A 72,089-nucleotide genomic window follows, 5' to 3' on the forward strand; every position below is an offset into this window, starting at 1 on the left:
TTATGGCAGAAAGGGAAGAGGAACTCAAAAGCCTCTTGATGAAAGTGAAAGTGGAGAGTGAAAAAGTAGGCTTAGAGCTCAACATTCAGAAAACGAAGATCATGGCATCCGGTCCCACCACTTCATGGGAAATAGATGGGGAAACAGTGGAAACAGTGTCAGACTTTATTTTTCTGGGCTCCAAAACCACAACAGATGGTGACTGCAGCCATGAAATTAAAAGACGCTTACTCCTTGGAAGGAAAGTTATGACCAACCTAGATAGCATCTTCAAAAGCAGACACATTACTTTGTCAACAAAGATTCATCTAGTCAAGGCTATGGTTTTTCCTGTGGTCATGTATGGATGTGACAGTTGAACTGTGAAGAAAGCTGAGTACTGAAGAACTGATGCTTTTGAACTGCGGTGTTGGAAAAGACTCTTGAGAGTCCCTTGGACTGCAAGGAGATCCAACCAGTCCATTCTAAAGGAGATCAGTCTTGGTTGTTCACTGGAAGGACTGATCCTGAAACCGAAACTCCAATACTTTGGCTACCTCATGCGAAGAGTTGACTCATTTGAAAAGACCCTGATGCTGGGAGGGATTGTGGGCAGGAGGAGAAGGGGACAACAGAGGATGAGATGGCTTGATGGCATCACCAACTCGATAGACATGAGTTTGGATGGGCTCTGGGAGTTGGTGATGGACAGGGAGGCCTGGCGTGCTGCAGTCCATGGGGTCACAAAGAGTGGGCCATGACTAAGCGACTGAACTGAACTAAGCCTTTAAGTATCTCTAGGAGGTGAATCACCTCCTAAAACAACCTAAAACAATACATGTCTGAGGATATGTTAATTTCAGCTTAATAGTTAAATAATAGTTGATTTGGTTGTAGAAGTTTGATATTCCAAATGCCTCTCCTTCAAGATGTTGCTCCTGTTTCCAATAATGCTGTTGAGAAGCTTGATGTCAATGTGATTCTTATGACTTTGTAGATGATCTGCTGGAGAAGGAAATGGCAACCCACTCCAGTATTCTTGCCTAGAGAATCCCGTGGCCAGAGGAGCCTTGTGGGTTGCTGTCCATAGGGTCACAGAGAGTTGGACACGACTGAAGCGACTTAGCATGCATGCATGTGTTGGAAAAGGAAATGGCACCCAACTCCAGTACTCTTGCCTGGAGAATCCCAGGAACAGAGGATCCTGGTGGGCTGCAGTCCATGGGGTCATGAAGAGTCGGACACGACTGAGTGATTTCACTTTCACTTTTCACTTTCATGCATTGGAGAAGGAAATGCCAACCCACTCCAGTGTTCTTGCCTGGAGAATCCCAGGGACGTGGGAGCCTTGTGGGCTGCCGTCTATGGGGTCGCACAGACTTAGACACGACTTAGCAGCAGCAGCAGCAGCAGCAGCAGCAGGTGATCTGCTGTGTTTCTCTGGAAATATTGTTTGTTTCATGGTATAAAAGTTTACTATAATATGTAGAGATTTTTTTTCCCACATCTTTTCTGCTTAGCACTCTAAGTGCCTTTTCTATCCAACATTTTATGACTTGCTTTATTTCTAAGAAAATAAGGGTCATTATTTTTCAATTAGTCTCCCTTTTATTTATTCTTCTTTCATTTGATATATGTTGAAAATTTTATCTTCCTCATTTGTTAGCTTTTCTCTTATTCTACTATCTCTTCTTTCTTTATCAATACTTTAAGTATCTCGGAGAAGGCAATGGCAAGCCACTCCAGTACTCTTGCCTAGAAAATCCCATGGATGGAGGAGCCTGGTAGGCTGCAGTCCATGGCATCGCTACGAATCGGACACGACTGAGTGACACTGTATTAATTAATCTGTATACAGTCTATTAATCATCTTTTGTTTTATATTAACAAATATTTTATATCTAATATCTCCATTTGTTTATTTTACACCATTCTTTTTTCTGTATTTACTATTCTTCCTTACCCCTCTCACAATATTAAGTTTACATTCTATATTTTTATTTTATATATTCCATTATTTTTACTTCTTGTTACAGGTTTTCTGTGTGTTGCCTGTTTTTAACTAACACTTGTTCTCCACTTTAGCCTTATTATTTTTTCCCATGCATTTATCTTTTATTTTCTTGAGACCAGCACATAAATTGGCTAATATAAAAGCCAATACTTAAACAAACACCTGAAAAAACTAACTCCATCTATTTCCTCTGAAAACACAACAACATGATGAATCCTCCAAACCAGTAGGCTACTCTCATGCCCATGAACCGTTACTCTCAGCACTGAGGACAATGACTCCGATTAGTTTGATTTGTGCCCAACCTACTTATGTTAGTTGCTGTCATTACTGATCACAACCTAGTTAAATAATATGTAAGTTAATGAAATGCAAATGACAACAGAAAAAAGAAAAACTTACTCCTATGAAAATAAGATTGGGGAATACAGATCAATAATTTGGAGTTTTACTCAAAAATACTTCACACAAAGTAAACATAGGGAATATAACTATTTTTAATAAGGGGGATTATCACAAAAATCCAGGAGTCGCTTTCAGAATGCTTCTCAGATGTCTTACAATTTTAATTCCAATTTAAAGAATCAAAATTTGAAATGACAGATATTCATAGTCATGTGGTTTATGTTAGAAAGACAATAGAACTTCAGTTTAGAAACCTATACTGAAAGGAAAAGCCCTCACCTTGTATTATTCGATGCGGATTCATTTTGATATTTGGCAAAACTAATACAATTATGTAAAGTTTAAAAATAAAATAAAATTTTAAAAAATAAATAAGTAAATAAATGTACCTGTGCATATTTTTAATTAATAGTACATTTGAGGTACACCAGTCAACTTCTATGATTCTTCTCTTCAAATTTTTGAAACTATCTGCGTGGCAGCTGCAGCTTTTCTTACGGTTGCACAGTCACAGGCCGTTGGCTGGTGCGGCAAACAGGAAATGTGCCTCTGCCACCAGCCCGTGAAGCCCACACCGCACCCAGCCAGGCCCAAGCGCCGCCATGGCCTTGATGTTGCATCTGCCCGACTTGCGTGCTGGCTCTCCTGTCCCACAGTTAGAACACGGCAGGACAGTGCCTTGCCCAAGGCAACATGAAGAACAGCAAAGGGCACAGCCAGAAAATTCTCTCTCCCCCTTAAGAGCCCTGACGGTCTCTCCCACCAGACTCACATTTTTCACCTTCATGCCAAGACCCGACTATCTTCTGCCTCCCCACAGGTTTACTGAAGAATTTAGCTTAGTCTCTGATGCTACCTACCAGTTCCATAAATCTCCTTGTATCTTTTCTGGAATTTGGGGATTCATTTGGGAGAGGATCCAATAAACTGTGCTGGTTCACCCTCTTGTCTATCCATATAAATTTTTTTCTAGTTTTATTTTTTTCTTTTTAAGGACATTCCTCAAAAAATTTTGATACCCATAGCTATTTCAGAAGTTTTCCAAGGATTTGAAAAGTTCAGCACCGCATCTGTTTAGTTTTTGCCATACATAAGTCATTAGTTTTACTAGACAGAATACTTTGATTTGTTTTCAAAAAGACCCTTTGTATCCCTAGATTCCCAGTGACCACCCTCATCCCCCCACCTCCTTACCCAGCCCAGTTGACTCTGCTCACTCAATACCCTCCATCTATACTCTTCAATAACCAACCATGTAGACCTGGCAATATTTCAACATGACTCCTCACTAATTTTCAACTTTGAAATGAACCCCCCTAACAGAGAAATATCAATAACCTCAGATATGCAGATGACACCACCATTATGGCAGAAAGGGAAGAGGAACTCAAAAGCCTCTTGATGAAAGTGAAAGTGGAGAGTGCAAAAGTTGGCTTAAAGCTCAACATTCAGAAAATGAAGATCATGGCATCCGGTCCCACCACTTCATGGGAAATAGATGGGGAAACAGTGGAAACAGTGTCAGACTTTTTTTTTCTGGGCTCCAAAATCACTACAGATGGTGACTGCAGCCATGAAATTAAAAGACGCTTACTCCTTGGAAGGAAAGTTATGACCAACCTAGATAGCATATTCGAAAGCAGAGACATTACTTTGCCAACAAAGGTCCGTCTAGTCAAGGCTATGGTTTTTCCTGTGGTCATGTATGGATGTGAGAGTTGGACTGTGAAGAAGGCTGAGCGCCAAAGAATTGATGCTTTTGAACTGTGGTGTTGGACAAGACTCTTGAGAGTCCCTTGGACTGCAAGGAGATCCAACCAGTCCATTCTGAAGGAGATCAGCCCAGGGATTTCTTTGGAAGGAATGATGCTAAAGCTGAAACTCCAGTACTTTGGCCACCTCATGCGAAGAGTTGACTCATTGGAAAAGACTCTGATGCTGGGAGGGATTGGGGGCAGGAGGAGAAGGGGCTGACAGAGGATGAGATGCCTGGATGGCATCACTGACTCGATGGACATGAGTCTCAGTGAACTCCGGGAGTTGGTGATGGACAGGGAGGCCTGGTGTGCTGCAATTCATGGGGTCACAAAGAGTCGGACATGACTGAGCGAATGATCTGAACTGATCTGATCTGAACAAAAGATTGGGCTTCCCTAGTGGCTCAGATAATAAAGAATCTGCCTGCAATCTGAGAGACCCAAGTTCAATCTCTAGGTCAGGAAGATCTGGAGAAGGGAATGGCTAACCACTCTAGTATTCTTGCCTGGAGAATTCTATGGATAGAGGAGCATGGTGAACTGCAGTCCGTGGGGTTGCAAAGAGTTAGGCATGACTGAGAGACTAACATTTTCACTTTCAGAACATTAGATTTTTAACAGAAGATTAAAAATTGCGGCCCAGGAAAAGATATATTTACTGAAAATTTCATTATAGGAATAGGATCTTTGTGCTGCTGAACTAGGAAGACAAATGTTACAAGATGTGGAGATATCATTAATTTCTCTTCTCTGCAGACAAAGCACTGGCAGCTAATGAGGTGTTACTGAACTTGATACCTCTCCACTTTGAAAACCCTTTTAACATTATCAGCACTTCCTTCTAGTGAGATCAGATGTTTCAAAAAATCAACTCTTTAAATGCTGAATTCATTTACATTGTGTGTGCTAGTCACTCAGTCGTGTCTGATTTTTTGTGACCCCTGGGACCATAGCCCGCTAGGCTCCCCTGTCGATGGAATTCTCTAGGAAAAAGTACTGGAGTGGGTAACCATTTCCTTCTCTAGGAGATCTTCCCAACCCAGGGATCGAACCTGGGTCTCTTTTACTTCAGGCAGATTCTTCACCATCTGAGCCACCAGGAAAGCCCCATTATATGACATAAATTATATGTATTGAATCCTGCATTTATATGGTACATGAAATCCTTCACAATCACTGAAACTAACATACTGGAGCCAGTTCAGTTCAGTTCAGTCCAGTCCCTCAGTCATGTCCGACTCTTTGCGACCCCATGAATCGCAGCACGCCAGGCCTCCCTGTCCATCACAAACTCCCTGAATTCACTCAGACTCACATTCATTGAGTCAGTGATGCCATCCAGCCATCTCATCCTCTGTCTTCCCCTTCTCCTCATGCCCTCAATCCCTCCCAGCATCAGAGTCTTTTCCAATGAGTCAACTCTTCACATGAAGTGGCCAAAGTACTCAAGTTTCAGCTTTAGCATCATTCCTTCCAAAGAAATCCCAGGGCTGATCTCCACAATGAACTGGTTGGATCTCCTTGCAGTCCAAGGGACTCTCAAAAGTCTTCTCCAACACCACACTTCAAAAGTATCAATTCTTCGGCACTCAGCTTTCTTCACAGTCCAACTGTCACATCCATACATGACCACAGGAAAAACCATAGCCTTGACTAGACGGACCTTTGTTGGCAAAGTAATCTCTCTGCTCTTCAATATGCTATCTATGTTGGTCATAACTTTTCTTCCAAGAAGTAAATGTCTTTTAATTTCATGGCTGCAGTCACTATCTGCAGTGATTTTGGAGCCCCAAAAAATAAAGTCTGACACTGATTCCACTGTTTCCCCATCTACTTCCCATGAAGTGATGGGACCAGATGCCATGATCTTAGTTTTCCAAATGTTGAGCTGTAAGCCAACTTTTTCACTCTCCTCTTTCACTTTCATCAAGAGACTTTTGAGTTCCTCCTCCCTTTCTGCCATAAGGGTGGTGTCATCTGCATATCTGAGGTTATTGATATTTCCCCTAGCAATCTTGATTCCAGCTTGTGCTTCTTCCAGTCCAGCATTTCTCATGATGTACTCTGCATATAAATTAAATAAGCAGGATGACCATACACAACCTTGACGTACTCCTTTTCCTATTTGGAACCAGTCTGTTGTTCTATGTCCAGTTCTAACTGTTGCTTCCTGACCTGCATACATATTTCTCAAGAGGCAGGTCAGGTGGTCTAGTATTCCCATCTCTTTCAGACTTTCCACAGTTTATTGTGATCCACACCGTCAAAGGCTTTGGCATAGTCAATAAAGCAGAAATAGATGTTTTTCTGGAACTCTCTTGCTTTTCTGATGATCCAGCAGATGTTGGCAATTTCATCTCTGGTTCCTCTGCCTTTTCTAAAACCAGCTTGAACATCTGGAAGTTCACGGTTCATGTATTGCTGAAACCTGGCTTGGAGAATTTTGAGCATTACTTTATTAGCATGTCAGATGAGTACGATTGTGTGGTAGTTTGAGCATTCTTTGGCATTGCCTTTCTTTGGGATTGCAATGAAAACTGACCTTTTCCAGTCCTGTGGCCACTGTTGAGTTTTCCAAATTTGCTGGCATATTGAGTGCAGCACCTTCACAGCATCATCTTTCAGGATTTGAAATAGCTCAACTTTAATTCCATCACCTCCACTAGCTTTGTTCGTAGTGATGCTTTCTAAGGCCCGCTTGACTGCACATTCCAGGATGTCTGGCTCTAGGTGAGTGATCACACCATCGTGATTATCTGGACTGTGAAGCTCTTTTTTGTACAGTTCTTCTTGTATTCTTGCCACCTCTTCTTAATATCTTCTGCTTCTGTTAGGTCCATACCATTTCTGTCCTTTATTGAGCCCATCTTTGCATGAAATGTCCCCTTGGTATCTCTAATTTTCTTGAAGAGATCTCTAGTCCTTCCCTTTCTGTTGTTTTCCTCTATTTCTTTGCATTGATCGCTGAGGAAGGCTTTCTTATTTCTTCTTGTTATTCTTTGGAACTCTGCATTCAGATGCTTATATCTTTTCTTTTCTCCTTTGCTTTTTGCTTCTCTTCTTTTCACAGCTATTTGTAAAAGATGGCAAGCCACTTCAGTATTCTTGCCTTGAGAACTCCATGCTGCTGCTGCTGTGCTAAGTCGCTTCAGTCGTGTCCGACTCTGTGCGACCCCATAGACAGCAGCCCACCAGGTTCCCCCGTCCCTGGGATTCTCCAGGCAAGAACACTGGAGTGGGTTGCCATTTCCTTCTCCAATACATGAAAGTGAAAAGTGAAATTGAAGTCACTCAGTCGTGTCCGACTCTTCGCGACCCCATGGACTACAGCCCACCAGGCTCCTCCGTCCATGGGATTTTCCAGCTAGAGTAATGGAGTGGGGTGCCATTGCCTTCTCCGGAGAACCCCATGAACAGTATGAAAAGGCAAAATGATAGGATACTGAAAGAGGAACTCCCCAGGTCAGTAGGTGCCCAATATGCTACTGGAGATCAGTGGAGAAATAACTCCACAAAGAATGAAGGGATGGAGCCAAAGCAAAAACAATACCCAGTTGTGGATGTGACTAGTGATAGAAGCAAGGTCCGATGCTGTAAAGAGCAATATTGCATAGGAACCTGGAATGTCAGGTCCATGAATCAAGGCAAATTGGAAGTGGTCAAACAAGAGATGGCAAGAGTGAATGTCAACATTCTAGGAATCAGCGAACTAAAATGGACTAGAATGGGTGAATTTAACTCAGATAACCATTATATCTACTACTGCGGGCAGGAATCCCTCAAAAGAAATGGAGTAGCCATCATGGTCAACAAAAGAGTCTGAAATGCAGTACTTGGATGCAATCTCAAAAACAACAGAATGATCTCTGTTCATTTCCAAGGCAAACCATTCAATATCACAGTAATCCAAGTCTATGCCCCAACCAGTAATGCTGAAGAAGCTGAAGTTGAACAGTTCTATCTTCATAGATATGTTTATTCTAGAAGATAGTACAGAGCCTGCCTCATTGCCAACTAAAGGGAAATTCAAATCCTAAAACATTTCTAGGGTCCCCTACAAGACCTTTTGTAACTAACACCCCAAAAAAACGTCCTTTTCATTATAGAGGACTGGAATGCAAAAGTAGGAAGTCAAGAAATACCTGGAGTAACAGGCAAATTTGGCCTTGGAATACAGAATGAAGCAGGGCAAAGATTAATACAGTTTTGCCAAGAAAATACACTGGTCCTAGCAAACACCCTCTTCCAACAACACAAGAGAAGACTCTATACATGGACATCACAAGATGGTCAACACCGAAATCAGATTGATTATATTCTTTGCAGCCAAAGATGGAGAAGCTCTATACAGTCAACAAAAACAAGACCAGGAGCTGACTGTGCCTCAGATCATGAACTCCTTATTGCCAAATTCAGGGTTAAATTGAAGAAAGTAGGGAAAACCACTAGACCATTCAGGTATGACCTAAATCAAATCCCTTATGATTATACAGTGGAAGTGAGAAATAGATTTAAGGGACTAGATCTGATAGATAGAGTGCCTGATGAACTATGGACTGAGGTTCATGACATTGTACAGGAGAAAGGGATCAAGACCATTCCCATGGAAAAGAAATGCAAAAAAAAAAAAAAAAAAATACTGGAGCCAAGGTATTTCTACATGTATTAATGTAATCAGTCAGTTAGGAAGAATTGCTCAAAGTACAATAGTAACAATGAGCCAATTTATTACTTTATATACAGTTGATGAAAGTACTAAGAAGTCAGGTTTTCTTGTCTCTTCTCAAATAAATCTTCAGTTTAAAATAAAGTTTAATAGAGACTATAATTTGAACTTCTTTACATGGAATATCTATGAAATATCTATGTCTTCTATATCTATGGAAGCCAAACATTTCACAAATAGCAAGGTATAGACAAATTCTTGCTGAGAAAAATTAAATCTATTAACTTATTAGATGTTAATACTAATATCAAATTATTAGAAATTGGTATTTGTTGACTGTTAACAATTTCACTTTCTTTATAGTCCTTACATATATCAGAACAGTCATAGGCCACCACAGAAGGCTGTTGATCATTATTTTACAGATGGGTGGGTAACTTGTTCTTTTTCTCCCTAAACTGGATGGAAAAAAATAAAGGAACAAGTGACTCCCATGAACCTCTGGGTGACAGGATCTAGACAGCTGGCATATTTTGTCCAGCCTTGAATACACAACCACACCCAAGTTGCAACCCTTCACTGGCTTCCTGTCCTTCTCTGAATTAAATCCAATTCATAATCCTTTTACATTCACCTGAAAAGTACTTGAGTATCTACCATGTGGCAGACACTGTTGATACCCTGATAATTAAGATATGAGTATAACATAATCAATAATAGTAATAATATTATAATAACTATTATAATAACATAATCATAACTAGTTCAGGACTAGTTAGGGGAAAAAAATGTTTATTCTAGAAGATAGTACAGAGCCTGCCTCATTGCCAACTAAAGGGAAATTCAAATCCTAAAACATTTCTAGGGTCCCCACGATCTTCAATAGCATATTGCAGTATCTCTGGGTTCATCCATTCTCCACAGGGACCATTTTAATAGACTGATTCTGCATCAGACAATTCTGAAGGCCTAAGACTACAAAAACTCTCACTTCCTAGCAAGTCTTTCTACAAAACTTCAGTGTCTCAGCCATAAATGTTAAATTCAGTCTCTCTGGGCATTCCAAAGGGTCTTCTAAGTTTGTTTTTCAGGTTCATGCTTTTGGATAGTGGCTGCCCAATAACCAAAAATAACTGAAAATCCAGAATATGAGACACTGAGGAATGCTTGACAGTGATGCAGTGTGTTCACACTAACTAAAACAACAATCCAAAACACCCTGTGTCTTCGACTATTAGACCCCAAAACTGTTATCTACTTGTAGCTATTTCTATGAAAGATAATTTGATAACCATCCTGTTTCACTCAGCCGTCAACAATAACACCCCGAAATAATATTGACTCATATGCCTCTCAAATTCCCAACATATGTTGGATCATAGAATAAGCAAGAGAATTCCAGAAAAACATCTACTTCTGCTTCATCGACTTAGCTAAATCCTTTGATTGTGTGGGTCACAACAAACTGTGGAAAATTCTTATAAAGAGATGAGAATACCAGAGACCACCTTACCTGCCTCCTGAGAAATCTGTATGCAGGTCAAGAAGCAACAATTAGAACTGGATATGGAACAACAAACTGGCTCCAAATTGGGAAAGGAGAATGCCAAGGCTGTATATTGTCACCCTGCTTATTTAACTTCTATTGAGAGTACCTCATGTGAAATGCCAGGCCAGATGAAACACAAGCTGGAATTAAGATTGCTGGGAGAAATATCAATAACCTCAGAAATGCAGATGACACTTCCCTTATGGCAGAAAGCAAATAGGAACTAAAGAGTGTCTTGATGAAAGAGAAAGAGGAGAGTGAAAAAGCTGGCTTAAAATTCAACATTCAAAAAATGAAGATCATGGCATCCGGTCCCATCACTTCATGGCAAATAGATGGGGAAACAATGGAAAAGAGTAACAGACTTTATTTCCTTGGGCTCCAAAATCACTGCAGGTGGTAACTGCAGCCATGAAATTAAAAGATGCTTGCTCCCTGGAACAAAAGCTATGACAAACCTAAACAGCATTTTAAAAAGCAGAGACATTACCTATCAACAAAGGTCCATATAGTGAAAGCTATGGCTTTTCCAGTCATCATGTATGGATGTGAGAGCTGGACCATAAAGAAGGCTGAGCACCAAACAATTAATGCTTTTGAACTGTGGTGTTGGAGAAGACTCTTGAGAGTCCCTTGGACTGCAAGGAGATCCAACCAGTCCATCCTAAAGGAGATCAGTCCTGGGTGTTCATTGGAAGGACTGATGTTGAACCTGCAGCCCCAAAACTTTGGCCACCTAATGTGAAGAGCCAAATCATTGGAAAAGACCCTGATGCTGGGAAAGTTGAAGGCAGGAGGAGAAGGCGATGACAGAGGATGAGATGGTTGGATGGCATCACCGACTCAGTGGACATGAGTTGGAGCAAGCTCCAGGAGATGGTGAAGGATGGCAAAGCCTGGCACGTTGCAGTCCATCAGGTCACAAAGAGTCAGATGAGACTTAGCAACTGAATGACAAGCAAAGATGCCTCTCCACTTTCACAGCTGTCCCCTAGCCCAAGCCTAGTATGCTGCTATTATAGTTGCCCTATGCTGCTAGTAAAAAGAAGACTGTCAACAAATGAAAATAAGCACATAAGATCTTTGGTCTGGCTTCCAATTTTGCTCTTTCACCAAAGCCTTATTACAGTGAGAACAAAACTGTGGGTCACAAAATAGGCAATTGAAGGAAATTAGGCGACTGACCTATTTAAGTCAGATATGACCTTAAACCAACTACTTAATCTCCCTTGGCCTCATAGGTAAAATCAAGAGTTAAACTAAATGATCCCGAAGTTTCCTCCCAGCTCTAAAATTCCAGGGTTGGAAGACACTGCTTATCCCTCTTAAGTGATTTCCTGGCCATTAACATATTAATTTACTAAATGACATTTTAATTTCATCCCCAAGTATCAGAGACTTTTACACGATCAACAAATGGTACAATTCGCTCCCTAAATGCCTTTAGGCTTGATCATACATTGCCAGAAGTCAGTTATAGCCTTGAGCCTGTGATGAAAAGACAGGGGATTTATAATTGAAACAGACAGTGAGGCTCCTGGGGTGCCACTGGGGAAAAGGAATCTATTCCAAAATGAAATGGGCATTACTGGGTTTCTCATAAAAATACCCCAGGTCACAGTGGCCAGCCTATTAGGAACCCAATTCACTCTTGCCAATTTTTCCAATGACTCCTTTGTGTTATCATCATCTAAAAAACAGGGCTGTAGGTTCTTTCTTTTTTTTTAACAAAGAGAAAACAAGATGCATTTGGTCATCAAAAGCAATCCTTTCAGAAACGGCAATTTAGAATGTGGTGGAAAGCGAATGCATGCCTGTTAAAGCCACAGTTATTCCCTCCCTTGCCAGTCTCCGTTATTCCAGAAACAGCTGCTCTGAAGGTTGGCTAAGGTCTTGTTTGCAAAATCAATTAGCCAAAGAAGTTTGGACCAGTGAAGAATGTCACTCAAGTAAAGAAAGATTTGGAAAACACTTCTACTTCTGTGTTTCTTACAAGAAAACTGATCCACACTCTGCACCACTCAAATACCATGTAACTTAACAAAGAAATGGATCTATCTAAAATGGATTTGTGGATGACTTTCTTAGCAAAGAAGATGCCGACCCAACCCAAATTGGGGCCCAATGATGAGCAATAATCCACAGCATTACAGGAACACATCATGTTCCTCAGGACAGCCATTCCCTTCTCCAGGGGATCTTCTCAATCCAGGTATAGAACCGGGGTGTCCTACATTGCAGGAAGATTCTTTACTGTCTGAGCCACCAGGGAAGCCCCTAGCTTTAACTCTACTATCTTTAAAAGAACCAAATGTTTAAAAGTTCTAGTTGCAATATAGGTCTTCTGACTCAACTAAGCAGAGTCATTCAAGAAATGGAAATATTATATACACATATAATCCAGGCATTCTTTGAAATGTCTCCTTAGGGTTAGTTAACTCATACAGAAACATTTATTTGACTTTGAGTGAAAGAACAAATTCATCTGGTTTTTCAAAATACATGATTCTATACCTTTATCATCATTATCACTTTTATCCTCCTCCTATTTCCCAGGAAACCAATGAAATATGTTTAAATATGTGTGATATGATTACACTGATGACTGAAAAGCAGAGGCTTTCACACAGAAGTTACAAACAGTTCACACATGAGTTAGAAGTATTCACACATGAGTTCACACATGAGTTACTAAGAGACTATTCTAATAATCCAAGCAGAAATGATAAGATACTAAGTAAACTTGTTGGTAGTAGAAATAAGTCCCATATGGTAATTACCAACTATTTGAAACAACATTTTAGTTCTATGTTGCTTAGCTCTTTTTCTCAATAGGAGCAGATGGCTCTAAATATATTTTACATTGCAATAAGTTTTTTTAAGTTTGGGATTATACTCCTTGTGGTAACTAAAGCCGTGCAACTGGGGAGATCATCAAGAGAATACATCTAGCAGAAATGGCAAGAGAAAAGGGGAAGAGAGGCGAAGGGAATGGGGGAAGAGGAGAGGACAGAAGGGAAGAAGCAAAATCGTTCAACAAATAATTTGAGTACTTAAATTTCAAGGTGATAGGATTTATTGGAGAAAACACACACACACACACACACACACACACACAAGCCCTTTGCCTTCCTAGAACGTTCATTCTGCATCTTAAATAAGCAAAATATATAATATACAACGTGTTCATAAGTACTTTGGGCAAAAATTACGCAGGAAGGTGAGACAAAGAGTGTGGAGGTGGCTGCAATTTCAAATATGATAGAGATAGAAAGTCTGCAGGAGAAGCTCATTGGATGAAAATGAGGGCCTGCTATCTGTGGAAGTGTGTTTTAGGCAGAGGAAATAGTAAATGCAGGAACTTTGAGCATACGCAGGAAGGCCAGTATGGCGAGCAGGAGAAGAGTGGTAAGAAATGAGGTTGCCAGATCACGTTAGCTCTTGCAGGCCTAGATAAGAAGGACTTTAGATTTCGCTCTGAGTGTGTTGGAAAGCCAACAAAAGGTTTTTAGCAGATGAGTAACATGATCTGACATACTTTTCAACAGGATCACTCTGGCTGCTCTACTGAAAAAAGACCAGACGCAGGAAAAACTATAGCAGATAGGCTATGTCAGGAGACAATTGTAACTATCTTTGTGAGATATGGGGCTTCCCTGGTGGCTTGGTTCAGTAGTAAAGAACATACCTGCCAATGCTGGAGACCTGGGTTCAATCCCTGGGCTGGGAAGATGCCCTGGAGAAGAGAATAGCAACCCACTCCAGTATTCTTGCCTGAAGAATTCCATGGACAGAGGAGCCTGGCTATAGTCCATGGGGTTTGCAAAGAGTTGGAAACAACTTGGCCACTGAGCACATGCATGCATGTAAGAGGTGATGTTAGTGGTAGAAAGTCATATTAAGTTCTGAAAACAATTTTAAGAGAGAACCATAGCATTTGTTGAGGGATTGGAAGCAGAGTGTGAAAGAGCAAAATCAAAGATGAGATTCTGGCCTGAAATTAGAAAAAACACATGAGAAACAAGCTTGTGGTGAAAGATCAGGGGAAGTTTGGGAGAAAACAGAGGCCAGTTTGGACATGTTACCATTGACAGTGTACTGTAGAGATCTATTAAAGATGTTGACCAGGTAGCTAGAACTGGGAGCCTTGCCAGAGGGGAACCCGAGACTCTAGACCTGAGAGTCATCAACATACAGAAGGTGATGCAGGAAATGAGACTGAAGAGAGGGTGCAGACAGAAAGAAGAGGCAAGACCTGGTTCTGGGCACAAGGTGTCTGGGAGCTAAGAGGGGATCAACACAAACCTCCCATAGGAGTAGGCAGAAGAGCATTCTCCCGAGTGTGTCCTGGAAGCCACGCCAAGAACTTCACAAAAGAGGGAGTGGCCAGTTTCGTCAAATGGTCCAGTCCTAGGAGGCCTGAGCTCTGCGGCTCCTCGAGGTGAGTCTTGGTAGGTTTGGTACAGGCAAAAAGCAGGTTGAGGAGGGCTTGAGGGAGTAAGGAGAAGAGAAATTAGATCCAAACAGAATGGATACACTTTTCAAGGAGTTCTGTTGGAAAAGACAGTGAAAAGTGAAAGTGGAAGTTGCTCAGTCATGTCCGACTCTTTGTGACCCCCTGGATGGTAGCCCATCAGGCTCCTCTGTCCATGGGGATTCTCCAGGCAAGAAATACTGGAGTGGGTTGCCATTTCCTCCTCCAGGGGATCTTCCTGATCCAGAGATCAAACCCAGGTCTCCTGCAGGCCCGTACTTTACAGTTTGAGCCACCAGGGAAAGGAAAGGTTGATAACTAAAAGAAGAAATGACATTAAGAATTTCATAATATTTGTTCACATCCTTGTTATAGGTCTTTCATGGTTTCCTTAATCATTTACTATAAGGAAAACAGTCAGTCCCCTTGATTACTTCTGTTGATCTTGTTTCTCAAGAGGACAAAATAGGAATATTTTGCAGCATCCCAGGTGTTGATCTATCAAGGCTTTATTTAGATTTGTTCCATGTATTCTTGCTTTAGTAGATTAAGAAACCATTAGGAAATCTAAATTTCTTTTGGAGGATAAACAATGGCCATCCTCAAAATGCATAATCTGCTCTAATTTTAATGGGTCTGTACTAAAAACTGAATAACGATTATTGTTTTTAATCCATGTAACAGGTGCTGGCTGAGCATCTGCCCTAGGCAGTGTGGGGACATCGCTAAGCTCTACTGGGAAGATATCTTAAGGAGTTTGTGACATATTAGAAAAGATAAGATATCAACCTGTATAAACTGTGATATGCGTGCATGCTAAGTCATGCTAAGTCGATTCAGTCATGTCAGACTTTGCAACCCTATGGTCTGTAGCTGCCAGGTTTCTTTGTCCATGGGGTCCTCCAGGCAAGCATACTGAACTGGGTTGCCATGACCTCCTCCAGGGGTCTTCCCAATCCAAGGATTGAACCCAAATCTTTTATGTTTCCTGCATTACCAGGAGGGTTCTTTACCACTAGCGCCACCTGGGAAGCCCATAACTGTGACACAAATACATATATTTTATCAATGTGCAAATCCTTAACAGCCAGGTTAATCTAATTTTGTTCTCATCACCACAGCAGTCAAGCTATTTGAAAGGGTTTTCCATTTCTCTTATCCATTTCTTCTTTTTTTCCACATCACTAAACCAATTGCCATGAAAATTTTTATAACCTAAGGGATTTGGAGAATGTGTATATTTAGATATGAGTAATGCCTTCCAAGTGAGGAATGGGACTGAGCCCTCAGACTGACTAAGGGAAGGGTGGCTGTAAAGGGGAGCTGGAAGGAGGCCGGACTTAAGAGAGTATACACAGGAACTTCAGAGTCTTCTCGTAGCTTCATTTCCTAAGGATCCACCTTTCAACTAATGTGGAAGGAGGATTGTGGGGCATGATGATAAGGAGCACCAAGGCATCTTCTTGTGTGCAGATTATGTTGTTTCTTGATCTGAGAGTTGATTACACAAATGTGTTCAGTTGGATTTGTGTTCTCCGTGTGTGTATGTGTGTGTGAAATATTTCAATAAAACATTAAAAAACAGCTATATCAGTTACTTAAATGCTTTTTAAAATAAATTGTTTAAGCAACTGAAATAAAAAGTCTTGGGCCAGTGAAATGGGTACTTTGCATTTTATATCACAATTGAGATGAAGATTTTATCAGTCAGGGTTCCACCAGAGAAAGGGATAGAGCCAGTGATAGATAGATAAATATAAAGAAACATAGGTGGGTAAGTAGGTAGATAAAGAGATTTATTAATGTCAAGTTATTGTGTTATGAGATGGGAGCAAAGTTCAAAATTAGTAGAGCAGGCCGATAGGCTGGAAACTGGTGCAGGAGCTGACAAAGCAGATCTCATATGGAATTTCTTCTTTAGGACACCTCAGTTTTGCTCTTAGGCCTTTCAACCAATTTGATAAGCCTCACCCACATTATCAAGGATCATCTTTTTTACTTAAAGTCAACTGATCGCAGATAAGCACTTCTACAAAATAACTTCATAGCAAAACCTAGATGAGCATGGGATTGAAAAAGTAGATACTACAGCCCACCAGACTTGCCAACAGACTATCCATCATAATGGGTTATGTGAGGATTATAGATTGCAACTGAAACTCATCTTTCATTTTGTCAAGGCTATGTTGTCTTACTGGGAAGTTTGAAAAAAAAAAAAGAGAGAAATACGTGAAATAACCAGCTAAAGATGAGAGGAAACTTTTTCTGGGTATTATATGCAGCAACTTAGTACTTTCTAAGCCTCCCCCAGCATGACCCTTGAGGAAGAAATTCTTCATCCTTATTGTCTTCTCAGAAATGAACTACATTCAGAAAGGCTGAAGAAATCTGTTCAATCGTTTGGAGCGATAATAGCATTCCAACAAGCAAAAACGTGTTTTTTTAACCAGCACTGAAATTTGCCAGAATTTATGTGTATGCAAAAAAATTAGAGGAGTCTGAATTTTAAAATTTCAAACTTGGCACATGTGTTTCTCAAATGAGGCATGTGGGTTTTGCAAGTTTGCGGGGGCAGGGAGGAGAGAAGGGATTTATTTGGGAATGAATTTTACCAATAAGAAGAGAACTTAAGGTTCCGATTAGGTCACCAGCATTTTAGGGATGTAATGATACACTCCCTCTTCTCTTGATATTCCAAGATTGATCACAGGCACTAGGAAGAGGGGGCATCTCTGGGTGCAAAGCCCCCTTCTGATATATTCCTCCTTCCCCAAATCCCTGCAATGTCAAGTGAAAAGTGAGAGTGAAAGTCACTCAGTCATGTCCAACTCTTTGTGACCCCATGGACTGTAGCCCACCAGGCTCCTCTGTCCATGGGATTCTCCAGGCAAGAATACAGGAATGGGTTGCTGTTCCCTTCTCCAAAGGATCTTCCCAACCCAAGAACTGAACCCAGATCTCTGGCACTGCAGCCAGATGTTTTACCCGCTGCCTGCCTGAGCCAGAAGGGAAGCCCACAATGTCAAGAGTACCAGTTGAAGAGCCTAATCTTTTCCTTCTCATTGTTTATTATCTTCATATTATAATAACAATTCTGAGTTCATAATAACAACAATAGCTTTTCATTACTGAGCATGAACTAGGTGAAAGAATACTTTACGTGTTTACCAATGTAATGCTCTCAACAGCGATGAAATAGGTCCTATTATTTTTCCCATTTTTTTAATTAGGGAAACTAAGGCACTGGTCCCATCACTTCATGGCAAATAGGTGGGGAAACAGTGGAAACAGTGTCAGACTTTATTTTTGGGGGCTCCAAAATCACTGCAGATGGTGATTGCAGTCAGGAAATTAAAAGACGCTTACTCCTTGGAAGGAAAGTTATGACCAACCTAGACAGCATATTAAAAAGCAGAGACATTACTTTGCCAACAAATGTCTAGTCAAGGCTATGGTTTTTCCAGTGGTCATGTATGGATGTGAGAGTTGGACTGTGAAGAAGGCTGAGCGCCAAAGAATTGATGCTTTTGAACTGTGGTGTTGGAGAAGACTCTTGAGAGTCCCTTGGACTGCAAGGAGATCCAACTAGTCCATCCTAAAGGAGATCAGTTCTGAGTGTTCATTGGAAGGACTGATGCTGAAGCTGAAACTCCAATACTTTGGCCACCTGATGCGAAGAGTTGACTCATTGGAAAAGACCCTGATGCTGGGAGGGATTGGGAGCAGGAGGAGAAGGGAACGACAGAGGATGAGATGGCTGGATGGCATCACCAACTTGATGGACGTGAGTTTGAGTGAACTCCGGGAGTTAGTGATGAACAGGGAGGCCTGGCGTGCTGAGATTCATGGGGTCGCAAAGAGTCGGACACGACTGAGAGACTGAACTGAACTGAACTGAAAGGCACAGCAAAGGAAGGCAAAGTGTTTCAAGTCACAGTTACTATGAGGCCAAGCCAGGATTTGAACCCAAGTAGCCTGACTGCAAAGATCAGCTCTGAACTGGACTGAGTCCCTGGCATCAACACGAATGTGCTCAACACTCAGATACAAGTTGGAAAGTGATTCTCAACATTATTCAACTGTTAAAATATCTCCCCCCTCGTTTTTTACAACAGAGTTAAAATAGAATCTCTGAAAGATAACACACCCCAAAATGTCAACTTGGTAATGAAAGCCACGGTGCTGAATGGACACTAGCTAAAAATGTCTATCAATCAGATGTGGGGCCTGTAAGTTTTGAGTTTTAAATGTGTAGGGCTTCATCTGACAAACACAAGCTGCAATGGATAAGCCTTTCATTTGGACTTCTGCCCAAGGAGAGCTTACCTAGGATTGAAACTAGGTAAATAATTATCAGTTTCTTTATTCTGACATACTTTGAGCAAATAAGTACTTTAAAAAAATAATCTATTAACTTTTTTTGGTTTATAAAATACTGAAGGATAAGATGCTGTAGAAGGGGAATTCATAACTTGCTTTTGGTAATATTCCATTTTCTCCAATATTTTGTCTCTAGACCAAAAAAAAGAGCAGTGATAATATCTTTACAGAGGCAACACTGGTGTGGATTTTTTTCCTCTTAGCAGAACTTTAGACTCTGAAGAAGTATTTTGGTATGTTTATTTAAAGAACAACTAGATTTACTGCCAAATAGCTCTTCATGAAAGACGTATGTAAATACAGCAGAGTAAATGAGATCATTCTATTTCATTTGAAAAACACTTTCTTAATTATGTGAACTTATTTGAAAGAATATGAAATGCTCTGTATTTACTTCTGTAAGAAGTTTGGCTGTGATATATATGGTGTAACCACAGCCAGGAGTTGAAACATATTAATATTGAATGCAAAATCATTTTCTTTTCTCTTTCTTGTATTTTTAATAAAGGAAAATGGTAATCAAAAAATTGATCACCAAAATATCCTCCCTGGTGCTAACTACTGCCATTGTAGCTCGAGTTCATTTTTAATGTGTTATAATTTACATTTGCAATGTCCTAGTCTCTAAACTATTATGTTTAAAAAAATGAATTAAATATATATTTTTTGTCAAAGGTAGCATTAAAATGCACACATGCCTTGTCTTATTTACCTCATAGGGCAATTCACTAGAAAATGTCTGTGCTAATGCCGATTTTCAGTAAATACCTAATAACTTTGTTTCTCAACATTTCAGGTAGGAAACCAGCAATATGGAAGCAATTTCATATCAGCTATCTAGTTCAAAGCTTAAGACTCTGAAAAAATTTGAAAGATGATATTATCTATCCTTTACAAATAGGGAACTGAGGAAGCAAATGACTAAGTGCCTTGCCCCAAATTCCACTGTTAATGAGTAAACTCCATTCAAGGATATTAATTTCCTGTCTTCCAAAGTATAAGCTCCTTCTCACTCCCTCATGCTGCCAACTCAAACCTGATTTGAATACTGATCTTGCTGGTTATTTTCTCCCATTTTATTAGCCTTAACAGCAACATATCACAATCCAAATAGTTGAAACAGGCAATTTTGTTTGTTTGCTTGTTTTTAGTCACGAAGTCGTGTCTTTTTCAACCCCATGGACTGTAGTCTGCCAGGCTCTCCTGTCCACGAGATTTTCCACGCAAGAATACTGGAGTGGGTTGATATTTCCTACTCCAGGGGATCTTCCCGATCGAATCAGGATTGAATCTGCATCTCCTGCATTGAAGGCGGATTCTTTACTGCTGAACCACCAGAGATAGGCTACATACATAGATGTTAAAAAATTTAGTTCATTTTATTCTTGGCAACATTTTAAGTTTGTTTGTTCCACTAAACTTAAAATTGCCTATGTAGAAAATTTCTGATAGTGATTTCTATCTGAAATCATTAAGGAAATTCCAAAAATGAGCTCATTATCACACCATACTGCAGTACAAACAGACCAGTTTATTTTAGTGAATGTCACACTCACTGACTTTATAATCTGAACCAAATGCGTAAGAATCATCTGAATTCCTCCCTTTTTTCCTTGTCTTATATTCCAGTCACAAAGTCTTTTCATTTTCTCTCCAGGGTCTTACTGTCTATGGATTTTAACTTTATCTCAAAGGATGTATAAAACTCTTAGAGGAAAACACAGGCAGAATACTCCATGACATAAATCACAGCAAGATGCTCTATGACCCACCCCCTAGAGTAATGGAAATAAAAGCAAAAATAAACAAGTGGGATCTAATTAAACCTAAATGCTTTTGCATAGCACCAGAAACAATAAACAAGGTGAAAAGAAAACCCTCAGAATGGAGAAAATAATAGTAAATGAAACAACAGGCAAAGGATGCTACCTTTCTCCTGCTGGGACCATTGCAATGACTTCCTATGCATTCTCTCCATCCGGAAGCTCCTCCTGCTCCAATCAAATTATTGCCAAAGTGACCTTTCTGTCCCAGCATGTCCCCACACGTGCTTTAAACATTTCAATATCCTTTGAGATAACGTTAAACTCCACAGGCAGGTATATACATGATGAATCCCTCAGCCTTATCCTCAGCCTCATTTCCTCTAGTCCTTTTCTATATGCAGTCCATTCATACAATGTGCTTACAATTTGGGGCTCTCCTATCTATTGCCCATTATACATGTTCTTTCTTCTGAGAACAGTGTACCTGCCCACACACCACAGACAGAGATGTAAAGTTGCAACAGTAATATTCTGAATATTGATAAATGTTCACATCAAATTTCCTTGCCGACAACTCAAGAGAACACCCTACTTCTGCTCATCCCTCTCTGACACTCATCTCCTTCTTTTCTCCTATTAATGAACAACAGCTTCAGTAATCTGTAACATCTGTCAGATTTAAATCTGGGAGACTGACATATACATACTTCTATATATAAAAGAGAGAACTAACAAGGACCTACTGTATAGAACAGGAGCTCTGCTCAATAGTCTGTAATTTATAACTGTGTACATCATCCAAATACTAGCTGAAGACCCAACAAAAGACATCTAAACACAAGTAGCTAAGTGGCTTAATGACAAACATTGAGCTTGAATTAATCTCTTTTATTCAAGAATGGGTAATTATAAACTCTAAATAATGGAAAATTTGAAGAGATCCCTCCTTGGGGAAAAAAGGAAAAGATACACTCAAGGTGTGGAAGAATTATAACAAAGCATCATGTTATTGGAAATTTCCTGAAAGCACAGCCTCTATTAAATAAGAAAAGCGAATAACATACATCAAACTGAAGTAAGATTGAGCATGACTGAAATGTAAAGTAGAGAGAAAGTCCAGGTACAAGCCTTGAGTTGGATAAAATTTATCACATATATAATTAAAACTGAGCTTCCCTGGTGGCTCAGTGGTAAAGAATTCACCTGCCAATGAAGGAGATGAAGTTTTTATCCCTAGGATGAGAAGAAGCCCTGGATAAGGAAATGGCAACCCACTCCAGTATTCTTGTCTGGGACATTTCATGAACAGAAGAGCTTGGTGGGCTACAGTCCATGGAGTCGCAAAAGAGTCAGACACAAATTAGAGACTGAAGAACAACAATAATACTTAAAACTTGTATTTCTTCTACCTTAAGCTGCATTAAAAACTGGAGAAAATATTTTAGGTATAAATGGCAATTATATGCTTAATATTCTTAATTCCTGATAGCATTATTATGTTTGATATTTTTGTTTACTGTATATCGTGTGTGGTTTTATTTGGTATTTATTTGTGCTTTGAGGTCTTGCAATGTTTTTATGTTACTGATGCTAATAACTGAAGTTTGTAAAAGTGTAGAATGCCCAACTTTGAAATGCTGAAACTGTCTCATTAGAGGAAAATAAACCTGACTGAGGAAAAAAAAAAGAAAGAAATCAATAAAACAAAAACTTCAATTTAAAAAATGGCAAAAATTATTACAAGAAACCTATAAAAATACGTGATTTGTGCATTTTTTTAATGGATACAATATTTTTTATCTAACAAAATGTCAAAAACTGTGTTTACTTGTAATATCTAAGGTTAGCAAAGGTATAAAGAAATAAGTTCTTTGTACACTTATTGATAGAATTACAAATTAATTCATCTTTTTCTTGGGGGCAAGTCTGTTCAAGACAGACTTATGAACATGTACTCCCTCTGATCTAGAAATTTCATTTACAAAAATAATCATAGGCAAGTGCAGTATGTATCTTATAAGCATAATATGAACTGATCTAATATTCACCCATATGATATTATTAATAAATTGAAATGCCTGTGACCTGTAGTAAAATTGTCACTTAATTGGAATTAAAAATGTTTTAAATATGGCATTCCCTAAGTGTTACCTCTTAGTAATTAAAAGCTATGCTTATTTAATTATCCTTGGAATGTCTTCAGGGAAATATGTATAAAGAGAGATAAATTCCAAATGACTACGTTGGGAAAATTAGAAAAAGATGGAGGATTTGGTGAATGAACAGGAAAAAGCAGGTGATTTTTAACAAAGGCTGGACAAACTAACAATTCTGGTAGCATTTCCCCACCTCTGCACTTTGGAACTATCCCCTTTTCTGTTATTAAAAAGGGGAGAAAAGCATGATAGCTTCAGTATAGTGGGTGCCTCTTGCCCATTATGGTTCAAACCTATTTATCCATTTTTTCCCCAGGACAAATAACCACAGGAGCTTAGTGCTCTTCAGAAAATTTGAATATATCCATGAAAAAAATTCACATTTTCCACATTAAGCAACACAAACTAAAAATTTTGAAAGATGTTTTGCCCATAGGATCAAGGTGTGGTAAAACCGACTAGAAGGAGCCCATGGAGTTTTATGTTCGAAAGATGCACTTAACTAATGGTCTTCAAGAGCCTGGTTGTCAAGTATAATACTTGTATTGCTCAGTTCAGTTCAGTCGCTCAGTCGTGTCCGACTCTTTGCGACCCCATGAACCGCAGCACACCAGGCCTCCCTGTCCATCAAAAACTCCCAGAGTTCGCCCAAACCCATGTCCATTGAGTCGGTGATGCCATCCAACCATCTCATCATCTGTCGTCCCCTTCTCCTCCTGCCCTCAATCTTTCCCAGCATCAGGGTCTTTTCAAATGAGTCAGCTCTTCGCATGAGGTGGCCAAAGTATTGGAGTTTCAGCTTCAGCATCAGTCCTTCCAAAGAAATCCCAGGGCTGATCTCCTTCAGGATGGACTGGTTGGATCTCCTTGCAGTCCAAGGGACTCTCAAGAGTCTTCTCCAACACCACAGTTCAAAAGCATCAATTCTTCGCCGCTCAGCTTTCTTTATAGTCCAACTAACATCCATACATGACCACTGGAAAAACCATAGCCTTGACTAGACGGACCTTTGTTGGCAAAGTAATGTCTCTGCTTTTTAATATGCTGTCTAGGTTGGTCATAACTTTCCTTCCAAGGAGTAAGCATCTTTTAATTTCATGTATTGCTCAGTCTCATTCAATTGAGTTGTTAATCTTCCTTGATTGCAAATTTGGACCTTATGGGGATCACTCATTATTGCAGTGGACATTTGTCATTTTCCTGAGACTCTAGTATATGGGGAATCCCCTATCTTATGAGTCTTGGTAAGAGATAAGCTGGACTCCCTTTAGGGAGGTGGATTGTCTCATTATCTTACAGACATTCTAGTTCATGGGAAATAGTAAGACCCTTAGGCCTTACTAAAATATACCTGAGTAAAATATACATTTTTCAGAAAATAGGAGATAAAAACAAAATAAAAGCAAAAAGATTAAGACAAAAGATAAAATAGAGAAGCTTAAAAACAAAACTACAGAAGCCTAATATTAACTTCTTTAAAAGATGTTTCCAGGCAACATGGGCTCTTCCACCAAAATAGATGATAAGATACAATATTTTTTATCCACTACAAAAGGTCATGGCACTTGGGCCATTTTTGTTTTAGGAGAGAAAACATAACTGCTTTTTAGTATGCTATCTGAGCATTTACAAGACATATTAAAGGGTGCCAGTTTCAAGTACGATCCCAGAGGAAAAGAAGGCTCTTCAGCTGACCAGACACTTCTGGAAGCAGCTTCACTAGTTTGCTTTTTACCCAGGAAATCTAATGGTTAGGTTGGCAGCCCTCCCAATAGGAGAATCACAGCAGAAATTGTTAAGATTTGTGGGTAAAGCAATTACCCTTTTTTCAAGGGTCCGTGCTTATTTTGAATGATAGATCCTGGCTTGTCTCTGGTACTAGTCTACAACTAAACATGTGACCGTGGGACAAGAAATGTCACATTATGAATTTATGTATTAATTTACCTATTCCCTCGTGGCTCAGAGGGTAAAGAGTCTGCCTGCAATGTGGAAGACCCAAGTTCGATCCCTGAGTTGGGAAGATCCCCTGGAGAAGAAAATGGCAACCCATTCCAGTATTCTTGCCTGGAAAATCCCATGGACAGAGGAGCCTGGCAGGCTACAGGGCTACAGTCCATAGGGTCACAAAGAATCGGACACAACTGAACAATTTCACTTCACTATGAAGTCAGATGTGCTCCAAAGTGCTCCATCAACAAATGGAAATGGATGTATAGAACTAGATTTGATTAGATTCTGAAAGCACAAATGAGCTTTGGAGCCCCATTACTAATTTCTACTTGGATTTTTATCTCTTACCAGGTGGCTCAGTGGTAAAGAATCTGCCTGCCAATGCAGGAGACATGGGTTCAATCTCTAGGTGGGGAAGATCCCCTGGAGGGGGAAATGGCAACCCACTCCAGTATTCTTGCCTGAAAAAAAATACTATTGACAGAGGAGCCTGGAGGTCTACAGTCTATAGGCGTAACAAAAGAGACAGGTACAACTGAGCATGCACACACTTTTATTTTTGCCTCAGCTATCATGGAGAGGTGTCTATGATCAATTAATCAAAAAAGGGGAAAAATTCCTAGATTTCAAAAGGCTGTGCACAAAACAGAGTCATTCTCAAAATGTAGCTTTCCATCCATGAAACTCTGGGTGCTATTGGTTTGGTTGTCCTAGTAACCAAGGTTGGAATGCTTCAGAAGATACAACAATGGAGTCATTAATTGGTAAACTGACAATACCACCCCACCAATTCAAGCTCTTCATGCACTAAGTAAACAGGCAATAAAGGGAATTATGGTGTTGACTTTTGAGATTGATCTTGACTGTCAAGCGGGATTAGAACTGCTGCTGCACAAACAGGAAAAGTAAGAAATATTGACGGAACTCAAAGAATGCCCTGGAGTGTTTCCTGGTCTGATTTGCTCATTGAAGAAATTAATTGGAAGACCATGGCATCTATGTAGGAAAAGCAAACAAAGGCTCAGATTTCTCAAGAATGAAGATTTGAGACACCACACCAGGTAAAGAACCTTGAACATCTAAGATATTGGCTAAATTTTTTAAAAGACACCTGAAATGAACAGTGAAAAAGAAAAGTTTTAATTGCTAACTTTCAGTCTCATGACCAGTTACAAAGAGGACTGCAACAATGTGTTGTTTCCTCTCCTGTGTTTGTATATTTAAGTTCTCTCTTCTTTCCTACCCTTCAGTTCAGTTCAGTTCAGTCGTTCAGTCGTGTCCGACTCTTTGCGACCCCATAAATCGCAGCACGCCAGGCCTCCCTGTCCATCACCAACTCCCGGAGTTCACCTCAGACTCACGTCCATTGAGTCAGTGATGCCATCCAGCCATCTCATCCTCTGTCGTCCCCTTCTCCTCTTGCCCCCAATCCCTCCCAGCATCAGAGTCTTTTCCAATGAGTCAACTCTTCGCATGAAGTGGCCAAAGTACTGGAGTTTCAGCTTTAGCATCATTCCTTCCAAAGAAATCCCAGGGCTGATCTCCTTCAGAATGGACTGGTTGGATCTCCTTGCAGTCCAAGAGATTCTTGAGAGTCTTCTCCAACACCACAGTTCAAAAGCATCAATTCTTCGGCACTCAGCTTTCTTCACGGTCCAACTCTCACATCCATACATGACCACAGGAAAAACCATAGCCTTGACTAGACAGACCTTTGTTGGCAAAGTAATGTCTCTGCTTTTGAATATGCTGTCTAGGTTGGTCATAACTTTCTTTCCAAGGAGTAAGCGTCTTTTAATTTCATGGCTGCAGTCACCATCTGCAGTGATTTTGGAGCCCCAAAAAAGAAAGTCTGACACTGTTTCCATTGTTTCCCCATCTATTTCCCATGGAGTGATGGAACCAGATGCCATGATCTTCGTTTTCTGAATGTTGAGCTTTAAGCCAACTTTTTCACTCTCCACTTTCACTTTCATCAAGAGGCTTTTTAGTTCCTCTTCACTTTCTGCCATAAGGGTGGTGTCATCTGCATATCTGAGGTTATTGATATTTGAGAAGGAAATGGCAACCCACTCCAGTGTTCTTGCCTGGAGAATCCCAGGGACGGGGGAGCCTGGTGGGCTGCCATCTATGGGGTCGCACAGAGTTGGACACGACTGAGGCAACTTAGCAGCAGTAGCAAGCAGCTTAAAACAGTAATCATTTTTTTTCTCTCCAGTTTCTTCAAGTCAGATTCAAGAGATTGGTGGAGGGATAAGCTTGAAATAGATGCACAGTCTGTTATAATCTAACATTATAACTGATGTCCTACCACTAGGAGCAAGTCACTGAGATCAACAGCATTGAAGGTTTTGGGTAATTAAGCTGCACCTCTTAAGTAGGAGTGTTGGAGTATCCATAGACCCATCTTTGAAACCACCATGTATACAGACATATAGAGACAAAAAACATTTAAATCCATAAAGGATTTCATGATAAACACACCCAGAAAAGCACATGGTATACAATTTCATGCATTTTATCAAAATTATCTCATAATTATAAAAGTGTATGCATGTTATGTGTAACCACACACTGCCAGTGTCAACTTCTCTGCTAACAACTCTCATGAATTATAACAGGGCTGCAGCAGTCCCTGGGGAGGAGTACGTTTTTGAATTATATCTACAATTAAATTCCGTATATATGCAGACAAAACTCTCAGACCATGGGAGGTGGAAGAACGATAGTACAAGGACAGATTTTAGGGCAGAGCTATGAGGGCCCGGAGAGAATCCGAGGGAGGGAGGGAACTCACTGAAAACGACCTGGATTGAGCTCCCAGGCGGGCAGAAAGTCATGGTTCCAGAGCCTAAAGCATGCTAGCTGCCAGCACACCCAACCCACCAGGTGCTCTGGCCACAGCCTCCCAGACGCTCTCATCCACATACAGTGGCTACCCACCCACAGATGCGCACAGCAGCAGCAGCAGAATGGCTAGCACTGAAACGCCAGGAGTGCCCACAAATAACCGGAGAGGGTGGGGACCAGAGAGAAAACTCCACAGAAGCACTAGTGAGATCTGACTAGTCATATTACTATGAGCTCCTTTTCCTATCTAAAAGCTGTTTGACAGATTCAGAATGGTTAAATAACAAAAGTTAATATTCTTATGACTACTTTCTTTTTGGCTAATCTATATTTTCTAAATTCTCTATAATTGATGCATGTGATTTTATGGTAATAAAAAGTTAGGTTTTTAAAATACTCCAAATATGAAGAAAGAGTAAAATATAATTGAAAGTGAAAACAGGATATAAAACTGTATACAGTAGAAACCTCATTCATTTTTAAACGTAGATGTATGATAATATGTGTTGAGATTAAAAATGCATATAGATAGATATGCATACATACACACACACACACACACACACACAGATACAGCTACTTCTATGTATCGATATAACTAACTATATATATGCAGAGGGAGAAAACCTAGAAGGGAACATATAAAAATATAGGCAGTTCTTTTTCAAGTAATTACAAATGACATTGTTGTCTTCTTGGTACTTTTCTGTATTTTATAAATATCTTTAATGAGTATTACTGCTATAATCAAATAGGAAAAAAAAACAATATTTTAAACAATTAAAAAGGGAAATAAATTATGACACTTTTATTAGATGAAATAATATGAAACACTTCCAAAGAGATGCAATGACAAGACGAAATGCACATGATATAATTATAAGTTTAGAAAAGTAAGAAAACACTGGAGAAGCCATGTGAAATCGACTGTGTTGTGTGTGTGTGTGAGTGTCGTATACACATACATAAAATAAGAATTTCAATAGGACTCTTCCTGTTGTCTTAGAATTTTGGCTGAAGCTCCAAAACTGAGAACAATGGGTTATAAATAACTGCACATTCTAAAGAAAGATGCTAGACCCATCTATGGAGGTTGGGTGAAAAGAGAAGAACAGGTCCAGAAACTCACTATCAACCCTCACCACCACCTCTAACCTACTTAAGTGAAGTCTGAAGTGCAAAAGTGGATAAAAGAGCCCCTTTAAGAGAGAGGATTAGGCAAATTCACAGAGAGTGTAGTGGCATTTTCCCTTCCCTTCAAACCCTCTCTCAAAGGCTCCAAAAAGAAACATTCATAGAGGAATAGAACAGCCACAAAATAGAGACACTGGCATCACTCATGTGCCCCAACCTCGAAATAAACTGAAATTAAGTGAGAGTCCTGACAGAGGCTCTTGGAATCTGGGGAGACTGCAAACTGCTGCTCAGTCTGACAGCAGGCAATGGGCTGGAGCCATCTGAGTTAGTAAGGTAAGGATCAAGGACAGTTGTAAGGAGCAGCTGGTACTTCAACTTCATAGCTAGGCCAGCATGTTCAAGATTCCAGCGGACTAAGTGGAATGAAGGATGTGCCCCATCCGAGAGACAGTGAGAGCTCTTGGTGCAGTAAGGAAGGACACGTGAAGAAGTTAGAGAAACATCTGTTTGAGGAAACAGTCTAGATGGAGCACAACTCTGTGTGTGTGCGTGTGCATGCAACGCTGCCGCCGCCCCTGCTAAGTCACTTCAGTTGTGTCCGACTCTGTGCGACCCCATAGACAGCAGCCCACTAGGCTCCCCCGTCCCTGAGATTCTCCAGGCAAGAACACTGGCGTGGGTTGCCATTTCCTTCTCCAACGCATGAAAGTGAAAAGTGAAAGTAAAGTTGCTCAGTCGTGTCCGACTCGTCGGGACCCCATGGACTGCAGCCTACCAGGCTCCTCCGTCCATGGGATTTTCCAGGCAAGAGTACTGGAGTGGGGTACCATTGCCTTCTCCACTTACAACGCAAACTGACTCTTAAAAAAAAAAAAAAAGAAAACAGTGCTAAGACATTGTCTTAGTCTTAAGCCATCCCAGAAATACGGTGGCATAGGACATGCACTCCCTTCTCCTGCAAGAACTCCAAAACTACAATTCACAGCTGAGCGACTGTCAGCTGGAGTATGTTGGATCCTACCAAGATCCCAAGGGCAAAGGAGAAGCCCCAGCAAGACGCTAGGAGGGGTGAAATCGCATTTAGAATCAAACCCTTACCTGCCAGAGAGCTCAAACAAACCTTATGCACACCAGGACCCAGAGACCCCACAGACACTGAGCCAAACTGTGTTTGAGTGTCTCCTGGGAAGGGACGACTCAGCAGTGGCCTGCCGCAGGGGCAGGGGCTCTGGGTGCAGCAGACCTGGGCATGGCATAAGCCCTCTTGGAGGAGGTAGCCATTAATCCCACCATAGAACCACCAGACAAAAAAAGCAGAGATATTACTTTTCCAACAAAGGTCGGTCTAGTCAAGGATATGGTTTTTCCCATAGTCATGTATGGATGTGAGAGTTGGACTATAAAGAAAGTTGATCACCAAAGAATTGATGCTTTTGAACTGTGGTGTTGGAGAAGACTCTTGAGAGTCCCTTGGACTGCAAGGAAATCAAACAGGTCCATCCTAAAGGAAATCAGTCCTGAATATTCATTGGAAGGACTGTTGTTGAAGCTGAAACTCCAATACTTTGGCCACCTGGTGCGAAGAACAGACTCATTTGAAAAGACTCTGATGCTGGGAAAGATTGAAGGCGAGAAGAGAAGGGGACGACAGAGGATGAGATGGTTGAATGGCATCACCTACTCGACGGACATGAGTTTGTGCAAACTCCAGGAGTTGGTGATGGACAGGGAAGCCTGGTGTGCTGTAGGCCATGGGGTCGCAAAGAGTTGGACACAACTGAGCAACTGAACTGAACTGAAGACTTTGTCTCTTTCCCTCTAATATCCCCTCCCTTGTTCAAATAATGGGGAATCCAAGAGCAGGCAAAGAAGTGAAGTTTGGTTAAGAAAAATCAAGCTCACCTTCCTCGCTGTGGGCCCTTGGGTCATGTGGGTCAGAAATAGGTTGGACGGGTGGTCGGAGAGCACCAGGGCAGGAGGAGAGCCTCGGGAGGCTGACACAAGACTGAGCTTCAGGGACCTGAGCCCTTACAAGCTGGACGATGCCCCTGGTCTGGGTGGCTGTGCGGATATGAAGGCTCTCCAGCCAGGCAGGCCTTGCAGCCTCCTCACCCCAAGTTCTGCGCCTGCTCGAGTGGTGGGGGCGGAGCTGGAGCTCGCCCTCTTTGGCCGCTGATTGGCTGCCTCCACTTCGCTTTCACCTTCCGGGAGGCCCAGTGCAGCTGTGAAGTGACTCTCTTGGAACAGCTGACTTTTTTCCGGTGAAGAGTCATATGGTGAAAGGCAAAACTCATAGATTTAATTCTTCCATATTTTTCTTCTGCTGAATGGAACTTCTTGAGCAATAAACTTGTTATTGTTGTTCTTTAGTCCCTAAGTGCTGTCTCTTTTACCACCCCATAGACTATATATAGCCCGTCAGGTTCCTCTGTCCATGGAATTCTCTGGGCAAGAATACTGGGATTGGGTTGCTGTTTCCTTCTCCAGGAGATAGTCACCACCCAAGGATCTAGTCCTGGTCTCCTCTCTGTCGCCTGCGTGCATTGCAGGTGGATTCTTTTACCACTGAGCCACCCCTGAAGCCCGTAATGGAGCTATAATGCAAATATATACTGAACTGAAAGTCAGATATATATATGTTGAACTGAAAGATATACATTTGTCTATGTGGTAAATATGAATTTTGCTGTGCTTGTTTAATATGGGTACTAAAAGTGATGTGGCAGAGAAATGCCACAGTGCTGTTAATACAAATTTTGTATCTGTTTTAAGTGTTTCAAACAGATGTGTGTGGAAGCCTAAAGAAGTGTAGTATCCCAGATTTCTCCCATTAGTTGCCATTTGTAATTGTGAAAAGTGTGGAGTTTGATTCCTGGTGATCTGTGAGGCCTTCTTTCCTTAGGGTAAGTAATGAAAAAAAAAAAAAGATGGGAGGGGGGATGTCTTTTTCATGTGATCATTAGAATATTTGAAAAAAATTTAAATAAATACAAAAGATATATATCTTATACATAAAATATGTGCAATTTATATGTTTTAGTTGGTCTCTGAGCAGAAATTCTCTTAAATTCACTATTTTTAATGTATTTTCTAGCATTCTTTGAAACTGATATAAGAATATGGTTTACATTGGCATTTTGAACTGTTAAAGAGTCACGGGCAAATTATTTTAATTATTATATTTGTTGCCCTAGAATTCACTGGAAGATGCTATGATTACCTTCTAAGCTGTGCTCCCCTTAACATTATAGCCTCAACCAAAGTCAATTCTGCTTTCAGTTTTGTTCTTCACTGTGAATTGGAGCCTGATACAGCAGCATGGTATGGATTACTGTGCTAAAAGTATTTTGAAATATTTCTCTTGTGAGTTCCATATCTTTCTTCTGCTTCTTTTGCATTTATAGAAAAATTGAGGAGAAATTCCTTGAATAAGGTACTATCAGAGTGGATAAAGCTTAGAATTCTTTACTGGTTTATTACAGTGATTATCTTGAACTGATTTTGGTTCAGGAAGAATGTTTTTTTGAAAGACCAGTTAAGTCTTAAGTAAGCCTTAAGTCAAGCAACTTGGTGTTTCTCAACCATTGGTTTTCAATTTTGAGTAACATAGGAATCACCTGGGAACATAGGAATCACCTGCGCACCTTTAAAAAAACAAACAAAAAAAAAAAAGTGTGTCTGGGCTTCATCCAAAGATTCTAATTTACCTGGTGTGGGATATCTAGGGTACAGCCTGGGTAGTGGGACTTTTTAAAACTCTGGCTGCACCTTGGAATCATGTAGGGAACTTCTAGAAACACTGTTGCCAGGGCCCCTTTCTAGCCCAGGTTAATCAGAATGTCTGAGGTGAACCCCATGCATATGTTATTCTTAGAAACCTCTGTATAGAGCCTAAAGCTTACAGGTTGAGAACTACTAGGTATGAATATCCTTATACAAATGTCAAATCATTATGTTGTACATCTGAAACTAATGTATGTCAATTATAGTTCAACAAAGAAAGATAAAGAGAAAAAAATAGGTTGAATGTAGAAAGATTTGATTTCAGTGGACAGTTGAGGTTTTTATTTAGATTACTCATTTTTATTTTTTTAAATTTTATTTTATTTTTTAACTTTGCAATATTGTATTGGTTTTGCCATATATCAAAATGAATCCGCCACAGGTATACATGTGTTCCCCATCCTGAACCCTCCTCCCTCCTCCCTCCCCATACCATCTCTCTGGGTCATCCCAGTGCACCAGCCCCAAGCATTTTTAGAAGCTGAATGTGAATCTTTTTTCAAAAAGGAATACATTATTATAGTTTGAAAATTAAAGTTGTTCAGTCGTGTCCAACTCTTTGCAACCCCATGAATTCTCTAGGCCAGAATACTGGAGTGGGTAGCCGTTCTCTTCTCAGGGGATCTTCCCAACCCAGGGATCGAACCCAGGTCTCTCGCATTGCAGGCAGTTTCTTTTCTAGCTAAGCCACAAGGGCAGCCCTTATAATTTAAATTTATATAAAATGTTTACTAAGCAAAGAATACTCTTTGTAGTCTTTTAATTTTATTCAGTTAACAAAATGGTTGTATATGTGTCTGTGTGTGCTCAGGCACCTGTATATTCATGTTGAGGGATATAAAGATTAATAGATGACAAATAGGTAAAAGTATAAAGGCATTGATACACAGATCTCCATATCTTAGAAAAATAATATGAAAGCAGTATATCGGAACTTTAACGGTTGTTATCTGTAAGATATGGGAATAAGAGATACCATTTTTTCATCTATCCTGTGCATTCTTATCTTTTCCTATACTTTGCATTAGGTCTGTGCATTAATTTTATACAGAGTATAAAAATTTATCTAAAAATCCCAATAAGGGGACATTGTCCTGTTCTACTAAAATCCACTCAGTTGAAAACTCTATAATGACAGGAACCATTATTACCTTATTCACCACTCTAGCCACAGCATAGTGTCTGGTACAGAATGTACTCTCAGTAAATGTACGATGAACCTGTTAATGAATTAACTAAGTAATTAGGTTCAAACACCCACAATGGAAATCAAGGTGGATAAAAAAAAAAAAAAAAAGAAATGCTTTTGACAAAGATTGTCAAAAGAGAATGCCAAATATAATCTGAACCCAAGCTTTACATCGAACATAGCCAGGGATATCTTTAATGGCTTCCTAACAATCAAACTATCCAAACAGAAGCACGGATGATTATTTAAGCAGCCATTATTCTCAATAAGGAAAATCATTTCTGCATACTTAGAATCAGCACCAGAAATATTTGCATTTCAATTAGTATACAATTCCAATTTTAGTCTGATATTGGTTGATGTGGCTTTTAAAGTTGTATTTCACCCAATTCCAGAAAAGAAGTTTTCTTAACCACATTCTACCTCCAAATATACTCTGGCTAATCAACTTACCACTCTTGTCTGATCAACATGTTTAATTATCAAGCTCCTTACTACCCCTCATGTTTCTATCCTTAGAGATTATATTGTTGACTTGCTTTAGTGCTGTTTTCGAGAAAAGGCTTCCTCTTCCCAAGAAAAAAATAGGAACTGGATGTAGTAGAAAGAGCTGTAGATAGAACCAGAACAGAAGGTTGCTCTTGATGTACCAACATATGAAACAAGACACAAAGTAAGAGCGGAACTTTTGCTTCATCATGTCTCTTGCTCTTGGTTTCTTCTCTAAGGCTCCATTTCATTCTTTCACACACTCGTCCTCTGAAATCCCAGATTAGTGATATTACCCAGATGTGCATTTTTGCTTGCTAAGCTTTCAGTTTCCTCCACTTTATTGAGGCCTTTCCTCAGTGAACCTCTTCCTACCTTGGGACCTTACAGTACATTTTAGTGCCGCCTCTCTGGCTGCAGTTTCCATAGATCTTGGCATTTCAACAGTAGTTTGAAAATTTAGGTCTTCTGCAGTTGATAAGCACTCTGCACACTAACTTGTCTCTCACTCTGTTGCTTGACCCACGGTCCACTGGCAGAGCTTTTAATTGAGTCACAAAAGAGAAAATCAGGTTTCGTAAATAGAATCAATATGAAGTTGAATCTGTCAGCAATAACTAATGAAAATATAATTGGTACACTTGTTTCATTCGTTTTCTCCAACCATAAAAGGAGAAACGTTTTGCCTTCCTCTGATATCAAATAGGAAGGACTTCACTGGTGACTCAGATGATAAAGAATCTGGCTGCATTGAGGGAGACCAGGGTTCGATCCCTGGGTTGAGATGATACCCTGGAGAAGGGAATGGCTACTCACTCCAGTATTCCTGCCTGGCGAATCCCATGGACAGAGGAGCCTGGTGGGCTGTAGTCCTTGGGGTTGTGAAGAGTCAAACACAACTGAGTGACTAACGCTTTCACATTTACTTAACATCAAATAACCTAGAACATTTTCCCTTATTTTAAAGTTCTTCACCTCTCTTTCACCATAAATTAGAGAGGTCTCAACAGTATCACACTGGGTATTATCAATTCCCAATTTAATTCTGCATTATTTCTCAAGTGTAAAACTTGACTTTCTAGGATATTGATGATGTCAAAATTAAAAAATCGCCATCATTCCTATTCATGTGAAAAATATGTGCTTCTACTAAGTAGTGAAAGCATGATAGGCATTCCAGCGGCTACAAGTAAGATACAGGATTCCTTGAGAAGGACTCGATGAAGTCACCTCTTCCTAACCCATGAAAACACATGGAACAGGTAATAGGTGAAGGGGGATTTTTAGAGCTAGCAGAACATGAAACGCTCTAGAAACAACTCTGGTCCCAATTTTCACTGAATTTTTTCTTCTCTAATTTTCAAGCTCTTTAAGATTATCTCAAAAGAAATAGAAATGCACTCTCTATGCCCAAGTCTTCACTATCTAAAAATTGTATTTACTTCCAAACAAATGGCATTGTTAGAACATATATACCTACCGTATGTGAAATCACTGTCCACATATACATTTATTATACAATATACATGTATTGTAACAATAGCTAAAATTTTATACCATTTTTATTCCTGCAGAACTATTTTGTATGTATACTTAATTCCTAATGATCAATCGGGGTTTCCTTAAAATGGCTACGTGGAATGTTATAGGACGTGCAAATGGAGCATTTCATACAGGAGTAACCCCAACCAGAAAGAAGAATCTTGGGTCTTTGTAATTGTTTTAAAATCCATTCAGTTCAGTTCAGTCACTTAGTCGTGTCCGACTTTTTGTGACCCCATGAATAGCAGCATGCCAGGCCTCCCTGTCCATCACCAACTCCCAGAGTTCACTCAAACTCATGTCTATTAAGTCGGTGATGCCATCCAGCCATCTCATCCTCTGTCGTCCCCTTCTCCTCCCGCCCCCAACCTTTTCCTCTGGCCCCCAGTCCCTCCCAGCATCAGAGTCTTTTCCAATGAGTCAACTCTTCGCATGAGATGGCCAAAGTATTGGAGTTTCAGCTTTAGCATCAGTCCTTCCAATGAACACCCAGGACTGATCTCCTTTAGAATGGACTGGTTGGACCTCCTTGCAGTCCAAGGGACTCTCAAGAGTCTTTTCTAACACCACAGTTCAAAAGCATCAATTCTTTGGCACTCAGCTTTCTTCACAGTCCAACTCTCACATCCATACATGAGCACTGGAAAAACCATAGCCTTGACTAAATGAACCTTTGTTGGCAAAGTAATGTCTCTGCTTTTGAATATGCTATCTAGGTTGGCCATAACTTTCCTTCCAAGGAATAAGCGTCTTTTAATTTCCTGGCTACAGTCACCATCTGCAGTGATTTTGGAACCCCAAAAAATAAAGTCTGACACTGTTTCCCCATCTATTTCCCATGAAGTGATGAAACCAGACGCCATGATCTTCGTTTTCTGAATGTTGAGCATTCTCCACTTTCACTTTCATCAAGAGGCTTTTTAGCTCCCGTCACTTTCTGCCACAAGGGTGTAGTTTTTTAAGGAAATTCAAATAATACAAAAATATGTAGGTTACCAAGTAAATATCCCCTTTCACTTTCCCTAGGCTCTTCTCTCACTGCCTCTCATAGATCATATGTCCTTCCCAAAGGACATCGATAAATTTATTTCTTCATAAAAGAAGAAATGTTTTGCCTTCCTCTAAGATCAAATAACCAAAAAAATTTTTCCTTTTTTAAAGTTCTTCACTTCTCTTTCACCATGAATTAGAAAGGTCTCAACAGTGTCACACTGAATTTTAGTAATTCCCAATTTAAGTTTGTGTTGTTTCTCAGGTGAAAATTTTGACTTTCTGGGATATTAACCATTCCACTATTAAATTACATTTAGGAAAATCTCAATTATTCTTAATTACAAACTTTGCTTAGGTGATTATCTAAGTAGATAAGTCTGTCCCTATATGTATAAAGGTTAAAATTTGGCTCATGTTAAATTTATTTTTTAATTTTGATAAAAATGTTCAAAGGACTTTCAAAGAGGCTTAACCAATTTATTTCCCCACAAAGAGTGTTTTCAGTCAGCATTTCCTGACTAATTCACCAAGCCTTTTTTTACTCTTCTCTTATTTAGGGACAATATATGTATATCATAATAGTTCTAATTTCATTTCCTTGATTTTTATAGCAGAGTTAGTGTTATTTCAAAAGTTCATTCACTTATTTTTATTTCACAGGCTTTGCCTGTCTTTTTATTGGGCAATTTAAATTTTTATTGGCTTTTTAAAAATTTTTTTATATACATATATACAGGTTTTTGCTAAATCAATATTTTTATTATATGCACTTACATACATTTTTTATTCTAATCTACTTCTTGCCTTTTAAATTTGTTTACCCTTTAACATACTCAGGGTTTTTTTTGTCAGTTTCTTTGGGCTTATAAAAATCAAATCTCTGCTATTTTTCCTTTTTAGATTCTAGATTTTCTGCCTTATTTAGGAGGCATTCCTCAAACTCACCTTTATTATATATATTAAATTCTTATGTTTATATGCATTATTTGGAGATTCTATTAGAGTCCCCATGGTCTAGTAATTTCTTTTGCATCAAGAGTATTACATTTATATTTATTATATATATATGATATTATATAGAGAGAAATATTTGTGTATTATTTATATAATCATGTATTATATAAGTACTATGAAATAATATATCCATTGTATACTATAAATAGTATGATAAAAGATAAATGTATATGATTTCTACATAATATAAAATTTTTAATTAATTGAATTGAACAGGATTTCTCATCTAATGTGGAGTGCTACCAGTTTTAGTGAATATTTTACCTCACGCTTGGCTTTGATGTGAGTATTTTACCATTAAGTAAAGCCTATGCTTTACATCAGCTCAACGTTCAGAAAACGAAGATCATGGCATCCAGTCCCACCACTTCATGGGAAATAGATGGGGAAACAGTGGAAACAGTGTCAGACTTTGTTTTTCTGGGCTCCAAAATCACTGCAGATGGTGACTGCAGCCATGAAATTAAAAGACGCTTACTCCTTGGAAGGAAAGTTACGACCAACCTAGATAGCATGTTCAAAAGCAGAGACCTTACCAACAAAGGTTCGTCTAGTCAAGGTCGCAAAGAGTTGGACACGACTGAGCAACTGATCTGATCTGATCTGATGCTTTACATCTTCTAGAAATACACTATTTATGGTTAAAAGATTTTGTTTCTATATTGCTAAGAGATTTTACCAGTAGGAACAATTTTTCAGTATCTTCTGATTGATTTCCTTCATACACACACTTTTAATTTACTGATAGGATAAATCACACTAGTAAGTTTCCTAATGTTGAAAAATCGTGGCAAACCTGGAAATAAACCACCTTGGTTATGATGTATGGTGACTGCTTCAGTTTGCTTTTATTTTACTTACTTCTTTTGCTTCTGTTTCCATAAGTGAATCATTTGGAGGTTATCTTTTTCTGGAATCAAGAGGAATTTTGCCATTCAGTCTATCTTCCAATGAGTTGAAAAACCTACCAATTCTAAGCCCTGGTATAGACATTATAGAAAAATGGAACTCGAAACATATTGAAAGCTATGAAGTTCAGTTCAGTTGCTCAGTTGTGTCTGACTCTTTGCGACCCCATGATTTGCAGCACACCACATAAAACAGATATCATATATTTAGGTTATGCTATTTACTATCCAATCCCACCTCTAAGGATTGACAAAAGCCATTAATTAGTGTGACTAGATGTTATGTCATGGATCCCAGATATTTATAAACAAATCCCTGACTACATCATTTCTCTTATTAAATTGTTACTCACTAGATTAGTTTGGATAGTGTTCAGATGTGAATAACAGAAACCTAAAGTAATAATGGTTTAAATAAACTAGAAGTTAATTTGTCTCTCAGGGAAAAAGAGGTAAACAATTCAGAGGGATGGTGAGGCAGCCTTATTCCACAAAGCCCAGAGGGACCCAGATTCCTTCTGCCTTTCCACTCTGTCATCCTTTGGGCATGGTCTTCACTCATGGACTGAGATGGAATTACAGCCACCATATAAAGTACAGGCAGCACATACAGGAAAAGAGATAAGAAGGCTCATTGGGTCCATGCCAATTGTCTCATATGGAAGGGTCCCGGAAGCCATCACAGGTATTTCCTTTTACACCCCTTCGACCAGAACATAGTTATATGTCATGCTTCCTACAAAGGAAGCTGGCCAGTATATTCTATTATTCTAGGAAAATGTAAGTGAAAGTGTTAGTCACTCAGTCATGTCTGACTGTGACCCCACCACGCTCCTCTGTCCGTGAAATTCTCCAGGCAAGAATACTGGAGTGGATAGCCATTCCCTTGTCCAGGGAATCTTCCCACCCAGGGATCAAAGCCCAGTCTCCCGTATTACTGGCAGATTCTTTACCATCTGAGCCACCAGGAAAGCCCTAGAAAGTCATGTATCTAGCTAAAACAATCTTATTATAATGGGAGAAATGCAGAAGTAGATATTGGAAGAAAATTAACCATCTCTGTCATTGCTATATCACACACACTTGGAAGAAGTCTGCCTGTGTATTTCCTAGCCTCCTCTGTCTTCATGAATTCAAGGCCCTGGGGACAAATGTTCCTGCTCAGAGAGTAGAGATAGATCAGTATAAATTAATCAGTATTGATGGAGAAAAGAACTTAAAGAGCATGACTTACTGCCATCGGATCAATGCTGCCATTCTGATGGATAAAAAGCAGAATATTCCTTGAATGAAGAAAGTGTACCCTAGTCTTTCAATCAGCCAATATATTCTGGGGACCAGTAATGTAACCCCATTATTTGGGAACCATGCAGATCACAACAAAGTTGTCTGCAGTTGAAATGATGGCACCTACAAATAAAATGTTATATAACCCAATTATTATTAGTAACAAAGTAAGAGTCTCCATATGATTCCACATATGGAGTCTCAAAGTCTCCATATGACTGAATGATAGCCATACTTGATATAGACAAAAATGGAGATTTCTGCTTCATATGTTATGGTGCCTATGAATTTGGAAGGATTGATTATTAATATATTCCTGAAAACAACTAAAAATACTGGATTAAATATGAAAATGTCATATTAAAAATATTTATGATATAACAAAAATAGTAAATTATTGTTAATAAAAAGCTAAGTGGAAAAGAGAATCCTAAGATTAGCAGAGAACTAAGTTACTTTTACCATTGGGCATTTTCTAAACCTAGAAACTTGAATTGCAATTTTAGAGCCTTACAGCATAGTGAAGTGAAGTCTCTCAGTTATGTCCCACTCTTTGCGACCCCATGGACAGTAGCCTACTAGGCTCTGCCATCCATGGGATTTTCCAGGCAAGAATACTGGAGTGGGCTGCCATTTCCTTCTCCAGGGGATCTTCCCAACCCAGGAATCGAACCTGTGTCTCCTGCATTGCAGACAGACACTTTACCGTCTGAGCCACCAGGGAAACCCTATAGCATAGTAGGGATTGAAAACAAAGGTTAACCCAAGTTAGAGAGTCTATAAGAGAGTCTTACCAACCAATAATCTAGGACACCAGTTGGCCAAATGCTCAGTGAGAATGAATAAAAAATAAGCTCATTCCTCTGTCCCCACCTTCAGGGAGCTACAGGAAAATTTGCTTTGATATTGAGGAAAGAAAAAGGATACATTTTCCCTGAGATGTCATAATTTTAAATGAGCTTTTATATAGATTTGTAGCTCAAATCCATATCATTTGTGTGTTCAGAGACTTCAGACTATAAATTCATTTTAAAGTTTTCCTATACATAATTCTCTCAGGTATAGGACAGAAACAAGCAAAACTACCCCCCAGATATTTAGAGGAACTTGTCATCATCCAGGGACTCAAAAATTCCTGTAAATAATTTCCCAGAGAAAACAAGCAACTCAGGATTAAAACTTATGTGTACACATCAAATCAAGGCATTATGAAAACAACTAAAAAGCTAAAGCAAAATGAGTTTTCAAATATTTGAATAGTTAACACTAAATTATGAAATGCCTATTAAAGAGAAGAATTAACCTGTGAACATTATTAAAAATGACCCACAAACCTAAAAACAGAGATACTTTAGAAATAAATACATATACTTAAATTTAAGAACTCAACTGATATGTTTGTGAGCAAACTAAACACAGCTGAATAAAAAATTAAGAACTGTAAAAATAGATTAGAATAAAACTATCTACAATGTAATATGAAGAAAGTAGTGAAGAAATGAAAGTTAATACTTTTTGCACATAGAGTTAGCATGTTATCAAATTTTTTGTCAAAGCTTTAGATGGAAGGAAGGACAGAATGATGCAGATACAATATTTAGGAAGACAATGCCTGAAAATATTCCAGAAATGGTGAGACATCAGTCCGCAGATTTAAGGAACCTAATCGGTCCCCATCAAAGAAATCTCACTTTATATTAATAGTAAACCAGCACAACACCAAAGACGGATGGTGTTAAAAGAAACCAGGGCTCGGTGGAAGAGGAGGGGAGAGGATTCCTTCAATAAAGCAACAGGCTGACATTTTGTTTCTCAGCAGCTTCAGTGAAACCAAAGCCAATGGAATGATACATTCAGTGTGCTGAAAACAAGTGACTGTCTGTCTAGAATTCTATATGCAGAGAAAATATCACTTTTAAAAAGGGAAAAACAATGGAATTTCCTTATAAACAAAAATTCAGAAAGTCATTAGCAGACCTTATGTAGTAAAATTCTAGAGGATATTCCTCAGGTGTAAGGAAAGTGATCCCAATGGAAAGTCTGAGATATAAGAAAGAATAAATAGCAAAGAAATGAGTAAGTTTTTTGAGTAAACCTGAGTTTTGACAATATAAAATCAATAATGGTAGTAATATATCATGAAGTATAAAAATATATAATTATAATTCCTAGCAAAATCATACAAATCAGAAGGCGAGTCAATGGAATTAGAGGTTTTTTAAGATTTATATTGTCTGGATGGAGGAGCCTGGAAGGCTGCAGTCCATGGGGTCGCTGAGGGTCAGACACGACTGAGCGACTTCACTTTCACTTTTCACTTTCATGCATTGGAGAAGGAAATGGCAACCCACTCCAGTGTTCTTGCCTGGAGAATCCCAGGGATGGGGGAGCCTGGTGGGCTGCCTTCTATGGGGTCGCACAGAGTCGGACATGGACACGACTGAAGCGACTTAGCAGCAGCAGCAGGAGAGAGGTAAAGTTTTTCCATTAGACTTTGATGTGTTAATTAGTCACATTATAATTTCTAGGGAAACCACTAAAAAAAAGGAAACAGAATATACAACTTCCAAAGTAGAAGAAAGGAATAATAAAAAAAAATAATCAGTTCTAAAAACACAGGACAATTTGAAATATTTGAAACAATTTGAAATACTAAACCTCAATACATTACATGTTGTAGTTAAAGGACAAAAAAATTTTTGACTACCTTTTAGAAATTCCAACTTTATTAATTATAACAGAAGAAAGAGGAAGTTTGAAAATGAAAGCCTGGGTAAAGATATATCATAAAACACTAATCAAAACAAAGTTGGTATATTGCCTCTGCCTCATTTTCTCTCCTTTCTGTCTAAGAATGCTGATTAAAAAAATAAATATAGAAACAAACAAAAAAGTAGAAACTTACAGAATGCTTGAACAAAATGAACAAGCAATGGGAGATCCCCCCTTTTATCTACATGCATCTCTGTTGTTTCAAATTTTAAAATAAACATTTTATTTTTATAATTTGATTTTTGCTTAATTTAAAAAGCTGTCACCTGCTACTCACGTACTTATGTGTTCATGCAAACATTAAGTTCCTCCCTATATTGGTATACATAAGAGATGTTCTTATTCACACTTTACAGGTTCAACAGCAGGCTCTCAGACCTCCCCACTATGCTTAATATAAGGGACACCCAGCCTCACAGTGACAGCGGAGGCACAGCCTTGAGTGGCATGAGAACCCAGGAGCAAGTCAAAGGTCTATGAAATTTGGACTGCACTTAAGTGGTCACTGTAAAAAGAACTAAAACCAGGTAAATCTCATGAATACAGGTCACCAACCCTGAAAATCTCTGGAAGTCAGAAAAGGTACTCAAGGAAAGGAATTTCCCAGTTTAATGAAATGTATATTATGATTTATCAGGATTTGGCTAAATATGTTAATGAAATAACATCTGTGTTCACCAGCTGCCTTTACCAACTTCCCTAGAGTGTATTTGGAGAAATCCCAAATTATAAAACTTCAAGCTATGGGATGAAAATGTTGCTCAGCTGGCTTGAGCAATTACGGTGAAACATACTTGATTTCATTTTGCAATTGGGGTAAAACATTTGCAATAGCAAATTAGTGCATCTTAAAGTTTTTGTTTTTATAACCTTAGTAATATTCCCTTTATATACTTTCACCTCCGATCTGGTGCAAGGAGGCTGAACCTGTATAGCAATAGTACAGATTAGACCTAGGCAGACAAGAGTAAGAAATTGTAACCCCTATAGGAAAGCAAGAAATGACACAGGCCATTTAGGATAATATATAGTTTCAAGTGCTTACAACATATGGCAAAGCAGGACTAGGAAGAAATAGAGCTGCAAGCGTAGGAAAAATAGCTAGTGCAGTTGTTTTTAAAGTAAACTTTACTAAACCATTAGGTTTTTGTCATGAGAACCACCGCAGAAAGGGAGACTAGTCCCCGTCCCAATTTCAACCAAATAAATGGTCCATCTATGTGGGATTTCATTTAAAGAAAGTTTGCACTGCTTTCTAAATGACCCTTTAAAAACTTAAAACTACTTGGAAAAAGGAAATGTTTCATCACTCAGTCTTGCCTGATTCCCCTGCAACCCTATGAACTGTAGCCCCCTGCCAGGCTCCCCTGTCCATGGGATTTACCATGGACAAGACAAAACAAGACTTCTCCAGGCAAGACTGGAGCAGTTGCTGTTTTCTTCTCCAGGGGATCGTCCCTGACCCAGAGATTTAACCAACATCTCTTATGTCTCCTGCATTGGCAGCCATGTTCTTTACCACTGAGCTACCAGGAAAGCCCCAAAAGTAAATAGATCCAGATAATTTTTAATTGCCCCACTGACTGAGGAACCTAAATAAAATCGCATTGAACTCTCAGCATCACCATTTTTTACACCATAGAAAATATAATTCCCATGACCATGATCTCAGAAAAATGTTGATTCTCTTACTATACACTAGAGTCTTTCAAGTACTTTATATACATAACTGCAGCTAATCTCACAATAGCTTTGGATATCAAGACCACTTTTACACTCACTTTATAGAAAATGCAACAGGCTTAGAGTATTTTCAAAATTACCTAAGGTAAAGAAAGAATATTGTCAGAGTTCAGTTTTTCTGCCTTCAAATCTCCTGTTTTTAGCAAAGTCACAGCACTTGAAAGCAATTAATAGTTGGCTTATCACATTTAAAGCATCTGGGCTACATAGGAATTCTGTTATCCACCCTGTCATTTATACCAGATTATGAACTTAAATCTCACTGAGAGAACTATAACATTATGGGATCAATAGTAATGGGAGCGAGAGATAAAAATCCAAAATTCTAGCTTATTAGTATTACTAGTTTGCTTGTTTTTTAAAATATTACCAAGTCCTTAGATATGTAACTGGTTTTCCTTCAAATTAAGAGTCTTTGTTTTCTTTTTATAATTTCCAAACACTCAAAAAACAAACAATCTGGGTAGGAAATGGCCCCAAAAAATGGAAGACAGAAAACTCAAGAGAACACCAAATGAAAACCCAGCAGGCAACTTGAACACTGTGTTAATTGTCTTCAGAGGGAAAAGGGAGGGTCTTCCAAAATGCTAATATGGGTACAGCTTTCTGACTCATGCCTTTATCCCCCACAGCACCTGGCATATTGCTTTGCATAATCAATATTTAAATGAATGGATGGATACATATGAAGCTCAGAGCTCCAAAATGCTATATTTCAATTCTCCCCCTCAAATCTAACACCATACACTCACAATATTTCTTAAAGTCTGATGACACTGAAATCAGAAACAGGATTTGAAGCCTAATTAAGGGCACAAATTGCTTAATATTTTGAGGTTTAACATAACAGATGCCCCATCTTTATATGAACATGTTTGTTTGAGAATCACATTTTCTGCTTATAATGCTGCTCTGGTTGTCTATATTTTTGCAAACTACCCAGCATGTGGTGGCTTAAAACAACAATTTACTATTTTCCCTTATGGTTCTGTAGGTTGACTGGTCTAACTTACGTTTTCTTGTGTGGTTGTAGTCCAGTGGCTACTGGGACTAGAGTCATGTGAATCCCTGCTGGGCTAGACATCCAAGATGGCTTATTCTCATTGCTGGTCACTAATAATGGGTAGCAACTGGGGCTAAGCTCGGCTGTCAGTGGGAGCCCCTGAAAGTCTTCTCTATGTGTCTTGGGCTTCTTACAGCAAGGTGGATTGATTCTGCGAGGAAATATCCCAAAAGATCAACAAAGAAGATATGAAACTTCTGATAGCATGGGCTCAGAGGCTACAGAGCATCACTCCTGACCCATTTTGTTGGTTACACTGGTCACTAAGGCCAGCCCAGACAAAAGGTTATGGAAACTAGACTCCATCTGGTCCCATGACTTCATGGGAAATAGATGGGGAAACAGTGGAAACAGTGTCAGACTTTATTTTTTGGGGCTCCAAAAATCACTGCAGATGGTGGCTACAGCCATGAAATTAAAAGATGCTTACTCCTTGGAAGGAAAGTTATGACCAACCTAAATAGCATAATTCAAAAGCAGAGACATTACTTTGCCAACAAGGTCTGTCTAGTCAAGGCTATGGTTTTTCCAGTGATCATGTATGGATGTGAGAGTTGGACTGTGAAGAAAGCTGAGTGCTTTTGAACTGTGGTGTTGGAGAAAACTCTTGAGAATCCCTTGGACTGCAAGGAGATCCAACCAGTCCACTCTGAAGGAGATCAGTCCTGGGTGTTCTTTGGAAGGACTGATGCTAAAGCTGAAACTCCAATACTTTGGCCACCTCATGCGAAGAGTGACTCATTGGAAAAGACTCTGATGCTGGGAGGGATTGGGGGCAGAAGGAGAAAGGGACGACAGAGGATGAGATGGCTGGATGGCATCACTGACTCATTGGACATGAGTTTGGGTGAACTCCGGGAGTTGGTGATGGACAGGGAGGCCTGGCATGCTGCGGTTCATGGGGTCGTAAAGAGTCGGACACGACTGAGCGACTGAACTGAACTGAACTTGACATGAGGGGCAACATACATCTTCAGAGAAGAAAGAAATTGGTAGTGGCCATCGCTAGATACTACCTACCACAAATGCCTAAACCTTAAAGAATCTTTAAAAGATTAGGTGTGAACACTACATCTGAGCATTGTGTTGTTAAACTCATCAGGATGTCCTTCTGGCATAATTGTAAATTGAATTGGCATGGCGAAAAAAAAGGTTGGAGTGTATACAAGCTTTTCCAAAAACACACAAAATTTAAAAACAACCTCATTCATTGAAATAATTTGTCAAACTATAGAATAGTTTCTATGGTTAATAAAATTCCAAATGAATATATTTCTTCTAAGGAAATACATGAAACAATATCATTATTGTTTATCTCCTAGTACTAAATTATTTCACCTAGTACTAAATCTTACTTCTTCTGAATGGCAACTTTATACATTTTGAAAAGTAAAATATAATCTTACCTTGTCTCCTGGATCTTAGTGGAAAAAAGTAAAGAGTAGCGTATTTTGCCTTGCTAATGCATTCAACAATTAGCAATAAGAAGAAAAGAGATACATTTTTATTGCCCGTAATTTGTCAGAATCTATTTGTTTTGCATATTCATTTAATCTTCATAAAACGCCAAAAAGGTAGGTTTGATTGACTCCGTTTTGTAAATAAAGAAACTAAAGTTCTTTGAGGTTTAGAAACTTAAACATTTGATGGAAAGAATAGTGTTAGGGTCTTGAATTTTTTTTCTCACACTGTCTCTTCTCATGAGGCAAAGTGAGCATACCTGTGTGTCTATGTCTGAGTGTGGGGAGACAGCAAGCATATACATATAGACCTTCACAAAAATGGAGGGAGGCAGTTTGGCAACAATATATTCCAATATAAAGTAGGGGAAAATTGGAAAGGAAAATGTATTTAGAGTTTACTGGTTCATCTGATATATGAAAAGTGAAAAAGAACTACCTATATTTATATAGAAATCCTAGAAGGATTGCTTCATCTTCAGTGATTTGGGGAAAGTAGTAATTCAAATCAGTGAGAAATGAAATGAGACAAATTTCTTTATAGGCATACATTTGATGATGTGGTCACTCTATACTTCTATCAAATATACTGCTGCTACTAAGTCACTTCAGTCGTGTCCGACTCTGTGCGACCCCATAGACAGCAGCCCACCAGGCTCCCCCGTCCCTGGGATTCTCCAGGCAAGAACACTGGAGTGGGTTGCCATTTGCTTCTCCAATGCATGGAGATGAAAAGTGAAAGTGAAGTTGCTCAGTCGTATCCAACTCTTCATGACCCCATGGACTGCAGCCTACCAGGCTCCTCCATCCATGGGATTTTCCAGGCAAGAGTACTGGAGTGGGTTGCCATTCCCTTCTCTTCAAATATACTAAAAGAATATTATAGGTAATATTGCTTTATATTATTTGCCTTTGTGACTAACTCTTTATCTAACCTAGTAAAATAAATAACTCAGTGAATGAATCTGAAGTAAGATTTGCACAATTTTTTCAATTGAACAAAATTTAGAGCAATACTCTCACCTTTCTGGAAAAGAGAATGATTAAATAAATTTAGAGCTTCCAACAAAAGCCTAAAACCAAAGAAGACCAAGGTATGGAATCTGAGTCTGAAAGATAGGGTATTGTGTTATTTAAGTATTAGCACAGATGAACTTTTAAATGTGAAGCATTAAAATTTAAGTTATTTCTCAGATTTAATTTGTTAATAATATCATGCAAGGCAAATAGATTTTTGCTTAGTCTGGTAAAGTAGTGCTGAATCAATTGTAGCCACTGCCTGTTAAAATAGGGGAAAGAGAAGAAATGTAGCAGCAATCATTTGTGTATGTCTAAAGAACAAAGAAGATTTTAAATGTTTATGAAGCAGATTTTTAAAATTTCATATGATTATAACCTAAAATATGCAGGTCTTTTTGGTCTTTGCTATGATGGACCAATATCCTCTAGAACAGTCAGTTTTGACTGACATGACAACCAAGGTCAAATAGTCCCGTTTTGTGTGCCACAATCTGTCTCAATAGCAATGTTGGATTCAGCAAATATTCTTCTTTGTAGAAGTATGATTTTCCCCATATCTAGTCCATAGTCACATCTGCGATGCCTGACATAAAATAAGGACTCAGCAGATACATTAGTAGTAAATTGAATGTATCTTTTTCTGAATTATAGAGAGGCCAACATTAGACTACATCCAAGACTTTCTACTAATATCTGAATGCTTTGTGAATTGCATGTATATATAATCCCTAGTTATATCAATCCAGGTAATTTATACAAATATTTTGGCTATTCTGACTCACTGGATCAATCAAATCCTTCAAAACCAACTGGCTCATTTATGAACAATGCAGTCCTACAGATGATTTTAACATTGCTGTTTCCCTTAACAACTTGCATTGATATGTCATCTTATTACAACTGTTCATAAGGTTTTTCCTGGAAAGCCAGCTTATAGATAAAAAATCACAGAGTGTGTGGAAGAATACAGCCTCCTCTTTCCTATGTTTAAGACTCGTACAGCTCTATCTGATTGTCATGTTTTATGAGCAGCCAGTGGTTTGACAAACAAGTCTTGTCTTTCACGTATATCTCTTATCTTGGTCCATGTCCAATCCAAGGCCCAGGTCTGCTGCAAAAGCTGATGTCTAATGCACAGTGCCACAGTCTCTAAAATTGGAGTCATTTAGTTTGCCCACGCCCTCTGTGAGATAAGAAATTGGTGGTGTTAAATTTGTAGATAACCATTAAGGTAGTAGTTCCCAAACACTATGTTTCTTAGCAACCTCTACTCAAGTAGGGTGGCATTTGCTGTACGTGCTCTCGTCTATCTAATCAAATATCCTGCCCCTAATAGTAATCAACAAAGAGGTATTTCAAAGGAAGAGACCTTTCTCTTTTTTTAAAAAACTACTTCTAAAAATAATATAGCATAAGAAAAAGCACTACATGGGAAAGACTCTCAATTTTAATTCCCATGGGCAATAAACCCATATTCAGAAACATTGAATAACCTTTCTCTTCAGTCTCCACTGGCCAGGCTACAAGGACCTGGTGGTGGTCATAAAATTTTCCAGCACTTTTGAAGACCCAGACACAATAATTACCTCCATAAATCTCGCTCAGGCCACACAGCTTGCTCTCCAAGAACATTGCTTTCTCTTTTTTTAATCCACTTTTGCTTTCTAAAAGATATTCTGGGCTACAAGATGTGGCTTCTCAGGCTAGCAGGGTGCCCTTTCTAGTCTTCACTTTGGTCACCCGTGAACCCAAACACTCACAACCTTTTCTTAAAGGGTAGCAGTCGATCCCATCTGCCCTCCTTCAGCTTCCATAAGTGAAAATTCCATCATCTTGGGAAAAGTTGCAGACACTCTTTGGCTTTGACCTTGTGACTCCATGAAAAAGTTCTAGCATGCTGAAGACTGAAGGTATCTAAAGTTGCAAAGTAACATATCATTGATAGGACTCCCTCTTTGCAAAGCTCAATTATTGCAGGAGCATTTAAGATTTCTACTCAGGGTGCTTTCCTTTTACCATCTGGTAATATCCTCACAGCATTATAGTGAAAGCTTCATAATGAGAGTCTTACCCTTCCTCACACAATATTCTATACAAAGAATCTACTAAGTTGTTTGTTTTTTTAAGTTGAGTTCTATTGTGTTTATTAATGTCCCACAGGGAGCCCAAACAACAAGGCACTATCAAATGGTAAAACTAAGCACTGCTCACCACATTTTATTTTCAATAGTCAGGATAATCTCCTGAAAGTCTTTCACTAAACATTCCCACATATAAATTTTTAAAAACTCTGGTAAAACTAACAGAAAAATTACATGAATATACTTATGTATTTATTCTTCTTTCAGTTCAGTTCAGTCACTCAGTCATGTCCGACTCTATGTGGAGTGGACTGCAACCCCATGGGCTGCATTATGCCAGGCTCCTCTGCCCATCACCAACTCCTACAGCTTGCTCAAACTCATGTCTATAGAGTCAGTGATATCATGCAACCATCTCATCCTTCCTGTTCTTCCTTAACATGAGACATTTGAAAAGAGAGAACTTCATGACACCAAATGGGGTTCAGATCCTACCATTTAACTGACAAAGAATATTAATATTTCCTAGTGTTTATTGAAATGATAATAACTTGCATCAGGATTATAGGATTAAATGAGAAAATGGGATAAAAGTCCCTCATAAAATGCCTAGCACATAGTAAATTTCAATAAATGTTTATTGGCCTATACTCAGCCAATATGAAGATGGAAGAAATATTAGACAGAGATTCCTCATTCCACTCAGGTAGCAAGGCCTTAGAGAGCTTGCCAAAAGATTTGCACCACGTGGAACTGCCAAAAGCATTTCCACCACCCATTAAGGTACAGGTGGGCATAAACTGTATTCATCCTGAAGAAATAGCTTTAGATTTACGTTACTCTGAGGAAACATATTAAAATTTCATATTTCTTTCTGAAGTATTACTCCTACCGAGTTAGTGAGCTTGTCATCTGTGTATAAAGAAGACTCACTTTCAAGGAGAATGAAAAATGGTTCTCTTCTATAATCAGGGACTCACCTCTGTATCCTCCCTAGTAACATCAGCCGTCGTGACTCTGGCTCCCTAGCAACCATGTCTTTCTATATCAGACAGCTTTATTTGAAACAATCTTCACTGGAGAAACCGGAGTTGAAAAGAGTCCACATAATTTTTTTTTTTTTTTAATGAAATATCCATGAGAATCGGTACAGTCAATTCCTCTTGGGATGCTAAGTAATTTTCCTTGTATAATTTTAATAAAAATTTTAAAGAGCACAGATTTGTCAAAGACCTGAATATATATATATATTTCATCAGGTAAGTACTTTGTTGCAAATGTTATACTTAAAGAGCAGTAATATAAGAAATGGTAAATTTGTTCAAACTAGAAAGTTCTAAAAAGCAACACACCACATATTTCATGAGAACTTTGTGTTTCTAAACACAATTTTGATGCAACAGTCTGTCCTTTGAGTCTTTCTGCCCTACAGCCTCTGGGTGAGCTAATTTCTATATTGAGTTGGTTCTCAGCGCCAGAGGTCTGACAGGACATAGGAAAGTTTAAGCAAACAGTTCACTTTATTTGAAATGGATTTACTACTGTCACTGGGAACACTGTGTCCCTCCTGCCCTCGTTTTATGGCCCACGCACCTGATGAGCTGGCTCCTGACATAGGTAATCCTCATGTGCACTCACGAGCCACCTCAGCCTTCCTCACGAGCCCGTCATACAACCTCCACTTCAAATCCACCACCTTCTCAGCCAAAATCACAAAGAACCAAACTTCGTGGTCTGATTGTCTACAGAGTAACTTATATTCTTATAAAAATGAAGAAAATACCAAAAAAAATCATGCCTTACAAAAACGATTGATATTCAAAACCAGGAAATATCTCATATGGATATTAAACAAATAATATCACCTAAACAAATTGTATATTGTAGCTTCAAATCTTGTTCTGTACATAGAGATATGATATCTTAGGGAAAGTATTTTAAAAAATAAAAACTTCAATAATAATAACAGTAATAGTACTAATAACAAATGCTTTTACAAATATATAGCATCTTAAACTGGAGACGGGAATGGCAGTCCACTCCATGGAGAATCCCATGGACAGGCTACAGTCCATGGGGTCGCAAAAGAGTCAGGTGACTGAGAGACTAAAACAACAGCAAACTTTTAAAACTATTTAAACATGTCGTATACAGGGTTAACTCGGAAACCTGTGAAACAAAAATAGCAGACTATTATTATTCCCATACTATAGACAGTGAGACGAATACAGTGACTTGTTCAATGTCACCTGGTAAATTAGGGACAGAACGAACCTAGAGCCAAGCTCTCCTAGGTAGGAACTCTGGGCACTGAAGAAAGTTCTGAGCCTCTTAGAATCAGGACAGGCTGCAGCAGAAGCGCTCTTCATTGTGCATCTGTCTCTCCAGGCCCCAGGGTCAGTCCCACCTTAACTGATGCCCTGTCTCTCCTTTCAGGTCAACATCTATTATAATTGCTCCCACCTTACAGAAAAATAGGAGAGACTCTGCTGATTTAAGCTTTGCAGCTCTGCTTACAAGAGGAGAATAGCATAACCATAAGATATATGCCACCAACCAAGATATTTAACAAGGAACACAACAGTTTAAACAACACTTAGTTACTCAGTACTTCCTAACCCCCGGGCACTTTTTTAGGCTTTTGGAAAACAACTAAGAGAAGAGACAACAATCCATCCTCATGGAGTTTACATTCCAGAATAGGAAACAGATAATAACTTAGACATAATATATAGGTACATGATATAGCATGTTAGATCATGATGAATCCAAGGAGATGAAAATGGGACAGGCTAGAGAGGTTGGGGATACTGGATCATGGGTGGCAATAGGGCTGCAATTGTTAGTGGTATAAAACAATAGCTGAGGTATAAAACAATGGACAGTACGTGGTCCCTCCTCAAAAGAATCAAGCAGAATCTCATGAAGAAGAGAGGAACAGAGCAGGAGGGACTGACCATAGACGAAGTACAAATAACATGCCATCATGAACACGTTTTAATAGTCACTACATAGAAAATGTCTAGACAGGAAAAACCCAGGGATTACTTAGTATATCAAAGCAAGTTTACATCCCCTACACCCTCTGGTGCTATGTTCCTCCAGGGACTAACTGATGAGATCTAAATTTATGTTTGCTCCTCTGTTTAGGCTAAACAGATTCCCATGTTTCCTCATACTCTGTATGTATCATATCCTGACTCCTCCTCAAGACAAATTCTGGATGCAAGAAAATCCATCTTTAAGCTATGTCCTTGTAGTTGGCACCTACCAAGTTCTGGAACCACGGTCAACTTGATTCCAGGTAAACTGTCATCTCTCCTCTCCATGACTGTTGGACTCATCAATCCAGGACCCCTGGACTGATGAGCTTTAATTCCACTTATTCTCCATCCAAGGCCATTTTACCCCATACCATATTCCTTTCAAGAGGTAGTGGGATACCTTAGCAGTTTAGTGCATTTTTCGCTCTCCCACACTGTCTTATCCAGAATATCAGTTCCTTCCTCTTTTGGTCTTTTTTTTTTTTTTTTTTCTCCTTCAACCAATCTGTAGACTCCATTTCTGATAATGATTTACAGATTTCTGTCTTCTCTTCCAGATTTATCCAAATGGATCAGTACTGTTAAAGGCTTCTCCTAATGGTATTTGAATCATGATAGTTCTTAGATACAAATTGCTGCCTGGTAGGAATTCTCTCTATATAATAAGAAGGCTCTCTTCCACCAAACTAAACTAGAAGGTCAGGTCAGGTTACAAGGTAGCCAGCTAATTTAAGCTCAAAATTCAGCTTCTGGAAAATTAAAATGAAAAGCACTAGAGAACCTAAATATAGTTTAAATCTCTGCTGTCCTTTGATTATACATAGAGACAGTATCAAGAAAAGCGGTGCCTGACTGAGTAAGTCAAGTGTAACTACCATAGATTACATTTAACCACAAATGGAAAAGTGAATACAATAAACTGTTCAGTTCAGTTCAGTTGCTCAGTCGTGTCCGACTCTTTGTGACCCCATGAATCACAGCACACCAGGCCTCCCCGTCCATCACCAACTCCCGGAGTCTACTCAAACTCATGTCCATCAAGTCGGTGATGCCATCCAGCCATCTCATCCTCTGTCGTCCCCTTCTGCCCCTAATCCCTCCCAGAGTCAGGGTCTTTTCCAATGAGTCAACTCTTCACATGAGGTGGCCAAAGTACTGGAGTTTCAGCTTTAGCATCAGTCCTTCCAAAGAACACCCAGGACTGATCTCCTTCAGAATGGATCTCCTTGCAGTCCAAGGGACTCTCAAGAGTCTTCTCCAACACCACAGTTCAAAAGCATCAATTCTTCGGCGCTCAGCTTTCTTCACGGTCCAACTCTCATATCCATACATGACCACTGGAAAAACCATAGCCTTGACTAGACGGACCTTTGTTGGCAAAGTAATGTCTCTGCTTTTTAATATGCTGTCTAGGTTGGTCATAACTTCCCTTCCAAGGAGTAAACATCTTTTAATTTCATGGCTGCAGTCACCATCTGCAGTGATTTTGGAGCCCAGAAAAATAAAGTCTGACACTGTTTCCCCATCTATTTCCCATATATCCAATGCTTGAAAGGTTTGTTTTAAATATTTGAATAACAAGCAGATATATTTAGATAAGTGCTGTTTATACAAAAGGAATCAGAAAAAGAAAGGATGAGTACTCATAAAGCTTACTTTAGTATGCTTTTTTTCTAAACATCAAAAGTAATAAACAACTTTCTAAACATGACATAATTTATTCCCTAAAGATAAAAATAAATTGGATTCTACTTTAGTCTAGATAATTATATTTACTGTATTGATATATTTACTTTGTTATTACATATGAAAAACAATTTTACTTCAATAATGTTTTTTAAAATTAAGTTTCCATTGTAAAACAGCATGTGCTCTTCTTTATGAAAAATTTGGAAGAATCAGAAAATCACATATAACTGATTAGATATATAAAAGGATTGATCAGGTGCCAAAAGGGCAAGTTTATGCCCCAAGGCAGAGTGTATGCCATTCCACACTAGCCTGGCTTTTTGGTTATCTTTTGGTCTTAAACACAACAGAAGTTATATTCCAGTGGTAACAGCAGTAATAAAATGAAGCTTAAATCAAGAAGGAAAGAAATAAAGCAATCTGCATATACATTGGGAAAAAGATCTGACCTGGCAGTCCTTAGTCCTGGGTTCCATGGATGGCTCTGACATTGACTAGCTATGTGGTGAGGAACCTCTGGGTAAATCACCTGATGTCTGCTAGTCAAAATTCCATCAAAATGATATTTCTCACAACTAAGTAGGATTCAGATATTTTAATCAAGTACATTAAATAAAAGCCAGTCCTTCTGGGAAAAAAAAACAAAATAGTAATAACTATAGAAATTCAAATTTATATCTCACAAATTACCTACACAATTTATCTGATCAACAATAGCCTTTTATCTTAATTATCTGAGAAGAAAATGAAATATATTCTGAACTTTTTATTCTTATTATTGCTTTTTCCCTATTCTCGGAAATTTTTGAAAGAAAACTAATTAAATGTATTTTCTTGATTGAGGACAGAAATAAGTACAAAACTATCTAAGCGCCTAGCTAGGTTGAGTCAGTTTAAATAGAAAGAATTTAATCATTCAAATTTACTGAGAGTGTTGTCAGAATTAAAGCTAGGCTCTTTAAATAAAGTGATCATGCTGAATTGCAAGAACAGCAAAATATAAGCTGTGTTTTTCTTAAGACCATAGTGAATGTCTTTGCCTACACCCTTCAGTTCTAAAAAGGTTCTATGCAAATTATCTATCGAAAATCAGATATCAGTAACATTGGAGATCATTCTTCCCATCTTTCACATTAATTTCACTTTCAGGGTGTCTCTAGAAACCAACCTAACCCAGCTCAATCTTACTTTGAAAGTCAAATCCTAGCAATTCTGGGACTGTTCTAAATTAGAGAGTCAGCAGGAGATTCCTTGATATTGGGTACGTTTAGCTACATCTAGGCAATAAAAATAGCTAACTCAAGAATCTCTTTCGGAATTTGTTCATAGCTTATTTTGTCACTTATTCACAAATATTTCCTGAGTTTCATCTAGAAAGGCACTATTTTAGGCCCTTGGGTCAAAGATTCTTGTCCTCATGCCTTTGTGAATCTTATATTCTAATCTGGAGAGACAGATATTACATAATACACATTATACATGAGTACATCATTACAGTGTATTAGAAAATGGTACGTGCTGTGAGTAAAAGAAAAAGTGGAGCGTGGTAAGAGGGATAAAGTAGACCAGGATGGGGTGATTAAGGCAGGGTGGGGAATTGCACCAAAGTTTTTTTACTAAGTGACTAAGAATGATGGTTTGGTCATCAAATGATATTAGGAAGATGGAGGCAAGAGCAAGTTGCACGAGGGGAGGGTCATGAGGCATGTGGGCTGAAGGTTGGAGATCAGAAGTTCAGTTTGGGATATGCCGAGAAAGAGATGTCTATTAGAAATGAACATCTGATGATCCACTTGATTCTGCATTATATTAAGATTGAGCGGGAAAACGGTTCTTGATACTGATTCAGAGGTTGAAAGGGAAATTTGAAACCTCTACTTGAGAGTCCCTTGGACTGCAAGGAGATCCAACCAGTCCATTCTGAAGGAGATCAGTCCTGGGTGTTCTTTGGAAGGACTGATGCTAAAGCTGAAACTCCAGTACTTTGGCCACCTCATGCGAAGAGTTGACTCATTGGAAAAGACTCTGATACTGGGAGGGATTGTGGGAAGAAGAAGGGGATGACAGAGGATGAGATGGCTGGATGGCATCACTGACTTGATGGATGTGAGTCTGAGTGAACTCCTGGAGTTGGTGATGGACAGGGAGGCCTGGCGTGCTGCGATTCATGGGGTCACAAAGAGTCGGACACAACTGAGCAACTGAACTGAACTGAAAGAGAAACAAAGATACAGATGTCCTAATGAACCATTACCTTCTAAGGAAGAGCTTAGGTTTTGATATAAATGAGGTTGAAAGCTTTGTGTCTTGTCATGACATGTCCATATACGAATAGTAGTATTACGTCTTACTTTCAGAGATGTAATAAACTTCATAGGAAATAGACACTTGGATCTTAAAAGAGAAAAACGTAAAATGTAAGCTACATGGAGAGGTTTCACAGCAAGAAGAAATAAATTTCCTTGGGGATTTGGAAGCCTAAAACAAGCTAGTTTTCCCTGGTTGTGCAAATTCCTATTGCCCTGAAACCTAGATCTGAAAGCAAGAAGCTCCAACTAAAGAATGTCATCTGTGGGCAGTGGCATCTCCCACTACAGAACCAATGGCATTAAATTTAGGAGAAAGTTGTAAAATGCTTCATAAGAATCTCTGACTTTATGAAACCCACATACTATCTAGGAAATGGTTATATAGTATTTTCGCTAAATGTTTTTAATTTATCCAATTGACTGTATATTGACTTTTAAAAAATGATCTCCCAGTAGACCAAAGACTTTTAAGAAGTGTTGGAATAAGCGGTTGGTCCTCCCATTTAACACTACACCTTTGTTTAGACAAAGCTTCTCTTCTTCTGGGTCACTTTCAGAACTTCCCAACTCAGAGCTCTCATCTGCATCACAGTCTTGACCCCAAGCCAAGTATCTGAAGGTCACACAACACAAAATAATCCTTTCATATATCATCTCTGGATTTTATGCTTCTAAAGTCCTAGAGCCATAGTAAGTAAGCAGTTTATAAAATTACAGTGGGTTGTGTGTGTCTGTGTGTATACATATATACATATAGATGTATATGCTTTTAATACATATATACATTTCAATACACGCATATGTTCCTTAATATCTTTTCAGATCCTTAGCAGCATCCTTATCTAGATGCATTAGTAGAGACTCAGCAAAAGTTGCCAATCTATTGATTGTCCCTCAGTGTGTCTGAAATTCAGCTTAACTATTAACACAACATTTGAAATCATTTAATCCCCATTTTGTTTTTCTCCACTGGAAAATGACCAAACTGTTGAACATGATGAAAGAGTTTAATTTTAAAGTAGTATTTTAAAAATTATTTCAAAGTCTCAATAACCATAAATGGATTTTTAAAAGATAAAAAATGTAAAAAATTACATTAAAATGTAATTAGAAAGGAAAATCCCACTGGCTTCCCATCTATAGCAGAACTGAATCCGATTACTTGGATTAGGTCAAGATTTCTGCATGATTAACATTTTATGATTTATTTAAAACGTCATGTAAATTGTAGAGCATTGCTAAGCCAAGCCAGATTTGATCTGTGAGCATTTTATTATATCTGACAAACCCTAATTTGGTTTGTTTTCATTTCTGTAGCGTTTAACTAATGCAAAAAAAAAAAATTGCATGTAAACGATGATTAAAAACTTGTTATCAAAAGAGTTACCATCATGTTGCTCTAAGCTTGTTTATTGGAGTATAATCCTATTCTCCAGCTTTTAAGGAAAAGAGGCAAATATCTCAGTTAATTACTGTTTCATTGCTAGTACCCCAGAGCAAGTGCAGTTAAGTGTTCAATGTTCCAAAGTAATTGGCAAGGACTTAGAAGAACCAGGACATATAAATTTGCACTAACAACTTAAGCTAATTGGCAAAATGGAAATAAATACAAGAATTTAGTGATGATCCAGCACTGAAATAAAAAGAATGGCTGACAGCACAAGCCAAGAACACAGTTCAGCTAAACCTGTGATAATTATAAGACACTTCAATTGGGATTTCAAATGAAATAATGTGCTCAAATCACTCAGAGCATTTCTATTTAATCACTGTGCATGTACCTAAGAGGGAAATTTTTATACAGATAAAGGGCCACAGTAAGTAACAACACTTCATGTCTACACTTTCTCTACAATATCCACTAGTAAAGCTAAGGAATGTTGTGAATGCAGAAAAAAATGCCTCAAAAAATTATTTGGCCTGCAGATTGGTAAAACTGTCTCTGTATCATTGAAAAAAAAAAGCCCCAAACGTAGCTTATTCTCTGAGAGATGTTCATTACCCAGGAGACATTTCTACCTACATGATGACCATGTGCCAACCAGAGGGCAAAAAGCCCTAGGTCACTGTCCCTCCTGTATACATCACCAGTTACTATTATTGTGTTCTTAACTTGATTGTCTGAAGTCATTAAATAGAGCATATACTCTCCAGAACACAGTTGAAGGAGGGGGAATTTTTTTTCTTCTTTGCAAAGTTTCAACCACAGCACACCATTAAAAAAAAAAAAAAAAGTTGGTAGTTGAAACCGCTGAGGTGGAGTCCAGTAATAAACCGCAACAGATGCTCTGCAGTGAGGGAAGGACGGTGCAGTGAGGCGTAAGTGTTGACAGGGTAAACACAGCATCGGGATGGTGGCTGCACCCGCTCCTTGGACGGTGGCTCCGTGGTGCTTTTATACACACGGCAAACAGGAGCTGGGAATTTATATGCAATGCAGGGAAGGCAATGGAACCCCACTCCAGTACTCTCGGCTGGAAAATCCCATGGACAGAGGAGCCTGGTGGGCTGCAGTCCATGGGGTTGCGAAGAGTTGGACACGACTGAGTGACTTCACTTTCACTTTCCAGTTTCATGCATTGGAAAAGGCAATGGCAACCCACTCCAGTGTTCTCACCTGGAGAATCCCAGGGATGGGGAGCCTGGTGGGCTGCTGTATATGGGGTCGCACAGAGTCAGACATGACTGAAGCGACTTAGCAGCAGCAGCAGCCAGGATCTTAATTTTAGGTTTTCCTTATTGAAATACACACCAGTTGTATACTTTACCCATCACCCCAACCCCTCCGCTAATCCCTTATTTCCCTCCAATCCCAAGGATGTGCTGGAGCTGGTCAGTGATAGAGACAATAGTGGCCATGATAGCCTCAGCATCTGGTCCCCAGTCTACCTTTCCAGACCCATCTTCTACCCTGTTCCCACAGTGCTTCCACCGTCTCTATGTCCGCATTTCAGCAAGCAGCCCCCCACTCCTGGATCCTCCACATGCTGTTACGACTTCTCTCTTCCAAGAACGTTCCTGACTGGCTACCATCTACCCATCCAGGACTCAGATCAGTCGCTGACTCCTCTTTGCAGTCTCTCCAATTTCTCCTGACAAGGAGTGTCTCAGAGTCAAAGATATGCTTGGGGGGGGGGGAGGGAAACAAACCAGTTCTGCCAGTTATTAGTGGTATAACTCCTGTTCACAGGATGACCCCAGTTTTCTCCTTTGTAAAATAAGCATATAAACATGTGTGTGTCACTGTCAGCTGCCTCTCAGGGTTATTTGTGTGTGTGTGTGTGTGTGTGTGCGGTGTTCAATCACTACAAAGTTAAATGTTTAGCACAGTGCCTGGCACAAAGAATCCACCAACAGCTGCTGTAATCATTATCACTTGTTCTCCCAGAACACTTTGTCATGATTCTGTAATAGTGTTTATCAAATCATGTAATAATTGTTTGCTTGTCAATCTCCTACCTGGATAAGCTCTGCTCAGCTCTGTGTCTCCAATAACCAGAAGGGGTCTGGCACCTAATATGTAATAAATGCTTATATTTTTAATTAATACCCATAATTCATGTTCTTCATGATAGTGTTTTAAAATGTTCTTAACTAAAGCTTTCAACTATGGCTTTTTCTTATCCACAATTCTGTGGATGAAACGCAAATAGAAGAATACAGCTCACTTGTACAGTTGTTCAGAAATCAGTGACAGCAGGCATTTCTGGAGGTTGCTGCTAAGTCACTTCAGTCATGTCTGATTCTGTGCGACCCCATAGACAGCAGCCCACCAGGCTCCCCCGTCCCTGGGATTCTCCAGGCAAGAACACTGGAGTGGGTTGCCATTTCCTTCTCCAATGCATGAAAGTGAAAAGTGAAAGTGAAGTCGCTCAGTCGTGTCCGACTCATAGCGACCCCATGGACTGCAGCCCACCAGGCTCCTCTGTCCATAGGACTCTCCAGGCAAGAGTACTGGAGTAGGGTGCCATTGCCTTCTCCATCTGGAGGTAGAGCAGAAGGCAAAACTGATAAGAGGAAGGTATGAGAAAGTCAGTGTTGGGGGAAACTGGGACCCATGGAATGTTGAGTCACCTAGGCAGGGCATGTAGTGGAGTTTGCATGGAAGAGTCAAACATTACAGATGGGAACAACCACCCCAGAAAAGAACCTCAACAAACAGCATAGTTCACAACCTAAGAGTTACAGGTAAAAAGCAACCTGAGATGGTTTTCAGTGTTCAGAGAAACAAAGACAAGACAAGCAAGTTTGAAAAGCAACCAAACATAAATAATCAGTGAAATAAAAATCTTAATGGATGGATTAAAAAATAGTCTAGGCCCAAGTAAGGAAAGAATTGGGCTTCCCTGGTAGCTCAGCTAGTAAAGAATCCACCTGAAATGCAGGAGACCCCAGTTCAATTCCTGGGTAAGGAAGATCCCCTGGAGAAGGGACAGGCTACCCACTCCAGTATTCTTGCACTTCCCTGGTGGCTCAGATGGTAAAGAATCCACCTGCAATGCGGCAGACCTGGGTTCGATTCCTGGGCTGGGAAGATCCCCTGGAGGAGGGCATGGCAACCCACTCCAATATTCTTGCCTGGAGAATCCCCATGGACAGAGGAGCCTGGTAGGTGACAGTCCATGGGGTCACAAAGAATCGGACATGACTGAGCAACTAAGCAAAGCACAGCACAGGGAATGAAAGGGTGCGTTGGAAGACAGACATGAGAAAGAAAATAATGTATCTGGAATCTAAAATAATATATCTCAACTATATCCAGAAGCCCTGGGATTAAAGATCACTATGCAAGTTCAGTACTTAGGAATGTAGCTGGATGCACATATACTAAAAATAAATTAAATGTGTAATAAATACTTCAGTAAGATTAACTGTTTTCTGTTGTACAGTCACTCAGTCATGTCTGACTTTTCGCAACCCCATGGACTGCAGCACACCAGGCTTCTCTGTCCTTCACTATCTCCCAGAGCTTGCTCAAACTCATGTCCATTGAGTCAGTGATGCCATCCAACCATCTCATCCTCTGTCATCCCCTTCTCCACCTGCCTTCAATCTTTCCCAGCATCATGGTCTTTTCTAATGAGTCGGCTCTTTGCATCAGGTGGCCAAAGTATTGGAGCTTCAGCTTCAGCATCAGTCCTTCCAATGAATATTCAGGGTTGATTTCCTTTAAGATTGACTTCTTTGATCTCCTTGCAGTCCCAGGGACTCTTAAGGGTCTTCTCAAACACTAGAATTCAAAAACATCAATTCTTCAGTGCTCAATTGTTTTATAATACCATGTAATACTATGTATTCAACATATCTCAAGTTATTTATTGTATCTTAGAACTATACAAATTGATTATTGTGACTAATATTTATGATATAGTTGTTCATGTTTTGTCTAATATTAAAAATCATGGGGACTTCCCTGGCAGTCCAGTGGTCAAGATTCCACACTCCCTATGCAGGGATCATAGGTTTGACCCACAGTTGGGGAACTAAGATCTCACATGTCACACAGCACAGACTAAAAATATTTAAAAATAACAAATATTTTTTTTAAATGATGAACTTTCATAGTGGTAAATAATGTTTCCATATTTTCTTCTGAAACTAGGGAGGATACATAGTTAAGACAGATACTCCATTCAAAAATACCACACAGCAAACGATACTTAGAAACAGTAGTTAGCCATACAAGTAACATATAATTTTGTGATTTATGGTTTAAATTGTGAATAAAACATGATTACATAAATCCAAACTTTCATACTGGAGCAGTTTTCAAACCTACATATTAAAAGGATTTTCACGTATCTTCTTAGACATTGTTGCTGTTGTTCAGTTACTAAGTTGTGTCTGTCTCTTTGTAACTGCATGGATTGCAGCACGCCAAGCTTCCCTGTCCTTCACTGTCTTCCAGAGATTCTCAAACTCATGTCCATTGAGCCAGTGATGCCATCCAGCCATCTCATCCTCTGTCGTCCCCTTCTCCTCCTGCTCTCAATCTTTCCCAGCATCAGTCTTTTCCAGTGAGTCAGCTCTTCACATCAGGTGGCCAAATTATTGGAGCTTCAGCTTCAGCATCAGTTCTTCCAATGAATATTCAGAGTTGATTTCCTTTAGGATTGACTGGTTTGATCTCCTTGCAGTCCAAGGGACTCTCAAGAGTCTTCTCCAGCACTACAATTCGAAAGCATCAATTCTTCAGCGCTCAGCTTTCTTTCTAGTTCAACTCTCACATCCATAAATAACTCCTGGAAAAATGATAGCTTTGACTATATGGACCTTTGTCAGCAAAGTATTGTCTCTGCATTTTAATACACTGTCTAGGTTTGTCATAGCTTTTTTCCCCAAGGAGCACGTGTATTTTAATTTCATGGCTGCAGTCATGATCTGCAGTGATTTTGGAGCCCAAGAAAATAAAATCTGTCACTGGTCCCACTTTTTCCCCTTTTATTTGCCATGAAGTGATGGGACCAGTTGCCATCATCTTAGTTTTTTGAATGTTGAGTTTTAAGTCAGCTTGTTCACTCTCCTCTTTCATGTTCATCAAGAAGTTCTTTAGTTCCTCTTTGCTTTCTGCCATTAGAGTTACATCATCTGCATATCTGAAGTTATTGATGTTTCTCCCAACAATCTTGATTCCAGCTTGTGAGTCATCCACCCTGGCATTCACATGATGTACTCTGCATATAAGTTAAATAGCAGGTGACAATATACAGCCTTGACATACTCCTTTCCCAAATGTGAACCAGTCCATGTTTCATGCTCAGTTCTACTGTTACTTCTTGACCTGCACACAGGTTTCTCAGGAGACAAGTATTGTGGTCTTGTATTCCCATGTCTTTAAGAATTTCCCACAGTTTGTTGTGATCCATAAAGTCAAAGGCTTTAGTGTAGTTAATAAAGCAGATGTATTTTTGGAATTTGCTTGCTTTTTCTATGATTCAGTGGGTGTTAGCAGTTTGATCTCTGGCTCCTCTGCTTTTTCTAAATCCAGTTTGTTTATCTGGAATTTCTCAGTTCAAGTACTGTTGAAGCCTAGCTTGAAGGATTTTGAGCATTACCTTCCTAGCATGCAAAATGAGCCTTATGGCATGGTAGTTTAAACATTATTTGGCATGGCCTTTCTTTGGGACTGGAATGAAAACTGACCTTTTCCAGTCCTGTGACCACTGCTGAGTTTTCCAGATTTGCTGGCATATTGAATGCTGCACGTAAATAGCATCATCTTTTAGGACTTGTAATAGTTCAGCTGAATTCTATCACCTCCACTAACTTTGTTCTTAGTAATGCTTCCTAAGGACCACTGGACTTCACACTTCAGGATGTATGGCTCTGGGTGAGTGATCACACCATGGTGGTTATCTGGGTCATGAAGATCTGTTTTGAATAATTCTTCCGTGTATTCTTGCCACCTCTTTCTAATCCTTTCTGCTTCTGTTAGGTCCATACTGTTTCTGTCCTTTATTGTGCCCATTATTGCATGGTATGTTCCCTTTGTATCTCCAATTGTCTTGAAGAGATTGCTAGTCTTTCGCATCCTATTTTTTTCCCTCTGTTTCTTTGTCCACTTAAGAAGGCTTTCCCATCTCTCCTTGCTCTTCTCTGGAGCTCTGCATTCAGTTGTATATACCTTGCCTTTTCTCCTTTGCCTTTTGCTTCTCTTCTTTTCTCAGCTATTTGTAAGGCCTCCTCAGACAATCACATTGCCTTCTTGCATTTGTTTTTCTTTGGGATGGTTTTGGTCACCACCCCCTGTACAATGATATGAATCTCTGTCCACAGTTCTTCAGGCACTCTACCATGTCTAATCCCTTGAATCGGTTCATCACCTCCACTATATAATCATAAAGGATTTGATTTAGGTCATATGTGAATTGCTTAGTGGTTTTCCCTACTTTCTTCAACTTAAGTCTGAATTTTGCAATAAAGAGCTAATAATCTGAGCCAAATCAGCTCCCAGACTTTTTTTTTTTTTTTTTTTTGACTGACTGTATAGAGCTGCTCCATCTTCAGCTGCAAAGAATATAATCAATCTAATTTCAGTGTTGGCCTATGGTGATGTCCATGTGTAGAGTCTTCTCTTTTGTTGAAAGGGGGTGTTTGCTGTGACTAGTGTTCTCTTGACAAAACTCTGTTGGCCTGTGCCCTGCTTCATTTTGTTCTCTAAGCCCAAACTTCCCTGTTTTTCAGGGTATCTCTTGACTTTCTACTTTGGCATTCCAGTCCACCATGATGAAAAGACATCTTTTTTGGTTTTAATTCTAGAAGGTCTTGTAGGTCTTCACAGAAGCATTCAACTTCAGCTTCTTCAGCATTCGTGGTTGGGGCATAGACTTGGATTACTGTGATGTTGAATGGTTTGCCCTGGAAATGAACCTAGTTCATTCTGTCCTTGTGATAGTAGTTATAATGTGACACCTATGATTTCTTCACTGGTGAGCGGGAAGCAGGCAGTTGGAGAGCAGTGATTTTGTCTTTCAGTCTGTGAGGTGGAGGTTTTTCCATTTTCTGGTTCCTGCCCAAGGCTGCACATCCCACCTGTGGGATGGTGGGGCCTCTTGTAGAACTAAAACATGCTTCCAGAAGATCCAGGAGGTTCACACGCTTCAGAAGCAGCTTGTCAGAACACAGAATGAACCAAAATGCCAACATGGCCAAGACAGGGACAGAAAGATCCACCTCAAGGGTAAAAATGAGGACGGGGTGATTCCAGTCCTTTTTCCAGGAATATCAGAAACACAGGCGGTGCAGTTTGTAAAGAATCTACCTGCCAGTGCAGGAGATGTAGGTCCGATCCCTGGGCCAGCAAGATCCCCTGGAGGAGGAAATGGCAACCCACTTCAGTATTCTTGACCGGAGAATCCCATAGACAGAGGAGCCTGGTGGGCTAGAGTCCATGGAGTCACAAAGAATCAGTCATGACTGAGCAATTCACACACACATATCAGAAACACCTTTCCTAGGAACATGAAGCTAAAACATAGGCATTTGATATCATCTAACAAGAGTCCTGCGGAGAAGGCAATGGCACCCCACTCCAGTACTCTTGCCTGGAAAATCCCACAGACGGAGGAGCCTGGTGGGCTGCAGTCCATGGGGTCGCTAAGAGTCGGACACGACTGAGCGACTTCACTTTCACTTTTCACTTTCATGCATTGGAGAAGGAAATGGCAACCCACTCCAGTGTTCTTGCCTGGAGAATCCCAGGGACAGGGGAGCCTGGTGGGCTGCCGCCTCTGGGGTCGCACAGAGTCGGACACGACTGAAGTGACTTAGCAGCAGCAGCAGCAGCAGCAGCAACAAGAGTCCTGAAGGAAACACTGGGAAAGGCTCTCTAAGACCTACTAGGGTGAAATAGTAAGAGTAACTCCTTGCATCTAGGTATAGGGTGATGACAGTTAGGATTTCACTTTACCTCCTCGTCTTCCCTGGGGTCGGTGGGGCTTGCTAGTCATCATCATTTTACAAAGAAAGAAGCTGAGAAATCTCAGGTTAAGAGATTTGCCTTAAGCTGCCCCATGGATGGATCTAACAACTTCTTTTCATTTCACCATTAATGCCCTTGTTTTGAAATAGCCCTCCCCCTTAGGGAGGACTGGAAGCTGACCAGAAAGCTCACCTTTGTAAGAGAGTTCTCAGTGAGAATTAACACATGTACACACTGCTGCCTTGCACTACTCTGTTAAAAATAAGCAACAAGGACATACTGTACAGCACAGGGAACACCACTCGATATTCTGTAATAACCCAAATGAGAAAGAATTTGAGAAAGAATAGATAGGTGTATGCTGCTGCTGCTAAGTCACGTCAGTCATGTCCGACTCTGTGTGACCCCATAGATGGCAGCCCACCAGGTTCCCCTATCCCTGGGATTCTCCAGGCAAGAACACTGGAGTGGGTTGCCATTTCCTTCTCCAATGCATGAAAGTGAAAAGTGAAAGTGAAGTCACTCAGTCGTGTCCGACTCTTAGCGACCTCATGGACTGCAGCCCACCAGGCTCCTCCGTCCATGGGATTTTCCAGGCAAGAGTCCTGGAGTGGGTCGCCAGTGCCTTCTCCGAGATAGGTGTACATGCATAGCTTAATCACTTTGATGTGTGCCTGAAACTAACACGACATTGTTAATCAACTATTGTTGTTGTTCAGTCCCTAAGTCTTGTCTGACTCTTTGTGATCCCATAGACTGCAGCATGCCAGGCTTCACAGGCCTCCACTATCTCCCAGAGTTTGCTCAAGTTCATGTCCATTAAGTCAATGATGCTATCTAACCATCCCATCCTCTGCCACCCTCTTCTCTATTTGCCTTGTCTTTCCTAACATTCCAGCATATAGTTGGAGTAATCAACTATACTCCAATATAGGTTGGTCATAGCTTTTCTTCCAAAGACCAAGCATCTTTTAATTTCATGGGTGCAGTCACCATCTGCAGTGATTTTGGAGCCCAAAAAAATAAAGTCTGACACTGTTTCCATTGTCTCCCCATCTATTAGCCATGAAGTGATGGGACCGGATGCCATGATCTTTGTTTTCTGAATGCTGGATTTTAAGCCAACTTTTTCACTCTCCTCTTTCACACTCATCAAGAGGCTGTTTAGTTCCTCTTCACTTTCTGCCATAAGGGTGGTGTCATCTGCATATCTGAGATTATTGATATTTCTCCCATAAATCTTGATTCCAGCTTGTGCTTCTTCCAGTCTGGCATTTCTCATGGTGTACTCTGCATATAAGTTAAATAAGCAGGGTGACAATATACACCCTTGATGTACTCCTTTCCCGATTTGGAACCAGTCTGTTGTTCCATGTCCAGCTCTAACTGTTGCTTCTGGACCTGCATACAGATTTCTCAGGAGGCAGGTCAATTGGCCTTGTATTCCCATTTCTTCACAAATTTTCCAGTTTGTTGTGATCCACACAGTCAAAGGCTTTGGCATACAGCCCCTTAAATTATTTATAAAGGTCTTTCTGCTCTGGCCCGTGTATCTATCTAGTCTCATCCTCCATTGCTTTCCTTTATTCACTATATTCCCATCCCACCAAGTCATTCTGCTCCTCCATCCCTCCATGCTTGCTCATCCTCTGAACCATGGTCATATGGCTCCTGCTACTGTAAACATCTGTCTTTCCCTTACCATTTATACTAGCTAACTCCTGTTCACACTTCAAACCCCTTAGCTCTCATTTTCTCCCTAAACCTTATTTGCTCTAACATTCCTGCATTCTCCACATGACTGTAAAAAAAGACTTGGAGGGCAGGGTACAGGTCTGACTGACTTACCATCAAATCCCTAGTGTCCTGCAGTGCCCATGAAATAAATACTTTTTCACATTGTTTCTAAACTTTTATTGGAATATAAAATAGCTACAAATCATGCCCACATCATAAGTTAAAAGCTCAGTAAATTACCATAAATCCAATGCAGCACATTACCCAGATTAAGAAATAGAACATGATCCAGTGAAGCCCCTCATTGTGCCTCTACTGGTCAATACATCCCAGTGGGTAATGATAAGCCTGATTTATCACAGCATAGATTAGTTTTGTGCTTGCTTTTACTTTACATAAATCATACAGTACGTTTGCTTTTGGGTCTAATTCTTTTGTTCAGCATTATGTTAGGAAGAACCATCCATATTGTTGCATGTGGTTGTAGATCATTCTTATCCCAGTAGGGCCTGCATCCAATAAATATTTATAAATGAAGATAATGCACAAAACAATGATCGCTAAGATCCGGAAGAGGAAGTAAATCTCCACATGTCATGGAATGAAAGAAGTGGAACAACTTTAGTCTTGAAACTGGGTCTCCAAAGGTGACAGGCAATATAGCTTATGGCCCAATGAAAGGTGTCCCAGCACTCCCCCATGTCACAATAGCAAATGGAAACATCAGCAGCAATAGGATCAATCCTTCCTTATTTCTGCAGTTTTATTTTTAAGGCGTGTCACCTCATAATCAGAATCGCAGAGCCGGGTGCAAAGGGCACCATTTGGATTATAGGATGGTGCGTAGAACACAACCTTCCTGGAGGTTACAAGTAAGCAATACAGACGTTAAATATGGAGTGACTTCCTGCTGTCCATGTTTTACAGTATTCTTTTTCATAGGCCAAGCGGTCCGTGAATCCCATCTGTCAGGAATGAGGGATGTACAAAGCAAGTAAAGAAAGCAGCAAATTGGAAAGTGGTGGAAGAAAGCACAGTACTGGGAGCGAGGGAGGGTGTGAGAGAGGCCTGGGGCCGGGGGGAGCCCAGAAGGTCTGCTGTAGTTCTCCACTTCACGTGAGAATCCCCTGGAGAAAACAACGATGGCTGGGCTCCATCCCAAGCCAGCGATTCCAGGATCACTAGGGGTGTGGCTCTGGCAACAGCATTTTTTCAAGGGTTTCCAGGTGGTTCTTCCAGGCAACCTGGTTTGAGAACCACCGTTTTCACACCGGAGCCAGAGTGAGACAATAAACAGACACACCTGAAGTTGTTCTCAAACTTTATTAGGAGGTAAACCACCTGGAGAGCTGGTTGAAGTTGTGTTTTCTCAAACCCACCCCGCACCTCCCCCAGAGGATCAGCTTTAGTTGGTCTGGATGAATCTACGTTTATAACAAGCTCCCAGAGATCCCGAGACACCCTGGGGAAGAGATGGTGGCTGAGGAGCAGAAGAGAGGTGGAAGTCCATTCCGGAGGATGACCCTTCCTAACCTTGGTCCCAGAGTGAGCTCACTCAAACTCAGTCCCGAAAAAGGTAACAACTTTTTTTTTTTTTTCGTAAAATGAAATGTGGTATAGGATAGCTGAACATATGACTACTTATTAAAATTGTGTGTTCCCTGAAATTTAAATCTTTCTAAAACTACTTGAACCACTGCATGGCCACTAGGTAACCTCTTCAACTTACTTTACACAGAAACAAACCTACCATGATGGTCTGAAAAGTAAACAGTATTTGAAAATGTATGGTTTTCTAAACTGGAGAGCTTTATCACGCCGAGCGTGCTTTGTAAGATGATTATCTGATACTTAATAAGTATCCTTGAAAATTAACACCAGACAGCTTTTAAGAAAGCCAGTACCTATACATACAAAGTATTTATCTGAATGACCTCTGAGATTTCTTTCATTATAAGAGATGAAGAATTCAAGTCAAGAATATCCGTTTTTATCCCCCTTAACACCCGCGAAATCATTATTGGCTATTTTGTCATCCACTTCAACATTCAAACAGATTTCAGTGTAACAAAATACCATAGAAAGCAATTGTTGCATGAGCTATTATTCGGCAAAATGTAAATGAAGGGTTCTTTGCTGAGCATGCTCAGAAAGTCCCAGCCATTTAATCAGGGCCGGATGATGAATCAGATTGCCCACAACTGTGTGACCTTCCACAAATAGCTCGGCCTTCCTGGACCATAGCTTCCTTGCTTATAAAATGAGCCTCTAATAATAGCTCCATTTGCTGAGTATGTTAGGATTTTCATGTGTACTTTTATACAAAGCCCTATGAGATATCGTTCCCTTGTACAATAAGGAAAATTGAAAATCCAAGAGGTTAGGTAATTAACCCGAGGTTAAGCTCCCAAATAGCAGAATACGAAGCCAGTTTTACTATATTGAGGTGTCTGGAGTCAAGGGCCCACGCCTGGCTCACCATTGTGTCCCTTGGTTTTAGCACAGTGCCTGGCAGGCACATGGCCGAAGTTCAGTAAACATTTCTTAAGTCACTGAATTAACATGACTCTTTTAAAAAGTCCCCCTAATTATTGTATAATATATGCATCAAAAAGTGGGTGCTGGGATTAACATCCTAAAACAAATTGTATGACCCCAGATAAGAAACGTTTGAAAAGCTCAGAATTATGTCTCCAGGGAGGTGAGAGGACGGGGCCACAGGGTTGCTGGGTGGCAGTTTGCCATGGTAACCAGAAAACAGGATAGGGCAAGTGTCCTGGTGTACTCCCCACCTTCTTAGTTTTGGGATTTTTAAAACCAGTTGGCTAATTTCAGTTTTCTCATCAGTGTGAATCTAGTGATCCCTGTGTTTCGTTCAAATGTAAACTTCCAGCATACACATATTTTTAAATAAAAAGGCAGTTGCTGCTGCTGCTGCTGCTGTCGCTTCAGTCGTGTCTGACTCTGTGCGACCCCATAGACGGCAGCCCACCAGGCTTCCCAGTCCCTGGGATTCTCCAGGCAAGAACACTAGAGTGGGTTGCCATTTCCTTCTCCAATGCATGAAAGTGAAAAGTGAAAGTGAAGTCGCTCAGTTGTGTCCGGCTCTTAGCGACCCCATGGACTGCAGCCCACCAGGCTCCTCTGTCCATGGGGTTTTCCAGGCCAGAGTACTGGAGTGGGGCGCCATTACCTTCTCCAAAAAGGCAGTATACCACACCAATTTAAATGTCACCCAACATTCACTCGTCTAGGGGAAAATCCAACTCTAATTTGCAAAGGGCTATCTCTAAATAGGGTCACTCAGATCTTTTATAGATCGTGTTTATCCAAGGATCTACAATCCTTCTTCACTCAATTTTGTTGCTGTTCCATTGATGAGTCATGTAGGTAGCCTCTTTTTCAGATGACAAGGAAGGGCAAATCCAATGTTATATTCAAAGTGAGCAAAAGTACTTC

General features: G+C 39.6%; 1 protein-coding gene across 1 annotated transcript; it reads right to left on the minus strand.

Annotated features, from left to right (window-relative positions):
• Nucleotides 1–6,785: 6,785 nt before the first annotated feature.
• On the minus strand, nucleotides 6,786–53,759 carry LOC129630301 (uncharacterized). The gene is made up of 7 exons (XM_055550804.1): nucleotides 53,702–53,759; nucleotides 52,069–52,191; nucleotides 43,958–44,016; nucleotides 34,021–34,089; nucleotides 30,989–31,280; nucleotides 14,676–14,858; nucleotides 6,786–7,225 (listed from the first exon to the last, which is right to left on the minus strand). Exons 1-7 carry the CDS (start codon nucleotides 53,757–53,759, stop codon nucleotides 6,894–6,896), a joined length of 1,116 nt encoding a protein of 371 aa, XP_055406779.1. The 3' UTR covers nucleotides 6,786–6,893.
• Nucleotides 53,760–72,089: the final 18,330 nt, after the last annotated feature.

Source organism: Bubalus kerabau, chromosome 16 (assembly GCF_029407905.1).
Source record: "Bubalus kerabau isolate K-KA32 ecotype Philippines breed swamp buffalo chromosome 16, PCC_UOA_SB_1v2, whole genome shotgun sequence".
NCBI classification, from domain to species: Eukaryota; Metazoa; Chordata; class Mammalia; order Artiodactyla; family Bovidae; genus Bubalus; species Bubalus kerabau.

Coding starts and splice junctions, on each gene's coding strand:
- LOC129630301 (XM_055550804.1), bottom strand. CDS start 53,759: ATGGAGAGGAGAGATGACAGTTTACCTGGAATCAAGTTGACCGTGGTT. Junction 52,192..53,701: donor GACCGTGGTTCCAGAACTTG/GTAGGTGCCAAC, acceptor CATTTTTATAAG/AATATAAGTTACTCTGTAGA. Junction 44,017..52,068: donor GAGGAAGGCTGAGGTGGCTC/GTGAGTGCACAT, acceptor TTGTCTGCCTAG/GTCTAATCTGTACTATTGCT.